Here is a 61,264-nt window from a genome sequence, read left to right as displayed (position 1 = left end):
AGAGAGAAAGAAACATCCATGCCCTGAGCAGGATTCGAACCCGCGACCAGCGGTTCCGCAGTCAGGCACGCTAACCACTCGGCCACCAGGTCGGTATATATATATATATATATGCTATTAAAAATGAATGGACACAGGAATTAACTTTTCGCACTATTACTGTTTAATATTTTTTGAAAACATTTAAGGAGTTTTAAAGTAACCAAAAATTAAAAAGGAATTTAAAAAGCAAAATGTAGATGAAGTTGGAATAATGAAAATGTAGATGAGTAGAAATCTAAAGTACAAAAATATAGATGAAAAGAAAAAGAAGAATCGTATGGCGGCGCTTATTCATAACAAACACATTTCTTTCATTCTTTACAAAGAGTTGAATGGAATTATAAAATAAATTCGTAACACCCCATGCCACTAAAATGAAGAAGGAAAAAGCGTTTCTCTTTAGAAAACATGCAATAAAAGTCAAATGGAAAAAAATATTTCTAGAATTTATAAAATTCAAAAATAATTCAAAACCGCCAAAAAACCTGAAGTAGCCAAATTAGTAAACCTAAACAATGATTGGAATAACTTCATGATTTTATAAATAATTTTGGCAACTTGGTTTATGTATTCATCAATCAATCAATCAATTTTCTTTTTATTTACAGTTGTTGTTTACTCACATGGCTGATATTTAAGATTTAATTTATAAAAAATGACTTATTAACTTGCCCTGAAATTATTAGATTTCGGTACAAAGTTATTATATGCCATAATGTTTGTTTGCATTCGTCCTAGAAATGTTAAAATTTGTAAATATCTTCTCGCAATTTCTGATGATAATTTCTTCAAATCACCTAAACCTTCAACGAGACATATTTCTGTTTTATATAAAGATAATATAAATACGCATATATTAGGTAATAGTTTTTTTTAAATTCAGAAAGTTACAAATATTTTTGTCGTTGATTATTCTTTTATTTATTTAATAATCCCTTTTTATTTTCAGAAAATAAAAGAACTTCTTTATTATTACCTCATCAAACATTATTCACATCATCCGTTAATAGTGCTAGAGATTATTATAAAATTTTAGGAGTGCCACGAAATGCTAGTGCTAAAGATATAAAAAAAGCTTACTATGAGGTGAGTTTATTGGAGAATGCTTTTAATGTTCGTATATATCAACTAAAATTTTTCGAAATTGTATTCTTCATGATTGTACTTCATACGAAATTAAAACTTCGTTTGCAAGTCTTATATTAATGATAGAAATTACAATAAAAACCTGGAATTGGATTAAATCTAAAAAATTGCACAAAAGTTGGTTTACTATACAAAAAATAAACAGTATTGTGTATTTAAGGAAAGGAAATATAATTGGATTACTGATTAAGTCTGTCAAAAATACGGATAAAAATAGCTAAAAATGCTGCTAATTTGTTGTTTTACCGAAATTAAATAATTTTTCATGCACATATGTACAAATGTAAAAATTTTGAGATGTGTGTTTGACTTCTATAGCAATTATAAGCTCCCTCTACTATCTGTGCTTAACCTTTTACTTATGGCGTTCCATGTTGTACCATCACCTGTGATCCAACATGTTGTACAAGCCGTAAGCAAAAGGTTAAAATGACTATTTTACAAAAGTTGAAGTTGGATCTATATTTCTTTTTTCTTCTCTAATTACACTATGTATTTAATTAATTCATATTTTTCAATACAGACAAATTAATTAAGGAATAAAAATGGAAGAATATTTACTAAAATGGTCATAAAAGATTTGAAGAGTAAAAAGATTTATGAAAATTGTAATGCATATTATCTAAAATGAATCATAGTATTGTTGCTGTTGTTGTATATTTTTAATCTTTAAATAAGAAACCATATATATAATGATATTTTAATTACAGTTAGCTAAAAAAAATCATCCAGATATAAATAAAGGAGATCCTCAAGCAGAATCAAAATTCCAAGAGGTTTCTGAAGCTTATGAGGTAAAATTGGTTCTGTGATATATTTTCTTTTAAATTTCAAATTATAGTAGAACCCTGATTATCTAACACCTAATTATACAACACTTTTTGATTATGTAAAATTTTTTCCATCAAGAATTAAAAGCATTTTAATCATTATTACAGCTGAAATTATCCAATTATTGTTGTGACAATGAATCCAAAATCCGGAAATATGAAGAGGACAATTAAACAAAAATAAAAAAACTTTTAAATTATTTGTTTTTTTGTGATCTTGTGTCATTATTTATTTTAGAAAACTAAAAAACTGGTGGCTGCTTATTTTGAGTAATTTAACTTGTAATTATTGTGTATTCTAAAAAGATACCCTTTAAGATTATCCCTAATAATTTTCACCCTTAGATCATCCACTATTCTTTTATTGCATATTGTTGTGTGCGTTTAGTTATCTTATTAGCATACATGGAAATGTTACTCTAAAAAGTAAAGTGTAAAGTAAAGCATAATGTAAAAAGTATAGGGCAAAGCAAAGTGTAAAGTAAATAAGGAACATATAATAAAACGTAAGGTTGTAAAATGAAGTTAAACATAAAATGTGTAGTAAAAAAAGTATCGAATATAGCTTACAGTATTTAAAAAAAGTAAATTCTGCGTGTGCGTAATTTAAAATAAAGTAAAGCATAAATTATAAAGTAAAGTATAATGTAATGTAACATAAAGTATAATGTAACATAAAGTATAATGTAAAGTTAAAGGGCAGAGTATAAAGTAAATCCTAACATATAAAATAAAGTGTAAAATATAAAGTTTCATGTAAAATATTATAATTAAAATTTAAAATAAATAAATAAATATTTTTTCATCCCGACGCAAGAAAAAAATATTATCTTAATCTAGGGATGTAACGAATATTCAATCAGTATTTGGGGTTCCCAATATTCAGTTAGCTGAATATTTGGTAATGTATTATTTGGGAAAATAATTTTTTGCTGAAGATTTTTTTTGGAGAAATTTAAAAAGATTAATCTAAAATTGTACTTTTTACTATATGTTATTAGAAATAGTTTTTATACATATTTGTTAAGTTCTGAAGCTAGTTAGTTTATGTTCTGAAAGACACGTTGAAAAGCGGAATTTGAAGAAAAGTGAAGCAAGTTATCTAATGGTGCATTTCTAATAGACTTACTTCTTTTATTGTCCCTTTTTTTATATGATAAGACAGGTAACTGGTAACATAGAAAATTGTGATTTTTTAACGTTAAAAGTTATATTTCAGAAATAAGAAGAAGAAAAAAATTTTCTGTTTCTCTTTTGATTTTTTTTATTAACTTTTCTTTTTATCAGTGTTTTTATTACAGCAGCATTTTTGTAATGAATTATCTAATGAACATTATTTTTTATAGCAACTTTTTTCTAAAATTTTTTTCTAGCTTTTTCTTTTCCAAAAAACTTGTGTTTTTATAGACATTTTTATTATGACGAGGCAATTAAGAGTGTTTCTATTAGACTTTAATTTTCACTTTTTCTTGAAAATATGCCTATTGGAAAACTGAAATGTTCTACTTTAAAATTTTCTTTCAAGAATTTAAATTGATTCTTATTTTTTTCTGTTTGGCCTTTGAATATAATCTTAGTTTTTCATAGGTGTTTTTAAATGATAGCTCTGCATTTTTATAAGGGTTTCTGATAGACATTATCCCTTTAAATGTCTTATGAATAATTTTTTTTCTGGAAAATATTCTTTTTAACATTAAAATTTTGTTTAAAGTATTAAGAGGTTATTTTTTTTTTAACTTTACAACTTAAGTTTTTTTTTATAACTGTTGGACAGTTTTTTTTTCTTAAATATTTCTAATTATTATAATATCTTTATTATCTTAAACATTTCTATAAAAGTTTTTTTCCCCTTTACTCCATATAGCTAAGTCTCGGTTATTTTTCAATAAGGACTAAACTTATTTCAATATAAGAAATAGGTAATATTTATTGATTTTTTTTTTTTTTTTTTTAAATTTTTTTTNTTTTTTTTTTTTTTTTTTTTTTTTTTTTTTTTTTTTTTTTTTGCTGAATATTCGGGCTAAATCACATATCTAGTTTAATCCTAAGAAGGAAAAAAATGTGTGTTCAATTCGAAAAGATTAAAAAAAAATTGTTCAATCCAATCCATGTGCTTAATTTTTCTAATCCCAGCCCAGTAAAGGTGGAATTGTAAGTCTTTTGTTCACCTCTTGGTTCTTAGCAAGGACTATAAATGTAAAATAGCCGGAATTTATTGTTCCTTATAATGAATAAAAAATTAAGCAAAATTTCTTTTAACAATGTAAATATTAAAGAACAATTACCTGCAAATCAGTTGTTATTTTTATTTTAAAAAAACCTGCTTTTTTTTTCTAAGGGCTTTTTCAACAGGAAAAAAAAAAACTGCAAGTTTTTTTTTGCTAGGGTAAAATAGTAGCAATCCTGACTTGTTCTCATCCTTTTTTTTTTAACCTCATGGCCCTTCCTATTGCTTCTGGTATCACATATTTTATTCTCTCTATTTTGTATTAAATAAATTTGTTAAATTTTTTTTTAAATTCCAGTTTCTACACATAGCGTTTATTAGTTTTTTAAAGCTATTAAGATGTTTCTTTTAGGTGTTAAGTGATGAAGGCAAGAGGCAGCAATATGATAATTTTGGAACTACTGGTGATTATGCTGGATCCGGGCCCACTGGTGGGTTTCAAGGTTTTTCATCATCTATGGATCCTGAAGAACTATTCAGAAATATATTCAAAGGCTTTAGTGGAGGTTTTCAAGAATCAGATTTTGCTAATTCCCAATTTGGATTTGGATCTCAGGAAGTAAGATTAGTATTTTATTTATCATAAATGTTATAATTTTTATTGATGATTGTAACACTGAAATCAATTTTGCTATTTAAATAATAAATTTGCTTTATATATATGTATGTAAGTTTTAATTCATTAAAATTGTTATGCATATTATTTATGCCAAAACTATGTTTGAGAAATTTATTTCCAGTTTATTTTAACTTAATGTTTTTTTCCCCTTAATTTTAAGCTTAAGTTATTTTTAGATTTTTTTTTAAAGAGAAGTTTTTGTTATAGTCATTATTTATATTTATGAGTCTTAACTAGGCTGGGAGACATTAGTAGAATTTTATTAATATGATACTTTGTGTGTATACAATAGCTAGTTGTGTAACAGCGTTTCCTTTTTTGGAAAATAATGATTAAAATTTAGTTTGTATGAAGTGCACAAGTTGAATCAATATGTCTGGAAGAGATAATAATTATAGGGTATGCGTAAATTTACTTTCTTTTGTATGTATTCTTCACATTATCAGCATCAATTCTGCTCTGATTTCCATAGCAATTAGGAAATAAAAAGGATTTAACGTAGACAATATTGTTTGTACCTATCATTTGCTGTTCAAATTTCAGAGGGCAAAGTGCTTATTGAAAATGTTTGTATAAAAGTTAAAAACTCCTAACTTTTAAGATAAAATTATATTTATTTAGAGTGTAGATAGAAATCCAACTACAGTCGAACCCCGCTATAGTGAACCGTCTGCGGACTCAGTAATGTGTCCACTATAACCGATGGTTCACTATATCCAAATTTTTTGAAGAATATTTTTTGCATAAGACAGTTGAATGATTGAAAATTGGCTTTGCAATTTTGCATAAGTTATTTAAAAAATTATTAACTAATTAACAGATAATAAAGCAAAAATTGATGGAAAAAGTAATTACGTCGCTAAATATTAGTTTTATTTTCACTTTTTATGAAAAAAATTTGTGATTTTTGATTGAACACAATTTGATTTTAAATTGAGTTCATCAATTTTCTTATCTACAATGTGCAAAGAATGCAAGATTTTTACATTTTGAACAAGATTTCGAACCATCTTAACAAAGCATCTTCTACGTTTTCTCTTTCAGCTCCACGCAGTTTTTTCGATGAAACCATGTTTTTGTCGTATGCCGCAAGAATTGCACTTCGATTTTTCCAAATGTTTGAAACTGTAGATTTTGACAAGGAAAATTCCTTACACAGTGTCGATTGATTGGTTCCATCATCAATACGCTTTACAATTTTAACTTTGTCCTCTATCGAAAACGCTTTTCTCTTTAGAGAATTTGCCATTTTCACTGCTTTTGAAATAAAAATCTTGTCTCAAATAGATAATGTAAGAATATGAAGAGAGCAGCTGTAGAATGAGTTAAATTGTTCCCCTTCTTGATTGTCAAGGGGTGATTTGTAAAGAATATGGTTTGAACAGATAAGAAAATTCCAAAAATTCAGCAGGTGGCCAAGTTAACTAGTTGTAGAGCAAGCTTGGGGAAAAGAGATAAAGCGAGGCTTGTCAGGGAGGGGGGAGTATAAGATAAATGATCTGTTTGACATTTATTACAGTATAGTTAAAAGTGATAAGCATAAAGGAGAGTAATATGACACATTTTATAGGAATGCATTCATTTTCAGTCCCAACACCTACAAGTTTAAAGATGGAGGACTGAAAAAGATATTTAAAGAAATGAAATTTGAGTCCACTATAACCGAGTTTCCAAGTTCTAAGCTGTTCACTATAAGCGTTAAAAATAACATTATTTAAATAGGAATACGGACGGGACCGCTAAAAAAGTTCACTATATCCGAGTGTTCACTATATCCCAGGTTCACTATAGCGGGGTTCGACTGTATAAAGAAGAAATATATATAGTGTAAATATATATGTTTTTTATAACCAACATTGAACAATTGAGCTATTAATTTTACGAGTATCATTGTTCCACCTTGTAGCCTTGCAATTTTGAACCCAATCCAAAAAACAAAACAACTCCTGATTCAAGCATTGGCACAAACTAGCCTAGTGTAAATATATTTTATTTTATAACTGATTTGAACAGCTGACCCTTTTTTGGATTTGTGACCATCAATGCTGTTCCATTCCATATCTTTAAATTTTGTATTAACCCAGAAAATAAGGTAACTTCTGGATCAAGCATTGGGACAAACTAGTCTTGGACGATGACTTTTTGATGGAACCTACCCAATTTTGCATTACACGAAGAGAAAAACCATGGAAACTTTACATAATTAGCCTGACATCAAGGACCTATAGAACGTCTATCACTGAGGATATTTTATGACGTTACTGTGGTCGGTGCAAGCGACAAGAATAATTTTTATCGACTAATCATCAGTGGGATTCAGACCTGGATCACCTCATTGGAATGCGAGCACTCTATCCTTGAGTCATAGTGTAAGTATCACAAAATATCACTGTGGGTTTCCCCAAAGTACTCTTTTAATTGCACTAAAATAAAATATTAATATGAACCCGTTAACCAGCTGTCTAATAGACAGTTGTTGAACTCCAATTTTGTATTACATGAACCCTCATCTCATCTAATCACCTCATTGGAATGCGAGCACTCTATCCTTGAGTCATAGTGTAAGTATCGAAAAATATCACTGTGGGTTTCCCCAAAGTACTCTTTTAATTGCACTAAAATAAAATAAAATTTTAATATGAACCCGTGAACCAGCTGTCTAATAGACAGTTGTTGAACTCCCGTTGGATCAAAGTTTTTAAAGTCGTATCCAATTTGATTTATCCCAAATTTGCTGTACTTTTTTGTAAGTAAATACTGTGATTTGAAAAATTGTGTGATCCCTAGACTCAATAAAGAAATATAATTCTTGTCATTGACCAGTTTGTTTTCTTCTGAAAGATTTAGTTAATTTAAATTTATGTGAATAATTTATTTATTTTATTAAATGTACTATTCTTTTACTGATTTCTTATGCTTCAGAATTTTTTTCAGGTATCCATGAATTTGACGTTTGAGCAAGCCGCCCGTGGTGTAAATAAAGATATAAATATCAGTATATCTGATACTTGCCCAACTTGTAACGGATCTCGTTGCCAACCAGGTAGCAAGCCAGTGAAATGCACCAATTGTAATGGCACCGGAATGGTATAAACTTTAACTGTTAATATTTAGAATTGTTTTCTCTTAGTGTTAAAATTATAATGAAATAAATTTGACTTATTTGTTTTATGTAATGCTTAGGAATCTGTTTCAACTGGACCATTTCTCATGAAGACAACTTGTCGTCGGTGTCATGGGACAAAATTTATGATTAGCGATCCATGCAGGACATGTGAAGGAAAAGGAACTACGGTTCAGAGAAAGAAAGTTACCGTACCTGTGCCTGCAGGTAAAATAAAACGTGTTTGACATTTAAATTTTTAGTTACCATCAGTGAAATACTCAAATAAAAAGTAGCAATATATTATTTTTCCCTCATAAGGAATAAGGTAAGAGAAGTCATTTGTCAATGACGAAAAATCAAACAATCACTCTGAACATTTTTTGAAGTCAAAAATGCTTTTTAAACTTTTTCTACTTGAAACCCTTAGTCTATAGGTTTAGTGATACTTGCCCCATCCCAAGTCTAACCCAATTTGGTGAATTGGTTGTTCAAGAAACTAAGAAATAATTCAGTAACACCCCAAAATTGCTTTTTTTTCTTGCTCCATTTAATTATATTTTTATTTATCTGAATTGCAAAAATATCTCAACTTATAAGTATTGTTTGATACAATTTTCATGAAATTTCCAAATTTATTGCCATCTTATTTATTTTTATAAGAAAGATAGAATTAAAATTTAATTTGCATTAAAAATTTTAAAGTCCAAAAAAATTTATATGTTTTGAGCTCTCAAAAATAAGCGTCCATTCTCAAGACTCACTAGGTGCAAATGAAGAAAACAAAACTAGTTAGAAACTGAAAACTTTAAAGTTGCCAAGGAGCAAAGGAAAATAATTACAGGTTTAAAAACAAGACTAGAAAATTGTGATAGCCAAGAGAGACAAATCAAGAGATGCATTTTCACACACTATATAGAAATGGTAAGGAACTCATATTCTTAACTAGGCTATCAGTATTCATATGAATGAAACATCATTCTACAGCTTCAAAATGAGATGAAGTGAGAGGAGTGGAAAAAATAATTTTTTTGGCAACTGTATATTTTCTGTTTTAAATCTGCTTTGGTTTCCTTATTCACATCTAGCAAGTCTTGAGAAATTGTATCTATTTTTGAGCACTTTTTTTCATCATTATAATTTTTGAAGCAAATAAAAATTATCAAATATTTCTTGCAAGTTAATCTGCAATTTGTAATCACGCCCTCATATACATTTAATATAATGAGTGTAAATGTGCATTGACAGTAAAAATATATTTTCTACAGGATAGATTTTTTGTTAAAAATGATGTAAAATATATCTATATATGTGTGTGTGTGTGCTTAATTTGTAAAAGATATGTTGCTTAGCATTACGGATTTTATGCATCAAATTAATAATAGGTATTAATGGTATTTATTTTAGGAAAATATTATTAAATATTGAATAAAAGTTGTAATTATAATGTGTCTATTTCTAATATTGTAATCATGTAATCTAACTATTTTTTTTAAGGTGTTGAAGATGGACAAACTGTAAGAATGCAAGTATCAAAGAAAAAAGAACTATTCATTACTTTCAAGGTATATTGAGTTACAAATTTTGGGCTAAATTAGTTTTTTTTACTAAGCAAGAGTGAATTTTAAAACTTAACTTTTTGGTAATATGTTAGAAGTTATGTTCTATATATTTGTGTATTATACTTGTGGACAGTGGCGTAGCGAGGGGGGAGCAAAGGGGGGCATCATGCCCCGGGCGCTACTCACAGAGGGGCGCCAAATGGTCAGCAGAACAAAAAAAATTGTTGGATAATTTTTTTTTATTATAATTTATTTCTGGAAAATATATTTTAAATTTAGTGCCAGTGAAATATAATAAATGTTAATTCGTAAATAAAAAGGAACACTATCAAACTGTAATAATGTATTCATAATAGAAATGGCGCGTCTTTTCTAATGTCAGGGCTGACTCGACCTGTGTCTGTCAGCACTTCTTTATGGCATCTACGCTGTGTGGTTACATATATTATATCCAAATATTTGCAGTGTACAAGGTACAAACATCAGTGTACAAAGTGTTTGTATGTTTGTACAGTGTACAAAGTACAAACATTCTTTCTTTCAGAACACTATTTATTTTTATTTCTATAAACGCAAAGTAGCTTACGATCAACTTTATCATTAAAGTATGATCAACTTTAATGATGTTATTGATAAATTTGCTTCATCATAGCGGAAAATTTATACATAGTAATTAGTTTTATTAATGTATTATAATCATATTATTAAGTATATGTATTTCCTTACAGATAATAAATATTTACTTTTTTATTGTTTTAAAACTGCGTATTTTTAAAATATTTCTTTTTAATATGTAAAATAAATAATAGGTATCTTTTGAACTAATTCTAGATGATCATATACATTTCAAGTCTTGTTATCTCAACTAGATTTTTTGTCTCAAATTTAGTGCCTAGCTTGAGCCTATGACTTTATTTATTTTACTTTATTTATTTATTACTTTGCGAGTATATTTTACTTATAATATTAGATGGTTTTCGAATGGGGGGGGGGGGCGCTAAAAAGGTATTGTGCCCCGGGCGCGAGTTAAGCTCGCTACGGCACTGCTTGTGGACTGTGTTTTTAATCAAAGCAACAGCTATGCTCAACTATATATGACATGCTATATATGATTCAATAAATAAAACTAGTTTAATTATTATTTAGCTTAATGAAATTAAAATTGATAAAAAGGGTGAGATGTCTTTTGTAATAATGCAGAGTGTAATCACCGTTCAGTAAGTATCATTAATAATGGAGAGGCACTAAATAAACAGATATTATAGAAAAAACTTTCTCTAACATTTCTTTACTTTTTTTTCCCTCTAACATTCCATTCTTTGACTTTTTTTTTAATTATAATTATTTTTTGACTTATTTATTTGTCCTTTTCATGCTTTCTTTATTATAATACTTTATGGAAGATAATTCTGTATTTAAATTCTAATTGCAATGAAATCAATGTTTAACACCTGAGCATTAGTCCCGTTTTTACCAAACTTACAGCAGCAGAAAAATGATTTTCTCCATGTTATTTAATAAGAAAGTAATACATAGCAAGAAAATTTTAGTATAATTTCTATTACAGGCTTAATGCCTGGAGGGCTAAATTAGACTTAAAAGTTATTTTAAAACGTTTTCTGATTTAGCAGCCAAAAATGGCGTTTTGTTTTATTTATACTTGTTATACTCAGTTGTTCTTCAAAAATAAATGTTTCTTTTGTTTTGTATTATTTTTTTTTAGTAGTTTTGACTTAATTTAATAGGATTTCAAATATGAAAAGTATTCTTTCTTCTACCTCTCATTTTCACCATAATAATTTGTTAAAACTTGTTATGATGAAAGATTGCTTGATAATATTTCTTAAAAATTGTTATTTTACCTCCTGAAGTTAGAAATGCTCTAGTTTCTGTGTAAAGTTAGAAGTCATTGAATCATTGACTGACAATCCTATGTATTTTGAAAGTTAGAAGCAAAATACATAGGATTGTCAGTCAATGAAGAAAAAACTGAATGGGCGTAACAAACAGAATCACAAATCTGCAACCACTGAAAATTAATGAATATAAGTTTGAACAAGTAGCTCAATTTAAATATTTAGGCACAATAGTAAATAATAATAATGACATAAAAATTGAAATCAAAAATAGAATTAACATGGCAAACAGATGTTATCATGGATTGAGAAACCAGTTCAAATCTAAATACATAAATTGTGAAACAGAAATAAAGTTGTACAAGAGGCAAAGCAGATAAGAGAGACTGATGACTTTTGAGAGAAAAATGGTAAGAAAATTTTTTGGTGCGGTAAGAGAAAACAGAACCTGGAGAATTCATTATAACCATGAATTACAAACAAAATACAAAGAACCTGGCATTGTAGAAATGATAAAAGTTTCTCAAATAAAGGTGGCTAGAAAATGTATTTTGATATAGCAATAATAATCCTGCTAAAAAATTAACCTTCCAAACACTAGAGGGAAAAAGAATAAGACCTAGAACAAGATTGTTAAATAGAGTGGAGAAGTGGTTAAAGGATTTGTGAGTTAACAGGTGAGAAACATAGCATCAGATAGATCTAATGGAATGAACTGACTGAGATGGCCTTGTCTGCTTACCGGCTGTAACGTCTAAGAAGACGTTAGAAATACTCAAATTTCTGAACATGCTTTTCTAAGAAAAATGAGTTAGCAGAGCAAAAAATGTGCTGGTTAAAGAGCAGTTCTACATAAAAGACTAAGGGTTAAATATAACAGTTGAAGAAAGAGTGATGACTTAAACTTTTTTGCTATGAATTGTATTTTCCTTCTTGTGATTAGATTTTTTTTTTTTTTTTTACCCGATACAGAAAGCGTTTTTTGTTACTCCATTATAAAATACCTTGTAGATATCAATGAGACGCCCGGTGGCTGAGTGGTAGCGCTTCGCGCTGCCGTGCCACAGGTCCTTGGTTCGATCCTTGGGCCGGGCAAGGCCGACTCAGCCTTTCATCCCTTCAGTGGGTCGATAAAATGAGTACCAAGCATGCTTGGGAACTAACACTGGGGGTTCCGCGTTCGGCTGACCACCTGACCGGAACATATGCTCTTGCACCCCAGAGCCCAAGGTCAAGAAAACTGAGATGGGCACAGTCGGCCTTGGCCCTCTTAATGGGCTGTCGCGCCACTGAGTTAGTTAGTTAGTTAGATATCAATGAATTTTCTTGATAAGGATAAATTATAATGCCAAATGCAGTTAGAAAATTAGTCATGAAGTTATAACTATATAGACATAAATATAATTGTGAAGTATTAAACATGGTTTAACTTTTTGCAGGGCTTATAAATTTGAACAAAGCTTTTGGCAAGAGTCGCCACTAGGACATGTTATCACATGCTTTTCAAAATGAAGTATTCTGTATTTTTAAAAAAAAAAATTTTGTTGCAATTTTTCAAATTTAAACGGGTTTTTTAAAAACTGTGTAGTTAAAGAGATGAAAACTATTATAATTTTTATTGTTTATGTGTTTGTCAAAAAAATAAGTGACATTTCTTATTCCACTTTCCTTAAAAAGATTACAGATTTGGTGTAAACTTTTAAGCTGAATTTATGTTTGGGGGTAAAAAAAAAATAAAACAAGCTTTATTTAATTTACTTTTTGCTTTCTAAAGCTAAACACAGGTGTAATGAATGCAAGTAATTATAATGATTAAAAAGCAATTATATTTAAAAGGTTAAATAGTGGATGTGTAGAATTTTTGTTGATAATTTTACTTTGTTCTTGACAGCAAAAAAAAAAAGAAAATTTATAAATAAATAAATAAAATATTTACTAACCTATATTTTTAAATATCTTTTAAGGTTTCTAGAAGTGATTATTTTAGAAGAGATGGTGCAGACGTACATACTGATGTTATTATCAGTCTGTCTCAAGCTATCTTGGGTGGCGCTATAAGAGTTAAAGGTTTATATGAGGACCTAGCATTAAAGGTATTTTCGATTTTATTCTTTTTAATCAAATATTTTTCAGTATATTTTCCTCATTTTTTGAATCTAATGCTCAGTTTTTTTATTAATTTTTTTGTTTGGTAGATTGCACCAGGAACATCTTCCCACCAACGATTGAAATTGGAAGGCAAAGGCATTAAAAGAGTTTCTAGTTATGGTTATGGAGATCATTATGTACATATTAAAATTAAAATTCCCCAGTAAGTGTTCAATATCTTACTAAATTATGAAATAGTTTTTTTAGCTTATTTTGATAATGATTGAAATTTTAAATTTTTTTTTTGATATTTTGTAATATTTAACTAAATGTAAAGTATTTATTTCTTAATATTTCTTCAATATCTTTCTGTACTAATTTATTGTTTGAAAAATTCACTTAGACAATTATCAACATAACAAAATCTAATTTTCAAGGTTTTATTTCTTTAAACAGCTCCAAAGGGGAAAAACAAATGTTTAAAGATCAGTTGTGTTCAAACCAAAAGCGTTTTTGGTGTATAATGTACTAGTAGTGTATAATCTATGAACACAGATTTTTTTCCCTCCATTCTGTTACGATAAAATGTGAATCTAATTATTTTGTTTGGTTACCTTTGAAACTTTATCTATAACTTAAATACAAATAATACAATAGTTAAAAATGTCTAAAGATAACTTTGACAAATATGAAATAGATATCTCTTTAATCAAAATAGAACAGAATTGAAATACCTTAAAAAAGAGATAAATGATAATGGTATTTACTTGTAAATTATTTTTATTACTTCTTTTTTTTAATTTTATGTTGATGACAACCAAAGATTTGCAGATGTTCTAAGTTAATTAAGGATCTTATATGATTTTTCTGGCAAATAAGAATGTAGCAACAAAAGTGAAAAACATTATCTTTTTATGTTACGCGGATGCTTCTAAAAGAAGCATGGGTTTATCCAGAATTTCTCGTCAATGTCCTTTTTTTTTTGGAATTTTAGGAGAAACAATTACTATGTATTTTCAGAAAATTATCTTGGTCAAAAATTAAGGCTCTATTTCTTGTAAATATATCTTCTGATTCTTTAAATGCATTTGTTAAAAATGCACATTTTAATGTTAATTAAAACTAGTTTTTTTTTAATTGTTAGAATCTAAACAAAATTGAATACAAATCATGAATTTTGTGATAGTTCTTTTTAAAGTTTAGAACTTTGTTATGGCCTGTTTAAGTATTTTATGAGTGTTCCTAATTTGAGGTTTAGATTTTTATGAAGGAACTAATTTCTATCTGGATAACCTCTGTTTAGTTTTCATGAGTTAAAATGCAAAGATTGTTATTATAGTAATTATAAATTTTTGTCAGTTTTGTTTTTCAGTAAGCATAGATTTTTTTCTAATGTTTCTCTTCGATACTTCTGTTGATGATGACAAAGTTGCACACATCAATGCAACATTTAGTAAAACATGCGTATAGCCATACTGTCTATAACAGTGTTTACCAACTGGCGGCCCGTGAACTAAAATATATTAGTTGTCATTTTTTTGCAGACAATTTTTGTAATAAATCTATATGGGTTTATTCTTTCGTTAAAAAACCCTAATTTCTTCGTTTCTGTGAAATTTAACATACCAACGGTGCAAAAAAAAAATTTCTCGGGGAAAAATCTACTTATTTGAATTTGTAATTCAATACTTTTGTTTCATGCAACTTGATAAAAGTCTGACAGTAATATTTAATGTTCCTTTAAACATAAAAGAGTTTGATAAAGTTGCGGCCCACCATTTGGCTTGTGTTTTTAATTGCGGTCCCCGGTCTCGGGTAAGTTGGAAACCCCAGGCCTGTAATGATAAATCTGTTAATAATAATATTTCCTTAAGGCCCTGGTGAACTACCTATTTACTGAATGTATTTTGAACCTGCTTACAATGATAATTGCTTTTCTACTAATTCTGTCTACTATGATAATTTTCCCTCTTTAGAATGCTAATAACCCTACTTTTCAATTCTTGAAAAATGACTCCCTATTAAGTCTGAATTATGAGATAACAGAAAAGAATTTGTCTGTTTCTGCATCCTGGTGTCCAAGAAAAAAAAAAGATTCTTTTGGTAATAGGGGATAAAGTGGGCAATAGCTTTGAGCAGTGTCCATTTCTAGCATGTGGGGAGGGGATAATTGTTATCTCCCACATCCTGATTTTGAGTCAAGGATCCATTTTTTTCTGTAAAGCTCTAATCTGAACAGATTCTCATTTTTGAATTTGTTTATAAGATGGATGTTTAACACATTAAAATAACAATGGCTGTATTTGTTACAAATATAATTTTTCTAATGATTTTTTTTATTTTTACTGTAGAAAACTTAGTCAGAAGCAAAAAGCTTTGTTAATAGCATTTGCGGAGTTGGAAACTGAAACACCTGGTACGGTAGAAGGGCTTGCTGAAACCAAAGATGGTAACATATTTTATTACATTTTTCAGATAAAAATGATTTCTTTATAATTTATCTTTTACCATGAATCTGGTAGTAGAATTTCCTGAGTTAATCTACAGCATTAACTTAAGATTCAAATTTTTCTGAGACTTCAACACAGCCAGAGAGACAGTTGTTGAAAAAATTTTAAAATATTAAGTAAATAAAAATTATCTTATTAAATTTTAATTTTATACTGAAAGCCTGTAAGAAAATAATTTATCTAAATCCTTAATTTTAGTTTTTATTTCATTTCATTGCTATAGTTTGTCTAAAGTAAGAACTCTCCTAGCCATTCGTCTGGACCCGTGGCGGTGATTATGGTAACAAGGTATAACTATTTCAAGTATGGGGTAACTGTTTAGGACAGGTTTTGGTTTGGATTAGAGAGAGAAAGGGAATCTTTCTCTTCAGTTTATTGTTTAGCCCTAGAGTAAAGAGACTCCCTGAAATGCGCTATTCTTGTTTCCATAGCAGCAGACGGTCTCAGACTTTGTGGCGGGGGAAGTTCTTACCGTAGACAAACTATAGGCAATTAGACAATGCTGCAAAATCTGGATTTTATTTTAAAAAAATAATCTAAATCTTTGTAGTTATTTATACTGTGATACTTAAATTATTGCAAGAGTTCCTGCCAAATCAAGAAACAAAGGTTAGTACAGCTTAGTGAAATTGCCAGGAAATGTAACCAACTATGCGATTTCTTGTGGAGAATTACTGTCAGCAACTCACTTAATATTTAAATTTTAGTAAAGTGTCTCTATTTAATCAAATTTTTAAAGGTAACTTACTTATGTTACATGTCCTTTAACAAAAAGTGAATTAAAACTGGTTCTTAGCTAAATTCTGCACCTAGACCTAAATAATCTAACATAGCACATTTTGTTTAATGAATATTACTAGACTTCTGGAGCAGCTTGGAACAATATTGGAAAAAAGAATTTTGAAATAGAAATTTAGCTTTCGAGCAGTTTTCTCTCAGCTAATATAACCTTGAATTTTAGAATTAAATTCAAATAAACAATGTAACTTAGCATAAAACAAAATTTGAGTTTCAATTTATTAAAATCTTGAATCTTTTTATTCTTCTGTAACTCCTAGAAATTTATTTTTAAATACATCTCTCTTATGTCAATTAAAATATCACTTTTTTAAAAAAAAATTCTCTCTCTCTTTGTCAGCAAAAAATAAAAATCAAAAATGCAAAACCATATAAGAAAATACACTATTGATTATTATCTAATATTTTTTTCAATCAGAAAAGGGCTGTATTTCTTAGTAAGCGTTCGTGCCTAATTTAAAAGCCAATCTCCTAATAATCTTAAAAGAATTATATTTATCGTTTCTTTTGAAGATTCTCAAAATTGACGTTCGGTGGTAGTACTCCCTTGCAACAAGTTCAGGGTTCTTTCCCAGGACTGGGCAAGGCTGATCGGTAAGGTATTAGGTAATTACCAAGTAGGCTTGGGTACTTAACACAACCAGTTCCTTGTTTGGCTAACCACTCAACCGAAACTTCACATGCACCCCAGAACTAAAAGTCAAGGAAATTGGAATGGGCACAGTAGGTTCTATGCTCTTCGCAGGCTGTTGCTCCCTGTCTTGAAAAGCAACCATTTTTTTTTCTTCTTTCCATTAGCAATTTTTACCTTACTTATTGTTGTTAATTATACCAAATGTCTTCTTCCATAGGCAAAATTTTGATGGGTACTGATGAATATGTTGATCAAATCAGAACAATTTTAAATAGTGATGCTGACAACGAAATAAACAATAGTAGGAAGAAAAATGGCTGAATTATAAGCAAGCAAATCCTCTAGGTTATGTATAGATAAGAATATTTTATGAAATTTTTGTTAACTCCTGTAACTATAATACCGTAATTAAAATATTAAATAAAAAAGCATTTATTTCTTTTTTTAAAGTAAGCAGATATTTAAGATGAAACAAATTTTCATTTTTCTTTTCTAGAAACATTTTTCAATTTCTTAGCCCAGTTGGTAACAATACTTTTTTTTTTACATAAGATATTCTCAGTTCAGAAATCACTATTTTGTGTTTTCATTATTTCAAGAGCAAAAAACTCAATTTATTAAGCATGAGTAATTTTTACTTTGATGCAAATTACTTAAAAGCAGAATCAAATATCTTAATTTGTAAGAACACATTCTGATATGCTTTTTAACGAGTCAGAACAAGAGCTCTAAATAATACAAATAATTTTAACTATTTAATCATGTTATTAGTTTGAGGCTGACAAAGTGTTTTTTCTCTCATATGAGTCATGTACTAACACATCATTGGCATTTAAAAATCACAAAATTGCAAATAAAGTTTTAAATTAAAAAAAACACATACACAAAGCAAAAGGTAACTTATATTGTTATGATTAATGAAGAAAATTTATTAATATACATTTAATACAGTACTTGTATAATATGTACAAAATGATCTTAATTATGTTGGATTTTTAAATCCTGGTCTGCCACCTTTCTTTCCACTGCGGAACACATTTTTCTTGTGCTTGTTCTTTTTAGCCTTCAGTTTTTTATTTCTCATTTCTCTTCGTTCATCAGGTATACCTTGTTTACTAATTAGAAAAAAGCGAAAGAAATAAATCTTAAAAAACCTTAAATATATCTTTGAATCAAAAGTAATCTACTACACTTCAATTAGAATATGGAACAAAAAGGCTTGAGAACCAATATTAGCTAGGCAGTTGTCAAACATTTACAAAGTTATGTATTCAAGATACCATTGAGGAACCTTGGGCAAGTATAAGATTGCGAACAAGTGACTAAATGCATTTTATTTTTATAAACATAAAAAGCAATTCATTATTTTTTCAACTTAGCCAACTTAACATTTATTAAATATGCTCTGTTCAGCAACAGCAGACATGTGGCAGATTGATGCCAAAGTTAAGACAGGCAGCACTTAACTGACCTAGCCTTTGCAAGAATCACGACAACATTGTTACAAAATTTTAATATTATGTGAACAATTTTACTCAGCCCAAATTTTGCTGTAATTAAAATTATTCTGCTAAAAGCGTATCTACAGAATTGTTTTCCTCACATAATTGAAAGAAACTTGGTAGCGAGCAACTTCTACTGAAATTAGAACAGGTGATCATAAGATTTAAGATATTTATTTGAGCAAAAATTTGTCTTTACAAGAAGTTAATTCCTTTTACACCACAACCCCCTTTTTTCTATCATGACTCTTGATGAGTTTTTTTTTTAGAGCTATACAGCAAGTTTTCACTATTTTAAGAGTAAAAAACTGATATAACAGTTCATTATGATTATGAATCATAAAAGACAAAAAAGGGTGAAATGTGGAAATTTTTTTCTTCTTAAAATGCAAGAATACTGCCAATAATATAAGAAAATGCTTTCAGTAAAAAAATGTAATGCAAAATATTTTTCTCCTTTCTTTAAATTTAATAAACGTTGCTTTCGTACATAAGAATAATCGCCTATTATTTTACACTTTTCATTTAATTGATAATCTATTAAAAAAAATTTAGCATTGAAAAAAACTGCAGAAAAGATTGTGAGATAGGAGAAATCAAAGACATGTCACACGCTATTGAAATTGAAAACAAATGTTACATAAATTTAATTCTTTTTTTCCACTTATAACTATCTTAAAGTTGTACCTGTATGTAGGTAAAATGTTACTTTTCTCGTGTTAATGTTTGCATTTCTGTCTGCAAATGTGTATATTTATCTATTTTAGTTTTTTTATATTATTGATTTATAAAACATAAATCATCTTTTAGCTAAAAAGATATTTTTCTATAAAATTTTTGACCTAAGTTATATAATTAAAAAATCAATACACATCAATTAAAAACAATTATCAATACACATAGGCACTTTTGTTATTAAATGGTTACATATATTTATTATTAAAAATATCTTGCAGAAAGATATTAGTGTTAATAAGGTTTATAGCAAAAAGCCAGAAAAATTTCTGTCACACAATTAGGAACTGGCCAGTGGCAGTGTAGGTAACATTTGAGATGAGAAATAAACCTTTAGTTTAAACTTACTATCAGTTCTTGTTGCACAGAATATAGTTAACTACCTCTAGAATTCCTTAAACATTTTTGAAAGTGCACAACCAAAAAAATTTGGTAGTGTAGTTATGCCGTTTTTAAATTTTCTGTATGTATAAAAGAGATAAGTAAGAAAATGATGAAAAAGCGAAACATTGTGGATTAGTATCTCTCTTTTGCTTTGTTTATGGAACCATATCTACCCGGAAAAAGATTCTAATACTGAATTACATGTACTGTTCTGCAACAAGGTTTTTGATAATTACTAATATTCTCTGTGCATTCAACAAAATTAAAAACTAAACCATTCTCACTAGTTATATAAATTTTTTAAACGACAAACAATGCAACGCAAAATTGAAAAGAAAAAAAAACTAAATTTTTCATTAACTATAGCATATCAACATGGAAAATTGCATTTGTTTTAAAATTTTTTCTATGATTCTTCTATGTTGCCACCACGCTCAAAATATATATTATTCTGTAACATATGACACAGTATAATAACAAAAATAATGCAGTGCAATTTGAAAATACACATTACACTCTAATTCTCATCGATTCATAGCAGGTCTAGGAGTGAGTCAACTGTAAATTCACTTAAAATTTTGGAAATTGTTACAGGCAATTTTTCTAAGCACAAGTTTATTTCTTTAGAGATTTTAGAAAGAATTTAACAAATTTTATTGTGGTTAACTAGTTGATGTCATTCATTTGATAGTGAAAAAAATCAATAAAAGTGATCAATAGACAGTTAAAGTTAAGTAAGGGTTGGTAATTTCAAGGCTTGTGGACCAAGTTTTGCACAACATTAAAACTTGAAAATAAAAATAATTGCTATATATGAAAACATTAAGTACTTGCATTCAAAAAAAATAATTCTGCATTTCAATCTGCTTCAATTTTTACAATTTGATAAAATATTAATTACCCACCACCTCTGATTGAAGCATGCTGTAATAAATGCATATTAAGATGTTAAATACAATAAAAGAACGAAAGTTAAAATAACACTTACGCAGGTTTAGCGATGTATTTTTGAACAGCCTATAATTAAAAGAGAAAGTAGATAATTAGTATAATGCAAATTATTAAATGAGAAATACATTGATTTAAAAATCAAATGGATAAAATCTTACCTCATCCACATTCAGTTTAGGTGCTTTTTTGTCTAGACCTTCAAATATTCTTAGATTATTATCTCTTTCAATGGACATACTGCTTGGAATGTTGGCTTTAAACTAATAAAAATGCAAACCATATATAACCAGTTCAACAAATTTAATTTGTACTACTTCATAATAGACTGATGTACATGGATTTTAAAATTGAAATGTTGGAACTTGATTATTAAATACAATATAAGTAATAGATAGAGGTAATATTATTGGTAATTATATTGTGGTAATTATTAGTGATAAATATAGCTTGTAATGTTGAAATTATAAAAAATGTAGTTGAAGCTTTTAAAAACCAAACATTTCTATTATTATAATTTTTAAAAATTTTTTTTTAATACCTTACTTTGCTATGATTTGAATCATGCATTCATTTGAAGCAATTGTATCGTATTGAATTTTTCACTAAAATAAGACAGTTATATGCTTGAGAAGTCTGAAGAGATCATCTGATTTCCAATTTAGTAGGTGGTACCACACAATTATTAAAAATGAAAACTTCAAACCTAACTAATGTGAAATTTGAAAACCCTTTATGACACAGTGCGTGCAGTTTGGGAGCACATATTTCAAAAATGCTACAAACCACTAAAAATATAAACTATTTGTTTTTCAAACATTCACCATCTTAAAGCAATAACTTTTCTTCAAGCAACATTGAGCTGAAGTATATGCCTTACTTAAAATTCATTAACTGAATAAAATTTTCACTCGTAATTTGTGGCGACATTGAATAACTGAAAATAAAGTTAAACGCTTCACGTTTTGCAAAAACTTAGTATTAAAAAAAAGACAAATTAATTTCTTGCTAAACAATCTATTTTATTATTTTTAAGCATTTGTTTAATCATTCCGTTTCCCTGGATATTTTTAAAATTAAGGTTATGCTTAAGCAAAGAGTTTAAGAGTAAATGAATGTTAAAATTTATAGCTTTTTAAACTCTTTATACATCATAGCATGACTGTAACATATAAAATTTCTAACAATAGGAAGTATAGAACTGTATCTTTAGATGATAACATAAAGTAACTCATGATTAGAAAGGATCGATTATGCTTGTTTTTGACAGTGGTCACAAATAACTAATATTTATTCAATTTTATGAATATAAATGCATTCAAACAATAAATCTATTTAATGATCTAAATTGCACAAAAACTGGTAATCAAAATCAAACGGGTTTTTCTAGATTAAATAAATTTCCTCCCCTTTTCTATGGGATCATCTTGGTTGTGTATTCGATGATACGAGCTGAATGTCACTAAATAGTGATTAACTCAAAAAATATTTAAAATAAATGAATAGCAAAACAATATTGGCACAAAAACAGCAAAAAAGGAGGAGAGAATGAAATGAACAAAACTGAATCTTTATGGAAAAGAAAATTAAGTTATTGAAAGAAAGTTTTTACCTCTCTTTTTTTCATTTTATTTTTAGGAGGTCTTTCATTTGGAAGTCTGTCAGCAAATTTACCAATCGATGCAGTAGCTGTTTTTGCAGCTGCCAGAGATCGAGATAACTACAATGAAAACATTGATGAAAATATAGATTATTTTGTACAATTAAAACAGTATTTTGTGTAATATTACACTTATGGGTTTACAAAATATAAAAATTAATAGAAATTGGGATTACCTGATGTTTATCTGCTCTGTCAACAGATTCCAGATTTGTAACTACAAAAAATAAATAAAATTTTTTTAATGGTATTAAAGACTACAGTTCACAGACTAAACTATAGTAAAAAAGAAATTACCTTTAACTTTCGTAGCTGTGGCTATGTTACGTAACCTTTGATACTCATTTTTCGCTATTTTTTCTTTTCTTGCTTCTTTAGCCTTAGCAAAAAAATCAGCATTTGGATCTATAATTTAATTAAAAACAAGTGTTTTAAAATTTTATTTTTCTTAAATTAACCATTTATTTCCATTACTTATTTAGTATATATAACTTTTATCTTGTGTTTTCTTTTAGTCTAATACACACCAGTCGAAAGAAAATTTTTACTGCCGAAAACATGGCAAACCAACTCGTTAATAGTTTGTATTTTCAGTTAATAAATATAAAAGCTACTTTACTGAACATCACTTCGGATTCCACAGGCTAAATCTTGCCAATTTTAAAACTTTGTCTTAATTAATAACCAACACTGAAATCCTATATATAAAGATGTTCTTCTACAGTGTTCCACAAAATTGAAAGCCTTACCAAAGTTTTCTTCAATTTAAAAAAAAATTATTTTGATTAATATTTTATCTTTTTTTACTTATGCCTCATTCTTTATTGTCACATATAGTGACTTAATATCTTCAAATCTAAAAAATACAAAATTGTGTTTTTCTTCCTTTAAAGAAAACAAAATTTTCCTTAATTTATCTACTTATATTTTCATTCAGTATAAATCATTTTTTAATAACTGTTGAATATTGCAGTTTAATTAAATTTGAACAAGTGAGGCATTGTTTTTGTTTACTTTTTTACAATTTAATTGTTTCTGATTTTCTGTATGGATTATATACCAAATAACAACCAGTAGTGAATTCTCATATCTTGCAACTGTAAATAACAAATTATTCTTTTAATTTGCATAATTGATAGAAAAAACTAAAAAAACTAAAAAATAATAATAAATAAAACAGACTATCAGGTTGAGTCATAAGTAACTTCAACTTCTGTTTTTTTTTTTATCAGACATTTATTTTGTTCTCATTGAATAACAAATTAAATTTATTATGTATTCACCACTATAATCTATAACCTTCTCTAATCTTCCTGGCAGTTTATCAATTCCTTCCTTGAAAAATGCAGTTGGTTTGAACTGGAAGAAATTTTCGACAGCCTGCCTGACTTGCTCTTTAGAATTGAAGGTTTTTCCATTCAAAAAGTTTTGTAAGGAACAGAAAAGGTGGTCGTCTGTTGGGGCAAGATCCGGGGAGTAAGGTAGATGTAGTAAAGCAGACCATGCAAGCTCAAGAATTTTTACTTGAGTCACCCTTGCTGTATGTGGTCGCGTGTCACTTAAAAGAATGACGTTTTTGCATTTGACGATTTCATGTAGTTTCTCCTGCACTCCTTGCATCATCCTGTCTGCTGTAATAGTTAAATTTGATTTCAACAACTCGTGGCCAATTATTCCTTGACAATCCCACCATACACACAATAGAATCTTTTTGCTACAGATGTTTACTTCCAGATCTGGTAGGGGTGCTTGATCCTTATCAAGCCGCTGTCTTTTGCGAACTATATTGTCACAGGTAACCCATTTTTCATTGCCTGTTACAATCCTGTTTAAAAAAGGCTAAATTTTTACCAGTGATTGCAGACTTGTGGCGAATGATATGCGATTTTTTTCCCCGTTCACTGAGATTGTGAGGTACCCATATTCCTAACTTGCTGACTTTCCCTAATTGCTCCAGGTGGCGTTTAACAGTTGATTGTGATGTATTCAACCTTTCTGCTATACCTCTTGTTGATTGGCATGGATTTTGCTCCAATATCACCTTTAAAAGGTTATCTTCAAAGTCTGAAGGATGTCCCACCCTCTGTTTGTCTTTAAAAGTCTCCAGAACGAAATTTTATAAACCAATTTCTAACTGCCCGATCAGTTATTAGTCTTTCACCATATACACAGCATATTTTTTTAGCTGTCGCCCTAACACTATTGCCTTGTTTAAATTACCAAAGTATTACATGACGAATATATTCTTTTTGACTCTTCATTTCAGAGATTAAAAAATACAGTTTAGCATAACGTGTATCACACAAAACAGTTGACAAAAGATTAACTGAAGCTTTGTCTATATAGTGAAAACAACAACTTGTTGTCATGGCGGGTAGATAAGAACAATAGATTCCAGTTAGCTGCATCGGAAGTTACTTATGACACGACCTAATATATTTTTGTGGAACACATAGAAAACCAAACACAGTTCAACAAAAATGTGTAGCATTTCCTATGACTCAGAAGCATTTTCACACTATTACAATACAGATAAGGTATCATCTAATGGTAGTCATCAACAATCAGGGTTCATATTTAACAAAATGCTGAAAGATAATATAAAAATTATAAAATATAAACAAAATATTTTCCTTTTATTCTGAAACATTTTACCAGATCCAATAAAAAAATGCATCTATTTAAAAATATGTCAATTGTTTTGAAATCATTTATTAAGTGGAATTTTTAAATTTATTTACAAATGAAATTAAAACGCAGCCGAGCTTTGGGAATAGTATACAAACCCACATTCAAAGTCTTTTGGCATTTTAGTATTTTACAAAAGCTTTTTCTACCTCTGATTTTAGCTATTTTGTTAAAGAACTTTTAAAGACCACTTACAAACTTATGCCCTGCAATCAAAAGGTCTGTGATAGCTAAAAAACACTGAAAAATAACAAACTTTAATTTACACCTTCATGTTATTATTTGTATTGATTACATACATAAAAATCTATTTTTTATTTACACTTCCCTCCAGATTATACAATCTCTTGTGGAACGCTTCTGGGAGACCAGGGGCCTTATGGATTCATAGGCCATTGCAACAGCTATTCATATTGTTTTCTCTGCTTTTTTTTCTCTTTATAATTGATCTTTGTATTTTTTGCTGTAATTGCCTTTTAATCTTGTCATTATTTAGAAGCAGGGTTGGGTTTTTGACGTCAAAAAGTGGTTTTTGACATGACAAGGGTATAATACTGGTTTAAACCGTCAAAAATGTCAAAAACTGAAGTTTGCCAAGAAAATATATAAACTTCAAAACTACCAACAGTTGCCATGCATTATATTGAAATTTAATTATACTATAGGTAATCAGCTGGTTTTAAAAAATTTTTAATTAAAATTAAGGTAAAATAACAGATTTAAAATCTCAGAAATTTATATTCAAATGCATGTGCAGAAAAATTTTGCACAAAATTTTTTTAAATATTTATATTTAAAAAATTTTTTGTTTCTTCTTTTTGATACTTAAGAAAATTAAAAGTTTATTACTATGCATTTTTGACATATAAGGAACATATAACTAATATTTATAAGGAACTTACAAGTTATGTTGTAAAAATACAAACTTGATACAAGTGTATAAATTTTTTTTTTTTAATGTTATACCGAATATCTTTATTATCCAGTATGTTAATTTGAATTTAAAAGTAGTTATATTTATGAATAATGATAAATATAATTCATATTGTTTATTATATTTATTTATAATTATTACACTTATCATTTTAAAACAATTTTTATCTCTTAATTTTTTTTTCTCCACTTGTATTAAGAATACAAATAATGCATATCTTGAAAGCAAGAAGTAATTATTCAACAGCTGAATATTTAGATATTCAACAAAACTATATCGTATTCAGCAAAATGAAATTCACAAGTATTTGGATAAACTAAATTTTCAGCATAGTAAATGAATAGGCTGAATATACTGTAAATCGACACTAACTACTCTGTGTATTTAACAGAAAGCACTTAAATTTGTATTGTCTTATGTTAAAAAGATTATTAAGAAGATTTAAAAGAATATTAAAAAGATTTTTCTTTAAAAGATGTCTAATGTACAAAACTGCTAATGTTTATCTTTAAAAATGTCTAATTTTTAGTATAATCTATACTATACACTAAATTTGGTTATAAATAAATTTCTTAATAATATCACTGCAGATTTTCAATAACACATGAAAATGAATACATAATATTACAAAAGATGTGAGCTTTCAAAAGTACAAGATTTTGGTTACTATTCAAAATATAAGTGTTTCTTCAAAATTTTAAATTTATTTTTTCTAGAACATATTTAGAAACACTATCCTTTATAAAAAATATATAAATTTTATGTATTAATTAAATTTCACATATGAATATAGGTTTTTGACATTTTCGACACTGAGGTTTTTGACGTGACGGTTTAAACCATGGTTTAAACTGTCAAAAACTGTCACATGTCAAAAACCTGCCAACCCTGTTTAGAAGGAAAAAAAAGCTCAAATAAATAAAAAAATTACAAATATATTTTGAGTGAACTAGAAGTAGAGTGCTCAGGTTAAGAGAAATGAAATTTAAAACATTCTACGCTCTTCAATAACACTTTCCATTACAAAACATGTAAATCTCTAACCATGACATAAAGAGACATAGTATTAAACAGCATTCAATAACCACAGTCTTATCAAGTTCCAATTCACTTTCAATTTAACAACATTTGCATGAAGTAATTTCTACACTAAAATCTTATAAATATTTCACTAATTTGTTCACCAGATATAAATAACATATGATAACGATATTATTTGGAATATTTCTGATTATTTGAAAACTGAAATCAATTACCAGGAGCATTTTGAGGTACTTCAACCATCCAATCATCTTTATTTTTTATGCTACGATAACCAAAACGTGGCTTCCAGTCCTAGTAGAAAAATAATAACATTATAGTTACAAATATTTAATTTTATAACAAACAAGCAAAACATTGTAACAACCCTCTGTAAACCAGAGCAAGTAGAACATTCTTCACATTCTCAAAATTGCTAGAATGAACTAAAAAGTTTAATTGGTTTAAACAATATGAAATATTCTCAACTAGCTACAGTTTTCAGAGAACACAAAATCTGAAAAAGGTTTCAAATATAATTTTTTTTTCAAACTCTTAAAAAGTTTAAAGAATAAGTTTAAGATTCATCAGAGCTGATAAATAATTTTTCATTTATTAAAAAAGTATTTCTTATGATTTTTTTAAACAAACAAACTTGTTACTATAACATTCAATGAAATAGTTACATCAAAAAGTAGCAACAGCAGATATCTACTTTTTCATTGCTGATTGATAATTTTTGCTAATTTAAAAATTACTTCAGCAATTTTTAGGTACATAATCAAATTTATATATAATTAGAAAAATAAAAGATATAGATGCATTCACGATTGTTAACTGTGGTACAATTTTGCACAAAAGGAGATTCATTAATTTTCCTATGCAGTTAGTAGTTTAATTAATCGGTTCATAAATATATAGGTATTTAAAATCAATTAAGTGATGTGATGCGATTGCAGTTATTCTACATGGCATAATTTTGCATAACGTAAGGTTACTATCACTCATTTATTGTATATTAATAGCTTATTTAAATTATTTTATGTTTGAACTGCTCAAAATTGTATCCCATACCAATTTTGAAAATTTATACAGAAATTTATTGAAATATTATTGATATATATTTCTGATTTTAAAGCAAATTGCTTAGATTCATTAATCATACAATTAAAAATTTCAATGATTTTTAAATTTTTAATCAATTATCATCATCTAGGATTAGTTATTTGTCACAAATGTATTAAGCATACAATTGTTTATAAACAATTTTTTTTTATTAACAATTCTGAAGATGCAGTTTTTCTGATCAAATATTTTTTTCATTTCTGCTGAATTCTGCAGGTCAACATATATATGGCGTCGTATTTCTGTAAAATCACGATATTAATGCTTGAGTTAATGTGAATTAGTCCAAAAGAATAATCGACGGCGGTATTTAGTTAATTCTCAAGTCAACATTTTACAGTTGTTTTCGTGAAACTGATCCGAATAATATGGCGGTAACAGATGCTGATTAAGCCATATAATGTTGCACTACTATACAAACTATTAGTGCATGAAACACTAAACAGGTGCCAAAAGCATGCCACAATACAAAACATATACATTTTTTTCTCCAATCAAAGTAGATTAGTCCAACTAAATATTCTTCTCAGACATTTGGTAATTTCTTAAGTGAACAATTATATTTTATTGTTGCTTTTACTAAAACTGCAAAGAATCATATACTGATAACAGTTCAGCTTAAGCTTTATTATGTTGCACTACTGTACAAACTGTTAGTGCATGAAACACTAAACAGGTGTCAAAAGCGTGCCACAATACAAAACAACATATAAATTTTTTTTTCAATCAAAGTAGATTAGTCCAACTAAATACTCTACTGAGACATTTGGTAACTTCTTAAGTGAACAATTATAATTTATTGTTGCTTTTACTGAAACTGCTAAGAATCATATATTGATAACAGTTCAACTTAAGCTATATTATGTTGCACTACTGTACAAACTGTTAGTGCATGAAACACTAAACTGGTGTCAAAAGCGTGCCACAATACAAAACAATGTATACATTTTTTCCAATCAAAGTAGATTAGTCCAACTAAATATTCTTCTCAGACATTTGGTAAGTTCTTAAGTGAAGAATTATATTTTATTGTTGCTTCTACTGAAACTGCTAAGAATCATATACTGAGAACAGTTCAGCTTAAGCTATATTATGTTGCACTACTGTACAAACTGTTAGTGCATGAAACACTAAACAGGTGTCAAAAGCGTGCCACAATACAAAACAACATATAAATTTTTTTTTCAATCAAAGTAGATTAGTCCAACTAAATATTCTTCTCAGACATTTGGTAAGTTCTTAAGTGAAGACTTATATTTTATTGTTGCTTCTACTGAAACTGCTAAGAATCATATACTGATAACAGTTCAGCTTAAGCTATATTATGCTGCACTACTGTACAAACTGTTAGTGCATGAAACACTAAACAGGTGTCAAAAGCGTGCCACAATACAAAACAATGTATACATTTTTTCCAATCAAAGTAGATTAGTCCAACTAAATATTCTTCTCAGACATTTGGTAATTTCTTAAGTGAACAATTATATTTTATTGTTGCTTTTACTGAAACTGCTAAGAATCATCATATACTGATAACAGTTCAGCCTAAGCTAGATTATGCTGCACTACTGTACAAACTGTTAGTGCATGAAACACTAAACAGGTGTCAAAAGCGTGCCACAATACAAAACAACATATGAAAATTTTTTTCAATCAAAGTAGATTAGTCCAACTAAATATTCTTTTTAGACATTTGGTAAGTTCTTAAGTGAAGAATTATATTTTATTGTTGCTTCTACTGAAACTGCTAAGAATCATATATTGATAACAGTTTAGCTTAAGCTATATTATGTTGCACTACTGTACAAACTGTTAGTGCATGAAACACTAAACAGGTGTCAAAAGCGTGCCACAATACAAAACAACATATGAAAATTTTTTTCAATCAAAGTAGATTAGTCCAACTAAATATTCTTTTTAGACATTTGGTAAGTTCTTAAGTGAAGAATTATATTTTATTGTTGCTTCTACTGAAACTGCTAAGAATCATATATTGATAACAGTTTAGCTTAAGCTATATTATGTTGCACTACTGTACAAACTGTTGGTGCATGAAACACTAAACAGGTGTCAAAAGCGTGCCACAATACAAAACAATGTATACATTTTTTTTCAATCAAAGTAGTTTAGTTCAACTAAATATTCTTCTCAGACATTTGGTAATTTCTTAAGGGAACAATTATATTTTATTTTTGCTTTTACTGAAACTGCTAAGAATTATTATATACTGATAACAGTTCAGCCTAAGCTAAATTATGTTGCACTACTGTACAAACTGTTAGTGCATGAAACACTAAACAGGTGTCAAAAGCGTGCCACAATACTGAACAAGGAACATATATTTTATCGAATCAAAGTAAATTATTCGTAATAAATATAATTTTCCCAGATATTTGGTTAATTTTTAAACCAACAATTATATTTTATTGTTGCTGCTACTAAAACTGCTAAGAATCATATACTGATAACAGTTCAGCTTAAGCTATATTATATTGCACTACTGTACAAACTGTTAGTGCACGAAACACTAAACAGGTGTCAAAAGCGTGCCGAAATACTGAACAATGTACATATATTTTATTGAATCAAAGTAAATTATTCCAAGTAAATATAATTTTGCCAAATATTTGGTTAATTTTTCAGCAAACAATTATATTTTATTGTTGCTTTTACTGAAACTGCTAAGAATCATAGAGTGATAACAGTTCAACTTAAGCCATATCATATTTCACTACTTTACAAACCGTTAATGCATGAAACACTAAACAACATGTGTCTAAAGAGTGCTAAAATACTGATCAACGTCTAAATATTAACAAATTAAAGTAAATTAGTCCAACTAAATATTCTTCTCAGAGTTTTGATTAATTTTTAAGCCAACAAATATATTTCATTATTGCTTCTACCGAAACTGCTACAAATCGTATAGCGAGAACAGTTGCAGCTTACGTCATACTATGTTGCACTACTGTACAAACTGTTAGAACATGAAACACTAAACAGGTGTTAAAAACTGAGCCCATTATAATTAGGCATGTATTGAATATTTGGCCACTATTCAGTATACAGCCCTTTTGCCGATCATTTGACAAAGTACTTTGTGGGGGAAATTTGAATAGATTTAGTGTAGAATTTATAATTCATAGATGCCAACACATGGATAGAAATCAAGTAGATTTTACAAAATAATATAAATTTCATGATAATTGTTGCATAATGTATTAAATATTTTACAAATAGGAAATTTTACCAATTTTTATAGTTATCGAAGTTCATGCATAAAACAAAACTAATAATTAAGATTACTCTTATAACCATTAAGATTTATTCTTATAAACATTAAGATTTATTCATACGAACTTAAGACATTAAAAAAAGAAACAGTTACACCTTGGAATGACTATAATCATTAATTTTTTATAAAACATTTATTTATTTCCGTATACTTAAATTGCTTTATAGTTTAATATTATTTAGAAAATATAAGCAGAAATATTTAATGTTTCAATAAATTACTATTTTTAATACAAATGAATATTAAATAACAATATGTCAAGAGCTTAGAATCCTTTGAAAAGTCATTTTTCAAGTATTCTGTTCAAGTTTGTGTCAACATTGTTTTAAAATAGAAAGATAAGGGGAAATTTGAAGAAAAAACTAACCTTTGATGCATCATCCCAAACTAACTTATCTTTTTTCTTTTTTTGTATTCCTTTAGCCTTGGCGAATTTCTGCCATTTAGTCATAGCCTTTTCTTTAGGTACCTGAATAAAATGAACAAGATTAGCTTATTAATTTGAACACATCATAAATGTAAATTTTAATATAGTTAATTCAAGAATGTTACAATTAATAATATAATTTATTTTCTGCTAAAGTCATAGACACTAAAATATGTTGATAAAATTAAATCTACATAAAATTGAAGCATAGAAAATTTGAGTTCAATGTTGTAGAAGGTTATTGTTCAGTTCATAGAACATTTCACAAATAGATAGCACTTCAGTAAAATTTCAATGGAAAACTTTTCTTTCATTTTAAAAGTGTTAAATAAATTTAAATTTGAATATGTTGATAATCTAAAGTGAACATGAAATCAAATATGCATCAAAATAATCAAGAAATATATCATTTAAAATAAATTGATTGAAATCACAGTCTTAAATCTTGGTCTTTAGAATGAGTAAAATTTTTAAATAAGTATTTTTTTTTTTAAAGAATCTCTATTAAGTCAAATTTGTTGACACTTTTCAATTGAAACAGTTATCATTGTTCTCTTCACGTAATACAATTTTACACAAAAAGTGTGCTTAAAACACAAAGAAATTGCTGCATGAACTCAAGATTAGCTTTATATTTGACCACTATGTGCCATTTATTATTCAGTCAAAATCTAGTTTTTACTTAAAAGTAAAAATATTTTTAGTTTAAAATTTAACATAAATTTTAAAATACCTATTGGATTTAAATAGCCTCACTATATTTAATATGAAAAAAAATATATAAATTATCTGTACACTAAATACATTTTGCAAAAGGTATGTCATTTTATTTTGTAGAAGCAATGTCAAATACGCTTGCTAATATTAGAGAGTAATAATTATAAAAAAATATATGTATACTAAGTATACATTATTTTGAAAATACCCACTTTCATTGTATTTTATTTATGTTTTCCAGTAAAACCAATTTATTATCACCAATAAACAAATATCATACTTACATGTTTTTCACGGGGAATGACAGTTGTAGGTGCCGGGAGCTGTAAAAGAATTCACAATTACAAAATCAGTTATGAATTAAATATGTCAGAGAGGGAAAACAGCAACATTACCATTTTATAGTAGAAAAATGTGCTTGGGCAAGTAAATTTGGTTTTTGAGAGAGATAGGAGCAAATAATTTTTATATTCTGAGAAGCATATAAAGAATGACATTTTTGACTGCATTTGGGCACCTAAATTTACATTTCATAGAATTTAAAAAAAAAATAATAAATAAATAAATAATAAAGGGGTTTGTGGGACTTGACCTTATAGCCTTTTGGGTGAAAAATTTCAGCTCTATATGCTCCTTGATCGTGATTACAAGCCCCAATATATTTAAAAAAAAAAAAAAAAAAAAAAAAAAAAAAAAAAAAAAAAAAAAANAAAAAAAAAAAAAAAAAAAAAAAAAAAAAAAAAAAAAAAAAAAAACAGTTCAAGCAAATTACCTCATAAATCTTCATTGCTTTTTCTACAGTTTTAAATCGCCCTTAGACCCTTTCCACATGGTTTTTTAAATTCTGATATTTTTAAACAATATTATTAAGACAAGTGAAACTTATATTTGATATAGAATATTTTAACACTTTCGATTACATTGCAAACCTACATTCTTTGATGAAAGTTAATTTTTTTTTTGGCAGTTATTTAAAAATTTTTTTTGGGCTATTTCGATATGTAATTTCATTGTTTTAATATCAAATTATTAAGACATCCAAATTTTCTATTTCATATATCACATCTTGACACACTTGATCCCTGTGGCAGAATTTTTTCTGACTTTCTGCGACAAACCTAATTAGAACCAATATCTTTCTGCAAGATATTTTTATCGTTATAAATGTATGTGTAATGAATTTATAATAATAGATGAAATTCGTGTTTATAAAATAAGTCTACATGCATAGAATAAAACTGTGTAGATTTTTTTTCTTAATTTCATAATATAAGTTTACATTTCTTAATAAGTTTAAATTGTTTAAGTATAAATTTGCATAATCTTCGATAATAACGAAAAGTTATAAATGTATAGATCTGCAGACAAAAATGCTTACTAGAGCATAAATAAAGATTACCCAGAACCTGTAATAAGATAGAACTTATAGAAATAGCTAAGAATGGACAAAAAGATTAAATTTATAAAACAAGATAACTGAATTTGAAGTATCAGTTTAAAACAGTATGATTTAATGTTTCACTATAGTAGTTATATCAGGTACAGAAACAAATCAGGTGAAAAAATTAATATTGAAGTTGAGTAATCAAAATAATAAAATAGTATTGACTATAACCGAATTCTAAAAGCAAAAAAATTAAAGCAATGTTTGTTTCAATTTTTTCTACATCTAATTAATTTTATCTAATTAATTAGATTCGATTAATATTGTACTGACTTATTGAAAGATTTTTTTTTAAAAAAAAGGAGGTAAATAAAACTTTTTTCGTGATCAGATTAAGTTCAGAACGAAAAAAATACACAGCGCTTGTGATTTCGCACTGTATTGTGTAAATATATAGCACTGATTCCACACGAAGTATGCAGAAGCAGTTTCCGACTCAATATGCTCAAGTCTATTCAACATCTCGAAACGAAATAGTCTTTATCAGTACTGAAACATCGGTATTAGAGCCATATTCATTGGATGCGATTTTTTTCGCATGCGTATGGAAACCTGTTTGAAAGTGACCAGTAAATATTTTTCACCAATCTGGTTTTCATACGCATGCTAAAAAATCGTAGATAGTGAGATATCTTTCAGGCTTTATTTCATTTATCGTTAGATTGCGTTTTTTTTTTCTTATCGACGATTTAATTCAAAGCATATAGGCATTTTTAGATGTTGTCGACTTCCATCCTATTTCTTTTTCGGAATGCCGCCTTGATAAATCAGTTTTCAAATTTGTTTTAACTATTGTGGCTTCACAATTGCAACAAATAACCTTTTCGCTAGACATGATTTTTTTTAAAAAAAGAATCTTTTTATGCATGAAATTTACGAAAAAATATTGACTAAAGAAAATTTTTTTCTTTCTCTATTTACTGTATAAGATTTACTTTAGCTTTTGTTTATGTGCAAGGTCTATCATATGAAAAAAACCTATTATCCAGATTTGCGTACGTCCCGCTGAGTGCGGAACTTTATCATGTAGTTTCAAATTTTAGATCATTTTCAACCAGAGAACATTTTTTTTCAAATTTTCATTTTATTATTTAAATTTTAACCATAAAAAAATGGCTATCACATTTCTTAATATTAGTTATTCTTTTCTCATTTTCCTAAATTTTATTAAATATATAAAGAACAGGTTTTACACTAAGTTAATCAAAACATAACATATTTGGATATGGATCTCAATAAGTTACATTTTTGGAATGATTTTAATATTAGATCCTACAGCATAATGGTAGACAGGTTTTGGCAATAACCACACAATGGTAGGTAAGAAACTGAAATTGTTTCTGAATTATTAAATCAAAAATAAGTGACATACTAATACAATTTTAATAACTAAATAATTTTGATTAAAAAATACTCACTTTAGCAACAGGTACATGTTCGTGATATTCACTAGGAAGCTAAATCAAAAATTAATAAATTTAAATTTTTTTTACATAAATGATACATATAAGGGGGATATTTTTGTATCTTGATCTGTGGCAGAATAATCGTCACACCTTGGCAACTTTCAGGCAGTGGCCCGTGAGAAATTTAAAAACAAAACACCACAGAAAGCAATCAACTCCAAGGGTTTACCTTATAGCCACCCCCAAGCAAATCAATTTGGCTCCTTGGCAATTGTAGTTGGCGTGGCAGATCACGATACGGAAATATCCTCCTTGTAATAATAATACAATATAATTTTCTTTGTAAATAAAAGTGAATTATAATATAGACAATATAACTTCCACATTTATTTTAAATTTGTTAAAATCAATACATATTATACCACTGAAGAAGGTTTGAGTTTATGTTTTTCCTTTATGCTTAAGTTCTTTTTTTTTTATGCATGAATTAATTTTAAAAAATGAAGCTGCTCTATGTGATTCTTTACTCAACACTAGAACTCTTAAAAACCAATAAAAATTAATTTTTATATTTTGAAGAATAAATATTTTGAAATATTTTTTACTTCTAAAGTAAATTTCACATAAAAGTTCTTTTGAAGAATAAATATTCTGAAATATTCTTTAATTCAAAAATAAATTTCACACATGGTTCTTTTTATGTTGAAAGATTATTGCCACTTCCAATTTTAATTCCTACAGAAGAACATTTTGACCAATTCGAAAAATATTTCAGAAAAGACTTCTGAGCAGTGAACCACAAGAAACTACTACAAAAAAAACACCACAATAAAAAATTAAATTGCAGGGTTTAAACATTATAGCCTCCTCCAAGTAAAAACGTTTATATTTTTTACTTTAAGATCCTTCCCTTTCTTAAATAACCCTTTATTTTGCTGTATGTACATGATCTTAAAATTATTTTTTATTGTTACTATGAATAAAAAAAATTTATGGAAATTTAAAAAAAAAAAAGCTATTTTATGCAGATTTATTATCTAATTGAAATAACAGAAACATTTCGCTAATTCTTCTACTAAAAAAATTTCATATCTCATGTCGGAATTAAAATGTAGAAAACGACAGCACATCGGATTTTTCTAACTTAACATCAACATTTTAAAGAACTTGTTAAAAGCTTGCTCGTGAATTTTCTATAGATAGGGTGTTTACAAATAAGTTTTAAATTATTCTTTGAAAAATCTAATTGATGAAAATAAATAAAAACCTTAAAAATTTCATTCAATAAACGTTGCGCGCCTTGAGATGCCACATGTTTCAGAGCCTCCTCATTCAACTCCCTAAAATTTTGATAAAATGAGAAAATTAAACAATATATTTATTTTAAAATAAATAGCATTAGTATTTACTAAATAATACCTTCCAAATGGCTTTTTTATTAGTACAATATTATTTACAAGTAAATTCCCAACATCCAATTCCACATAAACATCACTCTCGGATTCCATTTTTATAAACAAAGAAAAAGTGATGCCAAATTAAAATTAATAAGAACCATAGAGATCTTGTGCCAGCGATAGCCTAAATGTCTCTGATGAAAATCATTGGATTGTAAAATATAAATATTATAATTCAAAAGTTGCAATTACTCAATAAATATTGGTAATTTAAAATTTTAAATTATAACTAATGTTTTTTTATTCCATTTTTTCAAGCATATGTTGGCTTTATTATTTCACTGTTTTTCGTTGTTGTAAAATCATGATGAAATGATCGAACATGTTCTTTCAAAATTATCTTTTAACTTTTCACATGAATGTAATTCGATAGCGAAACTGATTACAAAAGTCTGTTTTGCATTACGATAACAAAAGAATGTTTCGTATCATTTATTTGCCTTTTTAGATGCGTGCGCGTGGCATCAATGTTATAAAAATAATACAAGGTCTTGTTTGAAGTTTGAGTCGTGTTGCAGCGTCCCCATTTCTTAAGAGTTTAATAGAAGTTATAACACCTTTCATGGTGAAAATTGGTTAATTTTCGACTAAATAATTTTTTAATATGAATCAAGAATATGAAAAAAGGCTCTTTCGTCAGCAAAATGGACAGACCAATGAATTGCTGCGAGTACCAACCCCCTTAAAATCTCCAGGAAAAGAATATGGTGATCGTTTTATTCCATGGAGAAAATCAAACGACTGGCAAGTAAATTATACTTTAATGCAAGAAAATAACAAGTCATTTGGACAAAATAAAAAGGCCAAAGATAACAGCTCCGACTGTTCTAAAGACGGTATTGCATACAATTGCTTACTGAAGAATGAACTTTTAGGTGCAGCTATTGAAGACGTCAAAGAACAAGCTGAAGAACGTAAAGCATTTGCACCATGTGAAGGGCGAAATTCCAATTTGTTTTCTTATAGAGTATCTGAAAGTTCTGTGATAAATGAAGCGTCTTCACCATATTCCTTATCACCCGTTAGTAGCAAAAGTCAAAAACTGTTAAGATCACCTAGAAAAGCAGCAAGAAAAATCTCCAGAATTCCTTTTAAAGTCTTAGACGCTCCTGAATTGCAGGACGATTTCTACCTGAATCTTGTTGATTGGTCTTCCACCAACGTTTTAAGTGTTGGCCTTGGCACTTGTGTTTATTTATGGAGTGCTTGCACTTCTCAGGTCACTCGTCTTTGCGACTTATCTGCTGATGCTGACACTGTGACATCTGTATCTTGGGCAGAACGAGGACATTTAGTTGCTGTTGGCACTCATAAAGGTTTGGTGCAAGTTTGGGATGTAGCTGGAACCAAATGTGTATCAGTTCTTGAAGGACATTCAGCTAGAGTTGGTGCATTAGCTTGGAATGGGGACATTTTATCTTCTGGAAGTAGAGATCGTTTGATTCTTCAAAGAGATGTCCGGACACCATCAGTTACACCAGAACGCAGACTCGGAGGACACAGGCAAGAAGTGTGTGGTCTTAAATGGTCACCAGATAACCAACATCTAGCATCCGGAGGAAATGATAATAAATTATTTGTATGGAATATGAGCAGTCTATCCCCTATTCAAACTTACACAGAACATCTTGCTGCTGTTAAAGCTATTGCATGGTCACCCCATCATCATGGTTTACTTGCCAGTGGTGGCGGTACTGCTGACCGCTGTATCCGTTTCTGGAATACTTTAACCGGGCAACCCATGCAATGGATTGATACAGGCTCTCAAGTCTGTAATTTAGCTTGGTCTAAACATGCATCTGAACTGGTTAGCACTCACGGCTATTCTCAAAATCAAATTCTAGTGTGGAAATATCCATCTTTAACCCAGGTAGCCAAATTGACTGGTCATTCATATCGAGTGTTGTATTTGGCTATGTCACCAGATGGGGAATCTATTGTAACTGGTGCTGGTGATGAAACATTACGGTTTTGGAATGTATTTAGCAAAGCACGTTCCCAAAAGGAGGCTAAATCTGCTTTGAATTTATTCACAAGTATTCGCTAATTTATTTGCTTCCAGTTGCATTTGCTGCTTCACTGAATTATTTCTGTGTTCATAATCTATCAAAGAAAAATATTTCTGTAATCAAACTCATCCTGCATCATACTAATTTTGTGTAATCATTAGCATATGGATATACCAATTTTGTGTATTTATTAACATCATACTAAATTTTGTTATTATTAGTTGATTAGTTAAAATTAATTTTACAATTGTTATCTTTTGGTTAATATTGATAAATTTCTTGAACTGAAAAATTATTTATTAATAAATGTTATTTAATTTGGAAAAATATTTCTATTTATAGCTAATTAATGTCAAAATCACTTAATCATGTTAGGATACATATCTTTTTACTGATTCTGTAAATTATTTAACTAATTAAAAAAAATTCTTAGTACATTCTTCCAACTGAAAAAATTATTTTTAATGAATCAATGTTTTTGTTTGCTGTAAAGATTCTTTTTTTAGTTTAAAATAATGCCAAACTATAGAAATATAGAATAATTTTTGTACTTTAGTCATTTTCAGTGATAATCTTGAACGATAGATATTTTAAGTTACAGCAGCCCTGAATTAAAATAATACTAAGGGTTAGCTTGTAAAGCTTATAATCCTTAACATTTTAATTGAACTGCTGGGTTACTTTTATTCATACCATTTTAAATGGAATTGTATGAAACGTGATTTAATATGTTTAATTAGCATATTTGTGAAATATTATATTTTTTAGAAGATTTTGTGTAAAAATCTTGCTTTTAATATAATTTATTTTATGTAACTAAAGTTTCTAGTTACTTTTATTTGTAAAAGGGTTTTTAATTTTTTTTTTTTTTTTTAAAGTTAGTATCTGAAGGTGGTAAAGTATACCAATCTTTCAATACTATTAGGTAAAGTTTTATTGTTGCTGTTTGATCTCAGATTTAATTACTTCTTTTTATTTGTACCTGTTTTATACAATGTTTCTCATAAAAATTGTTATACATTTGATGTTATACAAATCCTATATAATTTTTTTTTTTTTTAAATTTCTAATTTACGCGGTTTATATCATATTTCTACATAATCTCAGGTTTTCTGATACTAGAATGTTGAAAATGTGAATTTTTTGGCTGATTCCTTATATTTGAACCTATTGTTTTCTGAAAACCTTTAAAACAAACTTGTCTCATTATTGGTGATGCAGCCACCAAACTTTTGTAAATATCAAACCAGTTATTTAAAAGAATTCACCTATTTGCTAAGAAATTAACGTATTACTAAGGACATTTTTAGAATGTATAATTCATTTTGAATTTTTTGCTTATCTTATTTCTTTAATTTATTTTTTTCATTGCTAATTTTCTAGTTATGACGAAACTATAATTTGTTGAATTTCTCTTAATGTGAAATTTTAGCTAGGAGTTTTGCTGAATTCAGAATGCTATTTATTTGAAAGGGAAAATATACCATTCAGACAACAGAAGTTATTATTAGACTTATTAGAATATGGTTGTATTTTCATCCTACTTTTTGTTTCAGTAATTTAAGTTCTATTTTAAGTAAATTTGGTTTAATATTAATGCGCAGATGAAATGCAAGAATTTTTTCCCACTTTATTAATGTTTCTTTATACACTTAATTTTAAAAAAAAGCGTTTTGTATTTAAATTATATGAAATAATATAAAAGCAGACCATTTTTATTTAATTGTATGTTTATTAGACAATGTCAGTTTTTTAAAAAAAAAAAAAAAAAATTCAAACTTAGTACATGGTTATTGAACGATTCAGTATATTGGTGTTAATTATAGTATATCTAGTATTTTATGTATAGGTAAATATTTATTTATTAACAATTTCTTTTTGAAAATTTTTTAATAGTTTCTTTGTCCATTAAATAGTAAACTTTGTTTTTTTTTTAAGCTATTTCAGATATATTTTTAAAAACAAATCTAATTAATGATATTGATATTTTAAAAAACAATAGATAAGAAATCTCAATCAGCATCTAATTAAAAGAAATTTGAAATTTAGTTGTTGACTGGTGCATAATTATGTTCAATGAAAACTTTTTTATTAATCTAATTTTTATTTTCAGAAGATGTGTAAGAAAATTATGCATTATGTACATCTTTTTAATTGTAATAATCTTTAAAAGGCTGAACCACCACAGGATTCCAATTCTCTTAATATACAATCAATTATTCTAATACCTAATCTGTTAAAAATCTAAGTTTAAATAGTGTTCTAAATTAAAATTGTCTGTCATTGTTCTTAGTGCAATTGTTTTAAAGCATTTAGTAAGTAGGTATTGTATAGATTTCTTATTTATTATTCAGATTTTATATTTAGTTTATTTTTGTTTTTGAATTTTAAAATTTTTTAGGAGGTTGCTGTTTGGGTCAGCCTTTTATAAATTATTATTGATAAATTATTCTAGTGAACTTTATTGTAATAGTATTTTATTGTTTATCTCGCATTATAAGTTATAGCTTCCAAAACTATTTTTGTGTACATGTTTTTAAAAAAAATGTAAAATGTTTATTTTACTTGTAAATTTAGTATTAATCTTAAGTGATAAATTAGTACTGTAATAAAATAGTCTTCAAAGAATGATTTATCTTGTTGAGTTTAAATGTTAATATGTATGTTTCAGAATAAATATTTAAAATTTCTTTTAAATTGACTGACATATATATATATTTTTTCTTTTAAAAGAAAACTTTTAGAATTTTTTTTGTTCAATATCACATGTAGGTATGGTATTTATGAAATCCAGTCCTTTTGGTTTGGTTAAACTTTATAAAAATAAGTAATTCTGAACTGATTTGCATCAAATATGTTGTGCACTATATTACATCACACTATATTTGCATCAAATATGGTTTAAGAATACAGATAAGATATTTCCATAGAATTAATTTTCATACCATTGCTAGAATTGAAATGTAGGTTATTTTTATTTTCAATTGTTTTAAAATAACAGATCTCGAAATCTAAATGAACTTAAGTGGTTTGTGGTAGCTTGCAGCTTTAATAAAAGAAGTTATTCTGTGGTTTTGATTAAAAAAAATAGTTATCAAAAGAAATTTTTAAAACATTCTGCATTGCCTTAGATTAACATTGACAGGAGGTTTTCCTCTCTTTGTAACACAAATTCGGTTTTGTTTTTCTCCCAAAAAGCTTATAAAGAGTGTAAGTTTATCCCAGTGCTTGACCCAGGAGTTTACTTGTCTTCTAGGTTTGATCCAAGGATATTGTGTGGATATTAAGAAATGGATGTCCATCATACTATATATAGGTAAACTGTTTTTTTCCTCCCCTGTAAGTTTGAGAAACCAAAATAAAAATATGTATTTTTGATTTATTACTATAGATTATCCATAATTTCTGAGAGTTTCAGTTAGAATTACTATAATTTTTTGAAAAACTTATTTTCTGATAAGTATGTTGATCTTACTAAAAAATTAAATACTGATAAAACCTATTATTTAGGGAAAAATTAACTTTTTTATCATTTAAATGTTTAATTTTACATTTGAAAAAGTACTGGCGAAAAATAAGATCATGACTACAAAAACGTCAATATTGGTTTTTCATCCTTGTTAATCTCATTTTCTAACGATGAATAAGTTGTAATATTTTAAACATGAAACAGGAATTTACTATATCGCATTTTTAAACTCATTCTAACTGTTACTGCTGTTGATCTTAATTTCAATATTCTGCCAATTTATTTCTTCAAAAAAACATGTGTTGGGCTAAACATTTATTTATATTTGAGGAATTAAGGGTCACCAGTAAATGTTGTCATGCTTGGAGGAGAGTACTGAAATTGTGACTAGGGAGAGGGAAAGGTAACAAGAAGTGTGACTTCTCACATTTTAGTTAAAATAAAAACATTTAAGATCAACAAATTAAATATTTATATATTGTTCATTCATGAATATAAATACACACACAATCTTTATTATTGTTTTTCTCACAAATGTCATTGAAGCACATACTTGAAGTTTAAAAATAAAATTTGAAATCTAATCCATATGGGATTTCTTTTTCTGAATCGCTAGTATTTGATTGTGACCTAACAAGAGGGGTAGTATCCCATATCAAAATATTGACGTGATGTTGATGGAAGGCCTGGACAGTAACATATTTATTTTTGACTCCAAATTAAACCACTAATTTTTAGCACTAAATTTGACTGGTGGTTAAAATGTTTATTTCTTAAAATGCCAACTTGTTACTGAGAAATTCACCTGATACTTTCTAAATGTTAATCAAGATTTTATTAGTAAGAAGATAAATAATTGACATCTTCAAATCTTGCCTTTTCGGCGGGAGGGGGGGGGGGGTATTTTGTGGTATTTTTTCTTTTAGTTTTGAGCTCGCGTCAATTTTGTTGTTGTTGTTTTTTTTTTAAAGCTATACCATTTAGAAAATATAAATATAGCTGCCTGCATTTACACTTTTTGTGTAACATTTTTTTACTAGTGATATTACCAATAAAAAGCATGGATAACTGTGGCAGGGCTCGAAAAAACTCAGAAATTATATTTATTGGGCAAGTCGTCCTCGGGGACGGCTTGCCCAACAATGTACCCGTCCTCCTTTGAAACTAACCCGTAGCTTCTGAATAAATAAAAATATAATTTTCTCTTATTTATTACAAACATTTATCTGAATTGCATAATGAATTAGTAGTTACTAGGATTACATTATACAATAATAAAAGAAATACTAGGTTACTAATAGTAACCTAGTATTTTACTTTATTACTTTACTTTTTAATTAATAGTATCTTTTATGAAGTAATTTATCTCTTTTATGATAATTAAAATTTATTTTTAAAATTATATAAATAATTTAAATGACAAAGGTCAAGTTATCTGGAATTTCAATTTATCCGAGGGTACCGTCCGAGCGGACGTCGGATTCGAGAAATTTGTTGTCCGCGGGGAATTTTTGACCGCCGAGGACGGGTTGTTTTTCGAGCCCTGAACTGTGGGCAGAATTTTTTTTAAAATTTAGTCATCAATTAAACCACTTTATATGATGATCATACGTTTTTTAAATTAAATATTGTGATAAATGTTTACTTTAAATCGAATTCATTCATTTAAGCTTAAATTCAGAGTAGCCAAATTTCTATGTGCCAGTTAAAATCCTTGTAGAACATTACAGCTGACAAACATCGAAACTATTGCCGTTAAAGTTATCAACTTTTGCCTAAAATTTAAGCTGTATTTAAGATTAAGGCAAAAGATAAATTTAAATAAAGAACTCTATTTGACCTAATCTTAATAATTGTAATTACGTTCTGTGAATAAAATGAAAAATATTACCTTAAAGTGCAAGTCAAATTGTTTTTTTTAAAAAGAATTATCTTTTACCTTTAAAAAATACGAATTTTAATATTGTTTTCAAATATTTGAAACAGACCTTGAAAAGAAGAAATTTGTAAATTTGAACCACTGCCCTATCGCTCAAAGAATTCAACTGCAACTACGTTTATAGATAATTTCTTTAAATAAAGTGTTTTTTTTTTTTTTTTTTAAGAATCGTTAAGTTACCTAAAATGATTAATCTGTTTTTAAAATTAGTTGAGAAATGTTTTTTTTTTTTATATATATATAAATTTGAGATTTTTGAATGATTTAACCTTTAGACAACAGTATACAAAACAGTTTGTTTTGCCTGAGAGATTATTACACGCAAATAAATATTTTTAGAATAATAGAAAAGTTGTTTGTTTCTTAGAAAAGAAACACTTTTTAAAAACAATAGAAAAATCGGAGTGGAGTGAACTTAGTCGAAAGTGTGAACATTCAAGAGCGTTGAACTCCCTCCCCCCCCCCGACATTTCCAGATATCAAATTTAAAATTCTCTTTGTCTGCAATGCAAAGCGCTGTTATTTAATACTTTCGCCAATACATTCAGTTCTCCCTAGAATTTTTCTTTTTTTTTATGTTTCGGTTTATCATATGTAAAAAAAAAATTTTTTTTTCTTTCACAATGCTGTGGTTGCCGCTTCTCTTCATTTCTGTTTCAGAGATATTTCTCATGATTTTTAAAGCTTTAAGTTGTCAAAAATAAATATACCTTTGAAAGTGGATGGTTTTTGAATGAAATTAAAGTCTACAATTTTTTTTTAAAATGTGACTTAATTTTACATTAATTTATATATGACTGGAGAGTATCTTGGCTGTCTTTATATTTTTGAGATTGTCGAATTAAGCTTTGATATGTTATTTTATTTTTTAAATAACAAAAAATAAATTACATGAATTAATTTTAAAGTACTTTTTCTCGATAAAAATTGTATGGAATGACCAAATTGCATTCTGACTTCATTAAACAGTGGTACGAGTGTTTTAAAGCTTGTTATCACAATTTCACAAAATTTTGCTAAAAAATTTTTGAGCAGCCTTGCTAAAAAATTTTTGAAACATTGCAGAAATTCATGAGATAATGATAATTATGTGCATAATTTATATATATTTTTTATATTATCAAGAGACAAAGACGAGTTATTGTAAAGCTAGCATTCCTTACCATAATTACCATTGTTGCTTTACATCAAAGGTAAAAATTACATAAAAAAAATAACTAATTATTAACTGAAACGTAACAGAAATTCATGAAAGCCGTTTATAATGAATGATTATGTGCATAATGTTTTAATTGTTTTCATGCTATTATTAAGCAAATGCGATGTTATTATTTTAACTATAGCATTCCTTATAATATTGGATACTTTTTGCTCTACATCAAAATTTAAAAGTGTGTAGAAAAAATAGTAATTCCATTAACACTCGTTTCGTTTGACCGGATGTTTTGAGTTGGCCAGGCTGCGGTAGAAAGATAACTAGAAAAAGGGTAGAGTTATCTACCAAAAATTATTTATAAAAAATATATAGCACTTTTAAAACTTGTAGCTACTAAAGCGGGGCTTTTAGGGAAATAAATAATTTCAAATGATAATCCGTATCTCTTAAAGCTCTTTTTATTGGCGAGGTGGAAATAATTTCTTTACTCTCTGAGTATTAAATATGCTCTGAACATGTTAAACAGGATGCCAAATTATTCATGTTTCAAATTTAAAGAATTATCATAGATTATTTATATCTTTAACCATAAACTACTACTTAATTATTTTACTTAATTCATTGCTTTATTTATTTTTCTAAATTAATTATTTTAATTTCTAATTTATTTTTAATACTTAATTATTTTTAATACTTAATTATTTTTAATTCTGATCTTCTTATTATAGATTTAAATTGAAGAATACGATGAAAATAAGAACTGAATTCCGTCAAAATCATGTGCGTTTTAACTAAAAAGTGGTGTGCTTTTTAATTAAATAAAAAAAAATCGATAATTTATAAGCGTAATAAACAATTTTTTGTTAGATATTAGATATAAATTATCCTGAGTTCGGGAAATCTTTGATACGATTGTTTTGTTCATAAATCATCAGTGGTAAAGAAATGATAGGAAATGCATATTAAAAAATTAGCTTTGCACCAGTAACAGAATTACATAATATAAAAAAGATTTTACGAGTTGCAGAGATAGACAACGTTGATGGTCACTCGGTGCGAGTCGGGAGCAGAATTCGTATTCGTACCAACCTGCCACAGATGAGATTCGAACCTGGGACACGGAGGTGAACGCTCTATTCCCAGAACCAAAGCGGCTCCGACTTGTGAATTAGCTGGTAAGTCTTATTTTATATTATAACCGGCGTAGTCAGGGGTGGATTAAGCGTACGCGGGGCCCTAGGGCATTTAAATTTTTGGGGCCCTTAGATTAAATTTTTTTTCCTGTACATTTTTTTTATACAAATATAAAAGTATTTATATATCTTTTCATTTAAGGAAGCATATTTAAAGTAAAAATAAATAATATCCTGGACCTCTTAAACAGTGACAATTTCAATATATAAAATTTGAAGTGACCAGTAAAATTAAAGTCACCAGTTGTATGAGTTTTTTCTAGAGAATATAAAACAATAAACAAACACTTACCTTATAGTAAAATATTTTGTAATTATTTATTGATCAAATAGAATTACGGACACTAAATAATTATAAAACGCTAAAAAAATTATGAGACACTTTAGTTGAGGCACTATATAACTTCTTCATTTAAAACATCTCAATAATGTCAACAGCATTTAATTCTTTGCTTCTTGTTTAAACAAGTCTCAGCTCGCTATAGTACTGCTTTAAATTTTTTCGAGCGCAAATCAAAAGGACAAATTTGAACTTAAAAAACATTGATAAATATTATGATACATAAACTATAATAATACTTATAAATAATAACTAAAATAAGTAATAAATAAGCATGTGAAAAATTATGTAAAAAAATATCGTATTTTATTAATATATATTTGAAATTGATTTTTTTTTTTTTAAATCATTGTTTTTCTTAATTTTTTTAAATTTATTTTCAAAAAAATTTTTTTAAGGGGGCCATAGCCCAATGGGTTATCCGGCACTGGGTGTAGTACAGCCTACCCAGTTCTTGTTTTACGACCATCAATGTTTAACTCTGTAGCCTTGTAAATTTTCATCTAACCGAGAAGACAAGGGAACTCCTGGATCAGCATTGGGATAGTCTTCGTTGAGGACTTTTTGATAGAACTAACCCGTATTTGCGTTACATAAAGAAAGGAAAACCTCCTCCCACTGTTAGCCCGATGGCAAGGGGATTCTAACCCATGATCCTTCTACCGCTGAGGATGTTTTACGTCTGCACCGTGATTGATGCGAGGCGGAAGCAGAATTCTTAACAACCAGCCACCGCTAGGATTCGAACCTGGCAATCCCATTGGGAGGCGAAAGCTCTATCCTCATCCATCGCAGCTTATAAATTCATTGGTAAGTTAAGTAAAATCTGAAAACTAATTAAAAAATTTTTTTCTAATTATAAAAATATCTAATCATCATCACAATATTTCTGAATAAGCTTATTTCTAGGTTTTCGCTTATGATTCAAATTAAGACTATATGCCCTTAAATAGAAATAACAAAAACATTTTTAATTTTAAATCCTGGGACGTTGGTTTTTATCTTATCCTGCTTGAAATACTCGCTTATACTGTTTAGAGTAAACGTGGATTAAAGTTCGCAGCTGATGATTTCACAGCTATTTCTCCATTTGTGACTATCTCATGACTCAAATGAGGCTATCTAACCTCACAATTCAGGCCAAAACAATGAAATCTGAAGAACTCCGGAGATATTGACAATAAACATATAACAAAACGGCTTAGAGTGAAATAAGAGTGTTCTATTATCAGTTACAAGTCGATAATTCAACGGAGAACAATGTGTCACGATTTCTAGACAAATAAAAATATTTGAAACGTGGCTATCGTGATGTGAAATTCAACTACTTAACCCTAAGTCGTAAACTTGTAAATTTTTGTTTTATAATATGTTTTTAAGTTCAAGTAGAAAACAATCAGCATTCAGCTTTGTTTTGCGATTTAAATGTTATATAAGAAAAAATAAACGGAGAAGAAAGTTAAAAGATAAATAATACTGCGAAAATATTACAATGTAAAATATTAATTGTGAAAATTTCACTTAAAGATAAATATCATTTACGTAGTTAATTATACAAGAAGAATGCAGTAAATAAATACAAATTGAGACCGTAGATGTGCCTGGATGCTAGCTTTCCATTTCTCGATTAAATGCTTTTGAAAAAAGGAGTGTATGCAAGAGAAAAAGCCAATTTAATTTTTAAAAAAACTGAAATAATCTACATTTAACGTTTTTTTTTAATTTTTTTTTATATGTAACTAGGAGCCTCCGCCACCCCTGCTTATTCCGCTTGCCTAACCCAGTAATTGCTTCGCATTCATCATTGCCCTTAAATGTCGATTTTTTGTACTAAAACAGAATATTATGTTTCCAAAATATACAATCATTGTTTTATGTAAGAACATTTTGTTAACATGTTAATCATAACGAAATGGACATTTATCTGGATTTGAAAAAGATTAATCTAAACTTGAAAAAAAAAGTTTGCGTGATTTAATAATAAAAAAAAATAGTGCGTGGAGTCCCTCCGCGCGGAAGAAGTTAAACTTCGTAACCTGCGACGTCAATTGTAGAAGAATCAGCAGTCGTAGAAGGATCACTAGTTCTATTCAACGACTCTTTTTCCTGCCCCGTTCGCTTCCGTGCTCTATAATCACGGTAATATTGTGCATTTTTCCCTCTTGAACCAGTGGAAGTGCTTCATCGTCTCGCCCTGGAAAATGTATTTGTATTAATAATGTATGTGAATGCGTCATAATGTAATTTCAGAAGAGAAGCAATCAATTGATATTCACAAGAGACGTACCTTGACATAACCTTAAATCCGTCGCATTGTCCGTGGGATTGTTTTCACTCATTTTTTACAATTGTTATCCACTAAATTTGAAAATAAAAAATACTACCCTATTAAATTATATGTGTATCAAAACAAACTAAAAAAATATTTATAGAAAAACAATACTTTTATGACTTTTATTATTTTTATGCTAGTGAGAACCAAAACAATATGGAAATGAATGAGGGAAAACTGGATCCTACCACGTGATTTCCCGACCAATAAAAATGTAGCGTTAAACGTTTAACGCAACCTTGTTGGAAGTCGCATAAGAACTTCAAAAATAAATAAGTGGAACTTATAACAATTCACAAAAGGAACGGTTCTTATCGCTCTTGACTAAGTTTTTCTTTTATTTTTAATTTCACTATAAATATTAAGAGTTATATCCGGCAACACACGTAATCTCTCACTTATTTTATTTATTTATTTTTGCTACTTTTTATTGACATCTATTCGAGCGCGAGAGTTTGAAAAATGAAGATGTAAAGATCTCGTGGGGGAAAGATAATCTTTCTATAACAACGGATAAATAGTCAATATTTAAAGCAAAAAGCTGGTGAAAAAACAAGAAAAAGAACTTTTTAATTGCAATAACTTTCGAACAAATTGGAATTTTTAAACAAAATTCCCAAATAAATTTAGTTCTTTCAACCAGCAAATCAAATTTTAATTACGGAGTCGCATTTCAGCGGGCTACAGATTGACTAAACTTGATATTTTTTCATTATAAGTTTAACAGTTAATTATTCTCGAACTAATAGTGGAATCCTAGATTTTTTTATTCCCTCGTACACCCTACCTTCGTAATTTCAAGTTTCTAAAATCATTAGTTTTGTGTAACAAAGCAAAATGCAAAAAAAAAAGAAGAAAGAAGTGATAAAAAAATTGCATAAGAAAGCACTTAAAATTGCAATAGCTTTTAAACAAATTGGAGTTTCAAGAAAGAAAAAAAAAACTGTTCTGTTCATAAATAAATCTGGCTTTTTCAGCGTTCTAAATTTCAACTCAGGAATTGCATTCCTGAAGCTTGTAGGTCGCCCATAAGGTGTTTTTTCCGACAAGTCTAACAGTGAATAATTCTCGAACTAATAATCGAATACCATTTTTTTATACCATTGTACTCCTTGTACTACATTTTTCCACACACCTCTGTTGTTTCAAGTTTCTAAATCCTATAGATTTTGTGCAGCAAAGCAAAATGTAACGTAAAGCAAAAAAAGTAAGTGATAAAAAAAGTGCACAAAACTAAGCACTTAAAATTGCAATAACTTTTAAACATAGTTCTCGAACTATTATTGAATACTATTTTTTATTCCATTGTACTCCTTGTACATTTTTCTACACATTTCTGTAGTTTCAAGTCTTATAGTGTTTTCATAAAGCAAAATGTAACGTTATGTTAAACACCCTAAACAGCCATAACTTTTTGTTACTTTAGACCAGGGGTCGCCAAACTTTTTTGATCATCGACCCCTTTATAATTTCTCGAAATCTCCATCGACCCCCATAAAAGTAATTTTATGTTAATTAAAATAAAACTCCATTAGATACTATATTTGTATTATTTGTTTTATGACTTTAAACATTTATTAAAGTAATAGTACATTGTGTAACAATAGTTTTATGAAAAATATATTAATGTTGAAATTTAAATACCTTAATATTTATTAAATAATAAGTAATTATAAATAAGTAGAAATAATGAGTAAAGTAACTTCAGATTTATTGCTTCTTAATCAATGAGATAGGTGTGCCTGGTGTTTTTTTGCAAGGTTCGCTATATTGGGTTCAAAATTGGTCAAGTTTAATCGGAAATCCCCTCGAAACTCCACATTTAATTTATTTCTGTACTTAGTTAGTTAGGATTGAATTTACGTGACTGAAACCGGCTTCAACCCTATAGGAACTTGGAAATGCTAGCATAAATGGCTGAGCTATTTCTTAAAGTTGCTATAGTTTTGTCGCTGGCTGTACTAATCCATATTATTAATGCTTACCTTCTTTTTTACATGTATTGATAATTAAAATTGATATCTAAACTAAACGAATGGTTTTATCGAAACAATAACTAATTAGCCAAAACTATAAGAGTTTTAATAATGACACTGCAACTATTCAACACTGTTCATAGTTTGCAATGATAGCTGAAACTGCGTGTGATATTTGCGTTTGTAGCATCAATGCTCATCACACGTGACATTTGGACGAGCGCACATATGCATATGACTTATAAACCAGAAGTGCAGAGTTCGTGCCACTGCGCCCTGGTACGTAAATACTTGTTTCACCCGATTAATATACGTTTATTAATTTATGTTCTATAAAGAAACTGATATTAAGTCAATTATAAAAAAATTCACAAGTTTTGCATACTCAATTAGGTATGTGTGATTTGCGTATTAAGAACTGTTTTTTCTTCAACCCCCTGGCTCAGATCAACCCCCGCTTTTGTTAAATAGACCCCTGGGGGTCTATATAGACCACTTTGGCGACCTCTGCTTTAGACAGATGTTTATGGAGTCGCGATGAACCAGTAGTTAAGGCACTGAACTGTTATTGTGAAGAACTGGGATCCGATCTCCAGTGGTGGCTTGAAGCCTACCGAGCTTCAGCTATGTAGGTTACAGTTTAGATACCAGCTTGTCTGGGAAGTAAAGGTGGTTTATGCGCAGTGCTGACCATATTGTCACAATCATGCCGTTAGTCACGAAATTGTGTAGCTTAATGCCCACAATGGGCTGTTGCGGGGCACGTTTTTATGCATGTTAATGAAAATTACTAATATAAAAAATTATTATTTACCACAAAATACTCTTACATTTAATGAAAAGAATATTTAAATTTTAATGATGCAGAAACTTCATCACTAAATTTGCGTGCAGCACATATTTTACTCTTCATAAAATATTACACATGTTAAAAATTTAGTTTCATAATAAAAATAATTGTAAAAGTTTTATCGCCCTTAATCGTCGATTGACCGTATTCCCCTTCGTCCCCTCAATGTAAACCACTGTATACGATAACTCTTTCGTATTAAAGTAATATTTTAGAAACAAAACTCTTGAAAAGAATGAAAAATAAGAAAGTTGAATTATGATATAAATTCCGGGTCAGAAATTCGAAAGCATACGATCTTATAAAATAACTAAAAGTCGTCTGAAGGTTCTGAAGTGTATAGAATTTCCTTAAAACGTGACCTCGAAACTTTCTTAACGACTTTCTTTGAAGTAGTTATCAGAAAAATAGCTAATAATTACTATCGCATAATCTAAACAATCTTTGATTAACTAGTGGCCGTTAGGCTGTAAGCGAAACCAATTCTGATAATATTTAGAGAGATTAGTTATCGAAAATCTGCAACGTTTATTTGAAGAGCAATTTTATTGTTATCGATGTATGAACTTTCTTTGTAATATTCTCATTTATTGTTATCTCTCACCCATTATTTTTAAATTTGTAAACTCTTGTGTTTCGTGCACTCAGTTTTTGAATTAACCATTTTTATCGCTAATCACCGTTTGCTTTTAGATTCCTGTGATAAAATTGAAGAGTCGAACGTATGCGATAAAAATACAATATAATCATAATTTATGTAGTGTTAATATGGGCTACTATGAGACACTCAAAATAGTAAACAAAACTACCTATTCTACCTACCTACTCTACTATATGCTAGTGGCATCGCCGTTATTTTATTTTAAAGGCAGTGGTTCCCAATTTTTTTTTGGTACCGGAACCTTAAATAATCAACCTTTTTCTGAAAGAAACCCAGACTTTAGAAATAAAGTAAAAATGAAGACAATTGTGAACGTATTAACCATTAAAAGACAAGACTACTTTATTTTGACATATAGTCTTTTTATATTTAAAACAGGAATGACATCTTTCCATTCGTTTTATCATTAATAATCTATAATAAGGTTTTATGTTCGACAGTTGAATTCGCTTTCTTGGAGCTAAATATAGGTAAAAATTTGTTTTGTGTTTCTATAAAATGAAAAATAAAAATAACTGCTATAAATGTTGAAAATTGTTATTAGGGAAACATATTTTTTATTAACGAATTTAGTTATTTCATTTTGATTTGGAAAACGCAATGTGAAATAGGATTGCAATTTTTTATAAATGCATGTCTTTTTCATAAATATATATATTTTTTAAAAAATGCCCTTTTCTTTCATAGGCATTTTATTTTTAAACAATTTTGTTTGATACTCTATGAATTAAACTCGTTAACTTCAGATATTACAGCATTGCTTTTCTTTTCGATAATAATAAATTGAAAATAACACTGGGGAAAATTTTTTTGTTGCATTTATACAAATACTTGACCTTGCCTAGTTCGGGTGTGAGAATTTCAAATTAGTTTTGCTCCTTAAGTTAAGAATTTTCTTTAAAATGACATTTGTAGTCTATTTTATATCGAAATGTACAAGTTTAAAAGCGTTTTATATAATAAAGGGTTGCATAAATGCTGCGACAAACTCCTAGGGGAGTTAGGGCACATCATTAGGATTAAAATTGCAAAGGAGACCAAGAACAGGAATGTCGTCGAACGCGGCTAGGGGGTTTACCTATAATGACCTGTTCAGAAGCACACAAAGAAACAGTTCATAGTAGAGAGGTGCCTTTAGTGGCGTATGATGATGTTTCCGGGCACGGGTTCTTATACAATTTTTATCCTGATGATGTGCCCTAACATTTATGGACCCTCTATTATATGTAACATTTTTAAAATTGTATGTTTTGACAAAAAAAAAAGGACTAAAAATGTCATTTAAAAAAAAAAAAACTGTAACTGGAAGAGAGAAACCGATTGTAGATTTGAAATCAGTGATCTAAAAGAATCTAAGTTCTGTTAAAAAATCTCATGCAATAGAAAATTTTTTCCTGAGTGTAAACAATGTCTTATGTGATTTAAAGAAGCAAAAATCATTTAACGCTTTTCTTCATTGCGTAATATTTACCATATTTTTTTTTGGTACTTCGTTCTTGAGAATAGAACTTTTTTTGAAATATAGTGAACAAGTAACTTTTTATTAGATAAGAAAAGCTAATCTAGAAAATTCCAATTAGTTTCCACTATATTATATTAATAATGGACTGTTTAAGATGTGCTTCTACAGATCATGGCCATTTGTATTTTAGAGTCCTCATCTGGCTTGCATAAATAAAATTACATAATTTTTTTAATGATACTTGTTCTAATAAGTTAGATGAACTTTTCCCCCAGATAACTTAAAAGTAATTAGTTTAAAATTAAATATTGTGATATAATTTAGTAACTTAAAAAATATTCCATCAGTTTAGAAAGTAATTTTAATTCTAAAGAAAAGAAGATAATAAACAAGACTAAGTAGAAACTTTATTTAAACACATATGAGAATAGACATTTAAGACAGTAAAAAAGCTCTTATATTTAATACAGTAGAATCCTAATTTTTCGTTGGGCAAGCGGAAAAACCCATGATGGGGAAAAACGTAAAATCAAGGTAAAAAAAAAATTCTAAGCTCATTTTCAAAAATTTATAATTGACATATAAACTATTAGAAAAAATGTGCAATTTTTAGTCGTTTTTGTTTTTAGGTGCAATCTTAACAAAACCCTGTTAAAAACTATTTTTTGCAAATTTGCTTTTATATTTGTAAATAAACATTGTTTCAGAGTTTTTATACTTTGAATCCCTCAATCCTCTGAGTGTACGAATTCTTACAATTATTATCAAAAGCAGACATTAAATCAGATATCAAAGGGATTTAAAAAGTAACGAGATACGAGTCCCAATCGATGTACCTGCCTTGGAATAAGATCTTTACCTTAAGACACATAATCTTATTCTATCAAAGGGTTATGTCTCTACATTGAATACTGAGAAGCTTGCTTTGTGTATTTTTGTTGACGCTGTCCAAAGCTGCAGAAATAAAAATTAGAGCTCCAAGAACATTTATTTTTGTTTAAGAAAAGTCTTGCAGGTCACAGGAATCAAGGAAAAGAAATAATTTCCTAACCAGTTGCACCCGGTAACAATATTTAAATAAATGGGAGATATTTAAATGATGGGGATTTAAGATTCAAAGTTTGTTAAAAAAAAATCCAATTTTTCAATTTAAGCTCTCATATGCCCATGAGATACGGTTATGGGGATTCTGTGCTTTGTCTATTCCCCATCTCTTCTGATTTTAAATCAAGGGGAAAACCCTCTTTCATGGATAAAAGGACAATAAGAATAAACAGAAAGAATTTAAGAGCAGCTTCAAATAGATAAGATAAAAGTCTCTATTTAAAGAAAAAAGAAAAGAAAAAAAAAAAAAGAAACTTGAAAAAAGTTTATGTGAACCTAGTAAACAAAAAAACAAAAAAAAAAGAGTTTTGATATGTTATTAAGAAAGCGTTTGTTTTGATACGTTATTTTCTCAAACGGGGTAGAGTAAAATCAAGGATATTTTAACATTATCAGTATAGACAATTTCACAAGAATAAATAAATAAAATACGAAAAGAACAAGTGAAAACTGGGGTTCCACTGTATTTATAAACCTAATATTAAAATGTGAAATAAACACGTTATGCATGCTGAATTATACAAAAAATGATGCAAAAAGATTTCCTCGTTTTAAGGATTTCTAAGCACACATAGTTTTGAGTCTTAGTAGAAGAACAAATAGCATATTTCTTATTGTAAGATATTTTAAGTTGAAAGTGAAAATTATAATAAATGAATCCTGTTATGGCACTAATAAGAGCCAATGATCTAATTACTATTTTTAATTAGACTTGGCTATATTTTGAAAACTATTTATGCTAAAATATGAAAACAGGTTATAACACATTTTTATGAAAATTTAATAGTGGAAGTAATGCAAGCATGAAAAATGCATAAATGATATTACAATGATTTATGAATAAAGAAAAAGCATAATGAAATGGCATGATTCTTGTTAAATAAAGCTGAAAAAATTAATTTTTAATCCTTGTCATTACCTAACGTCATTACATAACATAACCGAAAATAGTCAGTTTGCCACTGTTTATGTCATTTTTGTTATTATTATAGGATAATAATTTCAGTTTAAAAAATTGAATAAAACAAACAAAATAATGCAGAAACTCTTTTTAAAATATCCAAAACATAAAATATTTTATCTTACAATGCATTAACACAGAAATATTTTTCGTTTATAGCTTTAAAACACATAAAGCCATTCCTCATATTTGAAACACACATAGCTTAGAAATCTTTCGCTTGATTTTAATATTTTTTAGCTTAATTTTTCAATTTCAAAATGATTTTAACTTTTCCATTGAAAAATGAGTTTACTATAACACAAATTAAAACCAATATCTCAGTTTCAGTTACTATTTTGAATTGAACTTCAGTATTATTTTTGGATGGAATATCTTTATGCTAAAACTAAAAAAAGAAAAAATATTCAAGGAAACAAATTTATTTTTACCAAACTTGAAACAAGCCATAAGCCTGATAAAATAACTGTGAAAAAACAAACAAACATATATAAACTTAAGTCATATTATTTCAAAAAATCTTATAACCAATTTTTAACAGCATTTCTTTCCGAGTATATTTTGGGACACTCAGCAAATAAATGTAAAACAAACTTCAAAAAGTACTAATCATAATTGCAAGACAACGATAGAATAATTTTGAACTTTTGCACTTCTGTGACTAAATAATCTATAACAAATATAAACTATAATTTTAACCAAAACAATAAACTTAGCTACATAGAAATAACAATAAAATATTTTAAAAAATAACATATTCACATACGAATGGAATATATAAAAACATATATTGTACTATAATATAACACAGAAATCCTCAAGAGCCCTTTCATAGACACATGGTTTTGTTGTCAGCTAAAAATATCTATATTACATATTTTTTTTATCTTGAAAATAAAGAATTCAAATATTTCTCCAATCACCACATGCCATGAAAACTAGGAAAATGAACACAACTACTTTGAAGAAGAGTATAAAATATTTAAAAAAAAAATAATATATTTACATATGGACGGAGTAGGTAAAAACATATATTGCACCATGTAAAATAACACAGAACTTTTTAAGAGCACTTCCAGACACATATGGCTTTGCTGCCAGCTAAAAACATGTACATTAAATGTTTTGCATCATGAGAAATAAAGAATCCAAATGCTTCTCCAACCACCACATGCCACGAAGCCCCATATTTTTGATCTAATGTCTCTTTGATTAATCTTGAAACTTTCTGAAATTTAAAAAAATTTATACTTTTTAAAAAATTTACATATTTTTTTCATTCATTTTAGATATTGATTATATAATAACTTTGCTTATAAATGACCGTCCAGTGAACAAATCAGTCGAGGGAACAGAGTTTTTGTCTGCTCAAAAATGGTGTTAAAAATGATTGTCCATTTTCCTGATTATAATAACAGTGAAACAATCTTGAAACTTTCTGAAATAGATAAATTTTAAAAAAAAATTATACTATTTAAAAAATTTACATACTTTTTTCATTTATTTTAGATGTAGATAATAAAATAACTTTGATTATAAATGACAGTCTAGTGAACAAATCAGTCGAGGGAACAGAGTTTTTGTCTGCTCAGAAATTGTGTTAAAAATAATTGTCCATTTTCCGGATCATAATAACAGTGAAACAATCCAAATATTAAATGAATATTGCTATATGTCTCTCATCCAAACATGATTTTCATAGTAAAAAAATTAAAAATTGAGATGGAATTCAATTTTTAGCACAAATAGCAGCAACTTTAGACAGCGATGAGGATGCATCATACAAATTACTGTACTTTCTTCATTTTGCTAGAGTGCATCAAGTAGACAAAAGTGCCTATATGTTTGAAATTTTTATAAACACTCTTTACTTAGAGCTGATGTTTTTAATGCTACCAATGCTGTCCCAACTCCATTTTAAATTATTTTGACTATAGAGATCATGTGTTGCTGAAAAAACAAGGTCATGCTGTTTGAAAGTTTCAAATTTCTGCCACTATATTCTTAACCTTGACTGCTAGATAATTTTTTTTAATGCTATTCTTCCTGTCTTATTTTATTCTGTCCTTGTAAATAGCATGATGTCTAGAGAGTTATATGCTCATAAGTTATTTCATAATCATCATGTATGTACTAAATACACAATAAAACAAACAATGCTTAAGCATAACAGTTTTGCTCCTGATATGAATATAGAAAGTGTAACACAATTAAACTGAAAATACAGAACTGCGTTAACAGCAACCAGGATTAGTCAAAATGCCAATTAATAGTAGTAATAAACATTTTTAAAAACATTATTCTAAAAACACTAACACAAAATCATTTTTTTTCTTTCCTCTTTTCTTTGAAAAGTTGGAACTATATTAATGTATATAGATATATTTGGTTGTGATGTAATTAAATAAACAAGCTGGGTGCAGTGTAATATATTTATATAGCTTACAGAAAAATCAGACGAAAGTTTTTGTTATAGTTTAATTTGGAATAAAAATAACACATGATGTAGCAATGTACTTAAATACAATCAACACTTCTAAAATTTCTAACCTTCTAAACTTTCTAATGATTTATCACACACAAGTGAACAAAAATCCATATATTCTCTCAATTGAAAATAATTTTTCAAAACAAAATATTAGATAATAGCACAAGAATAAATTAAATGAAGATATAATATAATATATTGATAAGAATTAATACAAGATAAATTTTAGCCAATATATGCAGCTATTAGTTCAATAGGATCGATATGTTTATTATGTCTCAAAGGTGGGTCTCATATTAATTGAATGTAAAGAATTGCCAAAATCACAACTCAAACTACTGAAGTTTCAAATAACTATCTCATTTTGTTAAATATTTGAGCTTTCTCATTTTCAAAGAATGTTTTAAGAAACCGTAATTAATTATATATTTTTAATTAGAAATTTATATCTATAGAAATATCTGAACTGTTTACTGACTTAAAGTAGAAGATTAAAGTAACACTGTTCACCGTAACATTAACTTTGCAGGTGCTAACAAAACTATAATCGCTGTTGAAAAGTTTCTATAGCTGAGACAATACTATCAACTCCACACATGCTGTAAAAATAATTATTTGCTTGATCACAATCTTGAAATTAAACCAAAATTGATATATTTGTTTGTAGTTAATTAATTTATTTTAATAAATCATAATTTTGATTAAATATAATTTTTAATAATTTGTAATAATTTCTTTTCTCTAAATAAGAAATATTTAAGTGTAATTAATGACCCTATTGATTATTTTTTATGTAAAATAATCAATAGGGTCAGGTGGGGTAAAGTGGGTATAGGTTAAAAAGCATCTATTTTCTCCTTTTAATTAGAGATAATTTATTTAATTATTTTTACAGACATTTACTAGGATTGCAGCAAACATTTTTATTTAAGTTTTATAAACAGATAAAAAAAAATTTAAGGTTTACAAACTATCTGTTTATGATCAATTTATAAAGTATGTTAGTTTAAGTTGTTGATGAACTTTCTTCTAATATCATTAAAAACAGTCAAAAACTATTAATTATAGTTCAAATTAGTACAGGGACATCAAAAGAACAGATCTACATGGAAATTTAAGAATGAATTTCCAAATTCCACTTATTATGAATTGTTTTCTGATGTGGGTATATGGTTAGGCTTAGATAAGTGTTCTATGATAGGGAAATTTTTTTTTTTTTTACTTCTGTGTTAGCTTTAATAAGTACCTAATGCTCTATATTTTATAATGAAATAGCTAAAAAATAATTTACTTGTTTGATTATAGCCCTACATAGTAATACCCTACCCTACAGCCCTACATAGTTCTATGATAGGGATAATTTTTTTCTTTACTTCTGTGTTAGCTTTAATAAGTATCTAATGCTCTATATTTTATAATGAAATAGCTAAAAAAATAATTTATTTGTTTGATTATAACCCTACATAGTAATTTTAATGCTGAAAACAAAATTCTTTTCAAATTTTGCTTTTTGAAGTAAAGAATTATATTGGAAATAATAATATAACAGACATATTATACAACTAAAATAATTACACCAAAATAGCATAGTAGTACAACTTAATAGGCATATTTAAAGATACAGAGGGGTTTTTACGCAAGTTTCTGCCTTCGTATGGCAGTTTTTTCATGGAAAACAAAATTTCCCTAAAGTGACTTAATTTAATAAAAATACATGCCTGCTATAAACAGTAAAAATACTTTAAAATACTACTATAAATATTAATTTTTACACTCTCATTTATATTTCAAATGAACCAAAAACTAATACATTTTACTTGCTTTTTGATGAAGTTGTGTAGAGTTTAGCAAAATATACTGCTAACCTAATTTTGATAGCCATTAACATTAACCCTTTAATTTTACGAGAAAAACTTATTTTTTAGCATTTTTTTTAAATATGATCATTATACATTTATTTAAGAGCGTTTTCATTTCTAAAACAATATTTTTTTAGAAATAAAAATGCTCTGTTACATACGTTTTTTAGTAAAAAATATACTAATTTCGGAACTATACTCACTTTACCCCACTAAAGGGTAAAGTGGGTATATCAAAACATGTTCTTTTGAATGCATTACCATAAGAAAATAATAAAACAAAATAGGTAAGTTATGCCTCATATTTA

General features: G+C 27.9%; 4 protein-coding genes across 8 annotated transcripts in view; 2 read left to right on the top strand and 2 right to left on the bottom strand.

Annotated features, from left to right (window-relative positions):
• The first annotated feature begins 550 nt into the window (after nucleotides 1-550).
• Nucleotides 551-17,846, top strand: LOC107447391 (protein tumorous imaginal discs, mitochondrial). Of its 2 annotated transcripts, none has more exons than XM_016062300.3 (11): nucleotides 551-902; nucleotides 992-1,128; nucleotides 1,899-1,982; nucleotides 4,598-4,804; nucleotides 7,787-7,951; nucleotides 8,048-8,195; nucleotides 9,465-9,532; nucleotides 13,350-13,478; nucleotides 13,581-13,696; nucleotides 15,825-15,922; nucleotides 17,633-17,846. In XM_016062300.3, exons 1-11 carry the CDS (start codon nucleotides 758-760, stop codon nucleotides 17,734-17,736), a joined length of 1,401 nt encoding a protein of 466 aa, XP_015917786.1. In that variant the 5' UTR covers nucleotides 551-757; the 3' UTR covers nucleotides 17,737-17,846. The 2 variants fall into 2 exon arrangements, with proteins under 2 accessions (XP_015917786.1, XP_015917787.1); XM_016062301.3 differs by having other exon boundaries at nucleotides 600-902; nucleotides 7,799-7,951.
• Nucleotides 17,847-18,315: 469 nt separating this feature from the next.
• Nucleotides 18,316-37,450, bottom strand: LOC107447379 (ribosome biogenesis regulatory protein homolog). The gene is made up of 12 exons (XM_016062279.3): nucleotides 37,120-37,450; nucleotides 36,968-37,040; nucleotides 35,713-35,751; nucleotides 33,135-33,173; nucleotides 32,074-32,175; nucleotides 27,523-27,601; nucleotides 22,942-23,049; nucleotides 22,821-22,861; nucleotides 22,597-22,704; nucleotides 21,146-21,247; nucleotides 21,025-21,053; nucleotides 18,316-18,530 (listed from the first exon to the last, which is right to left on the bottom strand). The coding sequence occupies exons 1-12, from the start codon at nucleotides 37,206-37,208 to the stop codon at nucleotides 18,398-18,400; spliced, it is 942 nt and encodes a 313-aa protein (XP_015917765.1). The 5' UTR covers nucleotides 37,209-37,450; the 3' UTR covers nucleotides 18,316-18,397.
• LOC107447378 (fizzy and cell division cycle 20 related) lies at nucleotides 37,444-41,863 on the top strand. The gene has a single exon (XM_016062278.4). It carries the CDS (start codon nucleotides 37,762-37,764, stop codon nucleotides 39,202-39,204), a length of 1,443 nt encoding a protein of 480 aa, XP_015917764.1. The 5' UTR covers nucleotides 37,444-37,761; the 3' UTR covers nucleotides 39,205-41,863.
• A 13,066-nt stretch (nucleotides 41,864-54,929) lies between these two features.
• Nucleotides 54,930-61,264, bottom strand: part of LOC107447384 (dynein axonemal light chain 4) — a 12,277-nt gene continuing 5,942 nt past the window's right edge. For 3 of the 4 annotated variants that reach the window (XM_016062283.3, XM_016062284.3, XM_043040581.2), the window contains exon 4: nucleotides 54,930-57,837. In XM_016062283.3, coding sequence (XP_015917769.1) covers nucleotides 57,673-57,837 — 165 coding nt within the window. In that variant the 3' untranslated portion in view covers nucleotides 54,930-57,672. Of the gene's footprint in view, nucleotides 57,838-57,865; nucleotides 58,048-61,264 lie in introns of those variants that run through there. The other variant, XM_016062286.3, reaches the window with a different exon arrangement.

The sequence above is a fragment of the Parasteatoda tepidariorum genome, chromosome 8 (genome assembly GCF_043381705.1).
Source record: "Parasteatoda tepidariorum isolate YZ-2023 chromosome 8, CAS_Ptep_4.0, whole genome shotgun sequence".
Lineage (NCBI taxonomy): Eukaryota > Metazoa > Arthropoda > Arachnida > Araneae > Theridiidae > Parasteatoda > Parasteatoda tepidariorum.
Note: the sequence above shows the minus strand (reverse complement) of the source record. Positions and strands in the feature narration are given on the sequence as shown.

What these genes read in the sequence shown, in the direction of transcription:
- LOC107447391 (XM_016062300.3), top strand. Translation starts at nt 758, where the DNA reads ATGTTTGTTTGCATTCGTCCTAGAAATGTTAAAATTTGTAAATATCTT. An exon ending in TATAAATACGCATATATTAG is followed by an intron (nt 903 to 991) that starts GTAATAGTTTTT and finishes TTTTATTTTCAG; the next exon opens with AAAATAAAAGAACTTCTTTA. An exon ending in ATTAAAATTAAAATTCCCCA is followed by an intron (nt 13,697 to 15,824) that starts GTAAGTGTTCAA and finishes TTTTTACTGTAG; the next exon opens with AAAACTTAGTCAGAAGCAAA.
- LOC107447379 (XM_016062279.3), bottom strand. Translation starts at nt 37,208, where the DNA reads ATGGAATCCGAGAGTGATGTTTATGTGGAATTGGATGTTGGGAATTTA. An exon ending in TATTGAATGAAATTTTTAAG is followed by an intron (nt 35,752 to 36,967) that starts GTTTTTATTTAT and finishes TTTTTGATTTAG; the next exon opens with CTTCCTAGTGAATATCACGA. An exon ending in AAATACATCGCTAAACCTGC is followed by an intron (nt 18,531 to 21,024) that starts GTAAGTGTTATT and finishes TTTTCTAATTAG; the next exon opens with TAAACAAGGTATACCTGATG.
- LOC107447378 (XM_016062278.4), top strand. Translation starts at nt 37,762, where the DNA reads ATGAATCAAGAATATGAAAAAAGGCTCTTTCGTCAGCAAAATGGACAG.